The following is a 72,089-nucleotide window of genomic DNA, read 5'->3' as shown; positions in this document are numbered from 1 at the left end:
ATTTGGATGTGAGCTTCATGTGAGTGTTACACTAAACAATGAATTGTGCTTGTTTGGTTGGGACTTTATGCTTAAACTTAGCATTGCTCGATACTTTTTTAGTGCTTAATATGTATGCAAAAATACTTGGCACTAACAATTGAGTTGTTTTTGAAGACTTGTGGGCAACAAAAACTTTCATTGATTCAAGAAGGGGTTATCATTGCAATATATTGCAAAATGTGGCTAGTTAGATCCATTCCACTTCTTTTGACTAAAAGTTGTATACATGCTAGCTCATAGCTTGGTCAAAAGTTAAATTTCTTCATTTGGAGCTAGTGTTTACCCAACTTTTTTGAGAGATTCCAAGTACAAAATTTGGCTATTGAGAGCCATTCACTTTCATTCCATCAAGTTGCAATCATCTCTAGCTCATAGCTTGGTCTAAAGTGAAATTTTTTCAGGTGAGCTAGTTGTTAGCCAACTTTTTTGGCAAGCTTTAAAAATGTAAAATTGGCTTTCAAGAGCCACTTCATTTCATCAAAGTTGCATTATTTCTAGCTCTTGGCTTGTTTTTAATTCCATATTTCATTGAGCTAGAAATTAATCAACTTTTGAATCATGCACAAGAGGGTTCTACAAGTAAATTTGCTTATGTAGAAGCATTATATCTCTCATTGTTGATGTGTATGTATAAATTTGCTACAAAGAGCACAATGTACATAACCAAAGACGTTTTTTTCCCTTGGGTTTTTTCCCTTTGGAAAATTCGGGTATGCAAGTCCCTAGCTTTAGGTTTTCATTAATGTTTTTTGTGTGGCTTTCAATAAGTGGCTTTTGTAGCTTGTGTTTACACTTAGTTTCAAATCAACTTGGATTGTAATAAAAATATCAAGAGACTTCTCTACAAAGGGGGTGCTTGCTCAAGGATGCTTAAAAGAGCATGAATAGGTGAAATCCTTCCATAATATTGCTCTTTTGTTCATCTCTCCATTCTCTATGCTTGGCTTAAGTAATTTTTGCTTCTAAGCTATGGTTGTTTTATGTTCAAAAGCTAGGCATCCTAAAGTTTCAACACTTTGCTTTGTGAATATTAACTCATCAAAAAATTAGGTTTTTATGTGTACTAATCATAGGTAATTGGCCTTGACCTTAGGTTAATGTAAGTTCATTTCTCATTAGTCCTAGACTCTTAGTGATAGTCTCAATACTCCATTCATTTTTAACATGACCTAAAGCTATGATTATGCTTTAGTCCTTTAGTCCATTTGCCACTAGCATCTCATGTTGGAAGCAATAAAAAAGTGCTAAAAAATGAAACAATGAAGCAAAAAAGTGTCAAGAAAAAGTAGCAAAAATGCTACTAGACACATGAAAAGAAAATTTCTAGGTTATGTTGTGTCTTGTGAGACCTAGCACCTTATTGGCTCTTGGCAGGCGAGGAGAATCACCTTGGCTCGCTTGGTCAAGCTAGCCATCACCTTGGTAGGCTAGTGGATTCTTGGAACACCTTCTTGAGGGTTCAAGGAGCAGAGAGTCTCACCTAAACTTGCCTTGGGGTGGTAGTCTTGTATTGTGCTTTACTTTCTTCAATGAATGACAAAAAAAAAACTTCCTTGAGCTTCAAAAAGCTGTGACAATGAACTAATACATTAGGAGTTTTTTTATAGCCCGTAGATATGATAGACTTGAATGATTTATTAAGATTGGTCACATAGTTTTTGGCTAGTAAGTTTATGAACTTGCATTAGCCTAGGGTCACAATTGATTGCTTATCTTTCGTGCATAAAACTGAAATTTCAAGTGGTTTAATCTTCATGATAGTTTGAATGTTTTTTTTCTTTATGTTGTTTAGTTTTTGACTATGATTCACCCATCTTTTAGAAGCAAAAAATTCACTTTGCATGATTGTTCATAGTACTTTATGTTTTGTATCCTTGTTGGCCTTTGATGCTCATTACTTATTTTTATGATTTACAGCTCAACATTTCTTCCATGGACTTTCTTTCTACCATGTCACTGTGTTTTGCTTCACCGGCACATAAGGACGTGTGCAAAATTAGGAAGGGGGGAATGTTAGCAGCCGCTAACACAGGCTACACCAAATATGGATCATGCGGGAGATATCCTATGGATGTGCATAATGTTTCCTACTCATTTTGTATAATTCTTGGGCTCATTTGGAGTTCCAAAGTTGTATATGCTAGCTAGAGGACTGAAACTTAAACCCATAGTAGAAGGGATTGTGATGAAAGCCTTTATAAGGAAGCCTTTATGCAAGTAGGCTTCATTCTTGAGTATCCACTCTTGAGGATCCACTTTTGAGAGCTCTCTCTCTATTGAGGAAGCCTTTATGCAAGTAGGCTTCATTCTTGAGTATCCACTCTTGAGGATCCACTTTTGAGAGCTCTCTCTCTATTGAGTGTTCACTCTATGGATGGCCTAGCCTTGAGCTTAACACCCATGCTTAAGAGGCTAGTGCTAATCCTTTGTAATTAGAGTAAGCTCTTCTTGATTAATCTAATCCCTAATTTACTCATTAGTATCATCTTCTCTACATTTCATTATGTCATGAAGTAGTTTTACACTCTCATTATTCTAGATTTGAGAGAGGTAATTACTTCTTGCTTTGATCTTAACTCTCTTCTTCCATAAGTATTTCAATTAGTTAATGACTTCTCTTATTCTCTTGATTAGTGTAGTGGGTGTGCACTCTTGGTTATGTTATTAGAGTTTGTGTCTAATTGTGTGCTTAAGTGTGTGAAGGTTTAGGAGCTTTGAGCTCAGTGCCACTTGTGTGTGATGTGATTAGAGTACCTTGGTTGGCATGTGATGATTGGGAAAGACAACTTCAATGCAATTAGTGTGTGCTTTGATCATCATGGATGCTTGTGTTGACTGTGTTCTTGTGACTCCATAAGATTGGCAAGTCGGATTTCGGTGGGCTTGATGTGTGTAGGAGTTGATTAATTAGTGATTAGAGTATGATTAGAGTTAGTCTTGCCATGGATAATCTCTACTTGCATTGGTGAGGTATTCTCTTAAATCCTCTATTTTGATGCATCCTATGATGCTCATGTCTCCAAGCCCTAACTGGGTTGCCGATTCACGGATTGATAATTTTGTGTGGGTTGCGATTAGGTCTGTGGGTTGCAAAGACCTAATCGCAACCCACACAAAAATATCAATCCGTGAATTGGCAACCCGGATAGGGCTTGGAGGCACGTGTGTCATAGGATGCATCGAAATAGAGGATTCAAGAGAATACCTCACCAATGCAAGTAGAGACTATCCATGGCAAGACTAACTCTAATCACTAATCAATCAACTTCTACACGCATGAAGCCCACCGAAGTCTGACTTGCCAATCTTATGGAGTCACAAGACCACAGTCAACACAAGCATCCATGATCCAAGCACACACTAATTGCATTGAAGTTGGCTTTCTCAATCATCACAAGCCAACCAAGGTACTCTAATCACATCACACATAAGTGGCAATATTGAGCTCAAGGCTCCTAAACCTTCACACACTTAAGCACACAATTAGGCACAAACTCTAATAACATGACCAAGAGTGCACACCCACTACACTAATCAAGAGAATAAGAGAAGTCATTAACTAATTGAAATACTTATGGAAGAAGAGAGTTAAGATCAAAGCAAGAAGTAATCACCTCTCTCAAATCTAGAATAATGAGAGTGTAAAACTACTTCATGACATAATGAAATGTAGAGAAGATGATACTAATGAGTAAAATAGGGATTAAATTTATCAAGAAGAGCTTACTCTAATTACAAAGGATTAGTATTAGCCTCTTAAACATGGGCATTAAGCTCAAGGCTAGGCCATCCATAGAGTGAACACTCAAGAGAGAGAGGAGATCTCCAAAGTGAATCTTCAAGAGTGGATACTCAAGAATGAAGCCTCCTTGCATAAAGGTTTCTTTATAAAAGCTTTCACCACAATCCCTTCTACTATGGGTTTAAGTTTGAGCTCTCTAGCTAGCATATACAACTTTGGGACTCCAAATGAGCCCAAGACTTAAACAGAGTGAGTAGGAAACATTACGCACATCCATAGCATAATCTCCCGCTTGATGCATATTCGGTGTAGCATGTGTTAGCGGCTGCTAACAGAGGTTCAAAACCCATGTCCAACATTTGATCCGCCTCATTAAGGACAATATATGTAACCTTACAAAGACTGGTTTGTCTACCATTTGTGTCTGCTCTTCTTCGTGGCTGACTCCTTTGTTCCTGCATCAAGGTGATCAAAGTTGCATTTTCCATTGTTAGCTTTTGTGTGATGTGTAAATCAGTATACTACTTCTACTTGATACATGAATTATCCTGACAAACCCCAACTAATTCCCCAAGTTAGTAACTTCCATCAAAAGGGCTTTATCCATCATCATTCGTCATTGATGAGCTATTCGTCCTCCCCAAAACTCATACACATGATGTATAGGGTATGGAGATGGTTATCATGGCTTTATATTTGAAAAAATTGCATCTTTGGCTAGCTAGGGGTTAGACCTTTAAAAATAAAAATAAAAATCCTTAGGTTGTACTCTCTATGCATAGTCTCCTGACAAATTTTTGCTTGATTTGAACTTGTATTTGGATTTACAAGTAAATTTTTGGATTTTAGTCTTGAAAACGACTTTTGGTTGCCAAACACATGTAGAACCAATGATGATAACCATGCTTGATCCTTGGTTGCCCATGTAGACATCTATCAACATAGATGACTCAATTGTTATTTCTACCCCTTTTGTTCTTTTCAATACTGTTAGTCCCCTTTGTTTGTTAGGCTTCATCAAGCCACATACAAGATAGGAGATTTACAATATAAAGATCTACTTCCTGTATACGGCCAGCTTGTAGCTACATGAAGTGTCAGATAGGCAACTTTGCGTTTGATGACTACTTTTGTTTAGTTGCATCATCAACTTCCTTGGTCCTTGTAGTCCATCGTGGAGTTTTATGACCATTCACAATCATGTTTGGCCTCATGTTGTTGTCAAAGGTTGATCAATGTTCTTTTCTTACCTCTGGCATTACCCATTGTGCACATGGCTTTTGAGACATACTTTGTGAAATGTTGTCATTTTCGTGGACCTTCGTTGCTTTGTATGGCTCGGTATCTCTCCAATCTATTCATCATTTGGATTATGGATTTTTTCCCTTGTTTTTCTCTTTTTTTAATATTTTTGTTCAAAAATAACTAGATAAAACCAAAAATGAACTCATCAAAATGCAAAATCGTTTGAATATAATTCTAAACACATGTCCATAGAGGCTCATATATGGTTTTTGTCCCCGTACTTCTCCTGTAATGTTATTATGAGGGTATATACTTTGAATTTTGTCAAAAATTTATCACAATCAAATGGAAAAATTCAATACAACTCAGAAAACATTGCCCTCTAATATTCATAATACTAGTTCCGCATTTAGAATGCCTCCCCTCCTCCTATTTGGAGTCCTCCTTGGCGACAGGGTATCACCAAGGGTATGTGTTGTGCTTGGGCAATAAAAAATTATGCATATGCAAGACTTGTAATGTAGCCCTATTATGCATACACAGTGAATGCATGGAAAATTATGTTGTGCAAGATGTGGGTATAAGCAATTTTCTTATTGGCATTTGCTGGCGAGGCTTCCTATTCTAAGCAATATGATGGTCTTTGAAGCTCCTGTGCAGTTTTCTTGAATGAAGGTTGTAGAGACATTTTTGGAGACTTGCTTATTTGTTTAATGCTTCTTTGAAATCCATTTTAGCTTTGTGGTTGGCTGTCCTATTTGGCATTGTTTTGCAATATTCGGCTCTAGCTTGGAGTGAGCTCTCTTCTAACTGTACTATAACCGTAGGAAGAATTGAAAGCGATGGTGCAGAGACAATAGGTTTATTGGTTTCCTTTGGGACCCACTTATTTGTAATTACTGGTTGTTTTGTTGATGCTTCTTGTTTGGGAACTCATACTTGTCCGTGCTTTGTTTGTGTCAGGAATTGATACTTTAACTGTTTTGAAATCCAAATAAATTATTGAACTCTCTGTTTTTGAAGCAACTTCTTTGGAACCCAAACCTGAGTTTCGAAAGTTACTGGCTCTATGATTTTCTTAGCCATTCTTGCAGACTTTGATTGTTTTTCTTTTGGCCTTGGACCTTGTGATTTTTCATCAGAGATCATTTTGTTCTTGATCCTTACCTGCTTTTGGCTAAGCTGGCTCTTTGGTATCCAGATTTGTCGAGTTTTTTTGCCATGACTTTTTTTCCTTTTCTTTTGGACTTCCTTGGTTGTTACTGAAGCTACTACTGAGGGTGATGAATTGAGTTTCTGGTAGGGGATGTCATAAGAATCATCACTGTCCGTACTATCCTCAACAAGGTTGAATTTTAGCACTTTTCCCTTGTGGTTTGGCTGGTTATGGAAAGTTACTATTTGTTTGCGCTCTTGGTTTGCAATTTTTGGGAGGGCTTCTCTATCCAATTGATTAGAGCATTGATAACCCGTTGACATGGTTGTGTTCTTCTCTGGGACTTCTCTATCCAATTGATTAGAGCATTGATAACCCGTTGACATGGTTGTGTTCTTCTTGGTTGAGTCTTTTCTTCATGTATAGGAGCCACACATGAGGATGCTTGTTGCAATTGTATTTCTACCGAGGATTTTGGAATCCACTTTTGATGCACTTTATGCTTGTAGCGGTGAGATTGGTTCTTGGGTGTTTGATATGGACAATCATAACACCGTCGATTAGTTAAGGTTTTGTTCATGTCACTTGCTGGGTTGTACGGATTTCCAACATCTTCTTGAAGCTCTAAGTGTTCTACGAAGTCATAGAACTCATCTTATTTTTCGTCTTTTTTTTCTTGGATTACACTCACTGCAAAGTAAGGAACGACATCATAGCCATCTTTATCACAAAACTTCGTTGCTGGACCGTCTTGAATAGCGCACACATCCAAAGTAGCTAAGGTGTGCTCCCATTTGAGTGGCTCTAATGCTTCCTCGGGAAGGGGTTCTATAATCCTTATCTTCAATTTCCCTTTCTAGGATGCATTCATCACGCTTTAAACTTTTGCATTGCAAAGCTCCACACATCCACAATTCTTTAGGCTTACCCAACCATGCTGGAAGTCTTGATCCTGCTACTACAATAGCAAAATCAAACTCTTCTATTGGGGTGCTTGTCATATCCTTGTAACTATGGTCCTTAAGATTTATTCTCGTCGTGGTTTCCATATGTCTCAGGTAGATATGATCATAACCCCAGTCTTGGACCATTTTCAAATGTCGCATGAATGGTGTTCCTCCTACAATGATGTCATAGTTGTTCTTCTTGCCAAAATCCAAAATGGCAAAGCTTTGCTCGTATTTAATGCTGCAAGAAGTAACAACTACTTTTTCTAGCAGTCCTATGGGCCTTTCTGTGTGTCCATGTGCAAGCTACAGTTTCATCCTGGTAGCCCTCACTGCTGGTTTTCCCCATTTTCTCCATATCTCTTTTTTTGTAATGGCAACTCCAGCTCCGCTATCAAGGATTGCCATGGTTTTTACACCTCGGAATTCCACAGGAAGAGTGGTGTTCCCATTTTTCTCCCTCATAGTATTCTCCTACCTTGTTTAGCGGAACTGGCCTAGTGTTGAGCTGAGGCATTTCCAGCTCTTTGATGACTTCCTCAATTTGAGTCATTGGTTCTTTTACACCAAAATTTCTCTAGGCATTATCGCACTATAGGCCACATGTTTGGTCATATTTTGAGAAACTCGGCTAATGTTATCGTACATGTGACTGGTGTCGACAAAATGTCTATCAACCCTTTTGAATCAGTGACCTTGCTGGAAGACAATATTTGTGATGGGATTTCAACAACCTCTGACTTGGCCTCATACTCTCCTGTTTAGGATGGTAGTATTGTTAGAAAATGGGGTTGACTATCCATAGACTATATAGATCCTTTGTCTCCCCAATACGATTCCACTTCTAGATTCATTTGAGATCGAGCCTCAAATTTCTCTATTGGCGGACGAGGCACTCCTCTTTCATCACTCATTTGGTTTACTCATCTTCTTATGTCACTTGCTTCATTGGCCTCTCTGACTTGTTTCTACAATTCATCAAGACCATCTATTCTTTACAGCTGTCAAGTATAGCTATGTGAAATCCCTTGAAAGAGTTATCCATGGTATTCAAGACTATCCTTGGCTCTAGTGTGGGGTCCTTGAGCTTTTGTCTGTACTCATGACTGGAATCTAGATCTTTTTTTTCCTCGTTTGGTGGGATTACTGGTGTAGGTGGACAAGGTTCACACCCTCAGGTTTTCCAATTGGTGGTTCTAGTAAAGCTTGGGTTGTTTGAATCATTTTTTGGCCTACTTCAAGCCTTTCCTTTTCTAGTTTCTGATATGGATATGTCATCCATCTCTGCTCTTGGGTTTGGTTGTTTTTGAGCCGTGTCTCATGAGCTTTTAGGAGGGTGTCTAATAGCTCATTAACTCTCTCGACCAATATCGATCCTCCCAAACTAGCACTTCTCAGTTTCTCTTATGTGGATGCTTCTTCTAGAGGTTGAGACATCTGCATTAGAGAAGGTGCAACCATTTCCTCATGTTGTCTTATCTTCTCTTTAGCTTGGGTAAGCTCCTCAGCTAGGGATTTTTGCTCTTGTTCCCTACGTGCTTTCATCCTAGCCTTTCTAGCTTTCCAACTATTCCATTTTGTCTTTGTTTTTTGACTAGGTGCGTCGGTCTTTGGCTCACTTGTCTTTGGACTTGCGTCAATTTCCATTTTTTGTGTCTCTGTGTTCTCAGCTTATTTTTGAGCTTGTGCTCTCGTAATTACTTGAACTCGTGCGACATTCTCATTTTGTGATCTACTGGGTAGCTGAACAATTCTTGAGACATTTATTGTGATCTTTCTGACTTGGTTTAGGTTTTGTTTATCCAAGTGGTTGCCATGACTTTTGTGACAGTTTGGTCAAGGAGGAGGGGTCCAAATATGAGGGAAAAGAGGTGGGTTAGTAAAGAGCAAGTGGACCCATGAAGAGGGGTGCTCCACCCCTACTCCCTCCTCCATTGCAAGTTTTTTGAGGTATTGCAAAAATTGGAGAGGATAAACTTAGGATGGAGGGGTTTGGTAGCGGTCTTGGGTGATGGGGAAGGGCAAGGATAAGGGGAAGTTTTAGGTAAGGGGGAGGACTGGCGTAAAGGCTTATACAAGGGGTAGCTATGCTGGGGTGAGGGATTAGAGAGAGGGGTGCCAAGAGGGTAATTAGGGGCCCTCATCAAAGTCGAGACATTATGGGAAGGTGGAGTTTAAAGCATTGGTGCCAAAAGAAAAATTACAAGGCTTAGAAGGAAACTTTGAGGCTGAAGGGAAAGAAGTTTTGGGTTTTTTGAAAGGTTGACGAAAACCCATATCCGAAGAAGCCTTGGATTTAATACCCAAAGGTGCTATTTTGGAAGAGGCCTTGACCTTTACACCCAAAGGTGAAGGTTTGGAAGAAGTCATGAAAGGGTAACGCTTCTCACCAAAAGGTGCTTTAGACGGGGTGGAAAGGAGCTTGCTCATTTGAATAGTGACCTCATGTTGAACAAGTTTGCCAACCGTTTCTTCCTTGGGCATTGCTTCTACTTCTTCCAACATGGCTTGTTGAAACCTCTTCCGAGCCTTGTGGGCCTCTTCTTCTAGGGAGGAGGCTAGGTGGGATTGGAGGATCAAAATTTGGATATTGGCATGGAATACATGGAGAGAGGTTTGTTTCCAAACAAGAAGTTGGTTACTCCAAGTGGCCAGTAGCACCCTTGTAAAAGAGATAATTGAGAGCTTGTTAATTAAGTCCACAAGAGTTACAACCCCATGTTGACTTGTAGAGCTACTCTAGAACTTCGTTTTGATAAAAAAAGTTTCTGAATCCGATATCGGTAGCTCAAGTTATGGCCAAAACAGTCAATCTATGCCTGGAGACTTCATACGTGTATGATGCCTTCTAGCTCAGAATTGCTCCAAACTTTAACTATAGATTCTCCTTGATGTACTCTAACCACTCCAAGTCTCAGTTTGTGATTCTGACACTTTTAGACGAGTCCATCAGTCCTTTTTTGTTTGTTGCCTACAACTTTCTGGGAAAGTTTACTAAGCCAAAAGTGATCCAAATTGAATGAAACTTGGTCTCTAGGCCTATTTTGTGCTGGCAAACACTTCTGTGAGCTCAGATGCAAGTTTTGACCGCTAATTTGGCACTTGAGACATCATACGTGTATGATGTCTTTTGTGCAAACTGAAGTGAGTTTTGTCCCACTTACACCTTATCACTCAAGCAACTCTCAGCAACTTTCAAATTTCAATTTGAACATTTTTTGTGTAATTTATGGTCAATATAACCATGAACCTTGCCCAATTATGTCTTTTGGCAGTTTTTAGCCCAAGTGTGCTCCAAATCCACTGAAATTTTTGCTAGTGACTTCCTTGAGCTCTAGGACACTAGGGTATACTCAAATGTCTAATTTGACCCAAATATGGCCTCTGAGATATCATTCGCGTATGATGTCTTTTGGCTCAAATTTCACTGTTGCTTCTATCCAAGGTACTCCTTGATGCATACAACAAGAATATGTGATCACAACAAATTTTGGATGTCAAAATTACTCAAAATCCCTACCTTTACCTTCTTGTACCTGCAAAAATAAATTTACATACAAAAGTATCACTACAAGAGGCTATTCATATTAGCGACGCTCACACAGCGACGCTCAAAAAAAAAAATTCCCGGCGTCGCTATGAGCGTCGCAAATTTTACTTGTAAATTTGCGACGCTCATAGCGACGCCGGCTGTGCTAAAAAAAATAACAGAGAGTGCCCAAAAACTCAGATCTCAAATCTGAGTTTTTCGGCGCACTCAAGCAAGGAGCAGGTAACGCTCTCCCTCCCTCTCTCTCTCTCTCTCTCTCTCTCTCTCTCTCTCTCTCTTTCTTCTCCACACACACACACACACACACACACACATGAGGAGAGGAAGGAGAGCCAGGTATGCTCCTTCCCTCTCCTCACTCTCATGTTCCCTTCCCCTCTTTCTCTCTCCCTCTCTCTCTCTCTCTCTCTCTCTCTCACACACACACACACACACACACACACACACACACACATAGTGTTTTTGAGAGAGAGAGAGAGAGAGAAAGAGTACAAACATAAACAAAAACGCACACACACATACATAAACAAAGAATGCACACACACATTGAGAGAGGAAAAGAGAGAGAGCATGCATAAACAAAAAACGCACACATTGAGAGAGGAAAAGAGAGAGAGAACATGCATAAACAAAAAACGCACACATTGAGAGAGGAAAAGAGAGAGAAAACATGCATAAACAAAAAAACACACACACATTGAGAGAGAAAGAGAGAGAAACTAATTTAACGTCGTAGGAAACTAATTAAAATTAAAAGACCTAAAGATCTAGCCGACGAGGAGTTGAACTCAAGACCTATTATTCAAGAGGGAAATGGCATAACCAATCTATCATACTTGGCATGGGTGATAGAAAGGTTATACCATTTATCTCTTTTTATTGGCACACACGCGCACACACACAAGAAGAAGAGAGTTATAACGTCGTAGGAAACTATCCTAAAAGACGTTAAAGATTAGGTTAGATGTAGACTTACGTTAAATTAGATTTAGGTTTATTTTTAGTTAGATTTACGTTTATTTACACTAGATTTAGATTTTTGTTATATTAGATTAGATTTCGGTCTCCATAGACTGCGATGCCTGCATGAAGCGGGTGAAGAAATCCCTCAATGGAATATAGGGTATTGCTGCCTTCACTCATGGTGGGCTCCGTCGATCCAAAAGTACTGGTGAAATGTCTTCAGAAGATAGGGAAGAAGGTGGATCTTCAGGGCGGCAAGAGTCACTACATCCCCGACACAATGACCATCTAGACAACCTCTAGTCATTCAACAGCAACTTCGAAGTTAGTAACAAGAGCAAGAACGGTCCAAAGGGCCAATTGTTGTCGTCAGATGTGGATGGAGATGAGGCAGCGTCACTGCCGGAAGTTAACTCTCACATCTTTAGTGATGAGAATGCCAACTCTTGCCGAGTTATGTGAAAAATTATGTGTTAAATCAACTTTAAGGTTCTTATAATCCCTGTTAGTTTAGTTCTTTGTTTTTAATATAACATAATTTACGTTAGATTTAGATTTATGTTATATTAGATTAGACTTAGGTTTATTTAGGTTCACCCCCACACACACACACACACACACAAGAAGAAGAGAGTTTTAACGTCGTAGGAAACTATCCCAAAAGACGTTAAAGATTAGGTTAGATGTAGACTTACGTTAAATTAGATTTAGGTTTATTTTTAGTTAGATTTACGTTTATTTAGATTTACGCTTATTTACGTTAGATCGAGTCCACGCAAGAATTACTTACGGTTTAGAGTTTAGAGTTAGACGAACAGTGAAAAGATCTACTGTGAAAAGATGTTAAGATGCTGTGAAGTGCTACAGCTAGAGAAGAGGCAAAGGGGTTTTGTCCACTACATGCAGTATCATGTAGACGTGGGTCTGTAGATTTCTTGTACCCACAAATATAGGTATTGACCAATAAAGACGAGATTATAACCCGGTGGTTCTGATCTCCGTGCACCTCTAGACCGAGGTGTGCGGGGATTGGACATGACTAGAGAATGTGAGGTAGAGAGAGAGAGAGAGAGAGAGAGAGAGAGAGATAAGACGAAGAATGCCAATAGAATATTAAATTTGTTGTCCATGCTATAAGATTTTTATCCTCATTATGAGTAGTGACGAGGATGTGGGACCATCCAACCGAAACACCTATCTCTCAACGAGGGTCTTATGTCCTTGTAATCAATGCAAGCATGCTGTGCGACGGACAAGACGTGTTTCTTTGCAGCACGTTCGCAAATTTGGCGAGTTCGATCCATCTATTATAGATCGAGTTGTTGCTAATTATAACTCGTCGGACTCTGACGCTGGCCAACAAGCAGCAATCTTGCAACCCAATAGACGTGTTCGCAGGCGCTTTGGTCAAGCAGCATATGTGAGGCCACAAGATGTAGCCTCTAACAGCTCGGGGGATGATCATGCAGAGCACATTCCCAACGAGGCAATGTTTGAGCCCGAGATTGATGAAATGATCGAGACGATCATGGATTCAGAAAGGCTTATCTATGATGATATGAAAAGTGAAGCCGATACGCGATTGTATAATGGAGCACGTATGTCTAGATTGAAAGCACTCCTGGTTCTTCTCAACATGCAGGCAAAGTTTGGATGGAGTGACACTAGCGTCACAGCGCTTTTCAGGTGATCTATTACAATTAGTTTACTTTAATAAAACTCTAAATGTATAATGATCTGATAGATTTTTACACGACTGTATCGTATTTTTATGTTGTGTAAATTGCTTAAAGAGCACATACTACCAGCTGACAATGTGATGCCAGATTCCCGAGATGAAGCAAGAAAGATTTTGCGAAACTTGGGGATGGATTACAATTCTATCCACGCTTGTCCTAATGACTGCATTCTTTTCAGAGGGGAATACATAGACATGGAGAAGTGTCCGAAATGTGATTCCGAAAGATATCGAGTAGATCTCCACGGGACAAAAATTCCACAAAAGGTTTTGCGACATTTTCCTCTGCTTCCTCGCATCAAGCATTTCTTCGAATGTAAGTCCATGGCCGCCCTAGCATCATGGCATGAGGAGAATAAATCTTCAGATGGTGTGCTACAAATTCCTGCAGATTGCGCAGCCTGGAAACATATAGATGAAACATGGTCGGATTTTGCCAGGGAAGCTCGAAATTTGCGCTTAGGCCTGGCTATGGATGGCGTAAATCCATTTGGTCAAAGATCAACATCTTACAGTGTATGGCCCGTTGTCATCGTCAACTACAACATTCCCCCGTGGTTGACTACGAAGAAGGGGCACCTATGGCTAAGCTTGATTGTGCCAGGGCGATATAAAGTGGAGAATATGGATGTGTATCTTCGTCCACTATTGGAAGAGCTACAACAATTGTGGATTGGCATAGAGGTGGTGGATATGAGCCGACACACAAGACGACGGAATGCTTTGATCAGAGGCATTCTAATGTGGACCATGCATGACTATCCCGGGCTAACAGAATGCTCAGGTGATCTATTGACACTCCTCACTCAGACACTGTAAATCTTGTTTTTTCCCATAGTTGATCTATTATCATGTGTATACATGCAGGGCTTCAAACAAGCGGATACAGAGCATGTGTCACATGTGGACCTAGACTGAATGCACGTAGGGCGCCCTCACTGAAGAAGCAAATCTACGAAGGTCATCAAGCGTATCTTCCAGAGAATCATGTGTTACGCGACGGCTTTTTGGGAAGAGAGCCACCAAGGATGTCTGCACAAGCATGGTTAGAGCAGAAGGAGATGTGCGATGACGGATTGCCTCCAGGGATGAAGAGACTATCTCTATGGTACGAGTTACCATACTGGCCCCGACTCGTGATCAATCACTTGCTCGATCCAATGCACATATTCAAGAATGTGGGTAATCTACTATGGGACCATCTGACTGGCAAGAAAGATACTTTGGGAGCCAGAGTTGACCTTAGAAATGTGGATCGTATGGAGCAATATTGGCCGCAAACAGCATCTGATGGATCGATAAAACTCCCTAAAGCACCATGGATTTTCACAGGAGCCCAAGAACGCAAAGTAAAAGAGACCATTCGATCTTTGCGGACCCCCACTGGCGTAATGCACTCGCTCCGAACGTGTTTTACTAAAGAAGGAAAGCTTACCAGTTTGAAGTCACACGATTGGCATAAAATGTGTCAGGTACGTTCATAGTGGACTTTAATATCATTGCATAAAATGTGGACTTTAATATCATTGCTGCACATACTTCACAGTTTATTTTACAAATTGCCATTGAGGGATGTTTGTCTCTCGACATCCGTAACACAATCTACAAACTTGCAAAGCTAGTGCAATGGATCTCACAAAAGGAGATCAACGTAGACTCCATACCATTCGCCAAACTAAATGTTGCGGAGCTTGTGTGCATGTTTGAGAAACATTTTCCTACTACCATGCTAACCATTCAGGTGCATCTTCTTGTTCACATAGTTGATGAGGTGGAAATAGCTGGCACAGTTCATTCCAGATGGATGTTCTTCTTAGAACGTTTTATGAAAACGCTTAAGCGATATGTGCGTCAAAAGGCACGTCCGGAGGGTAGCATGGCAGAAGGTTGGTTGGTATCAGAGTCCCTAGTGTACATTGGAGAGTGGCTAGACGGATTTGATAAAGCCCGGGACACGCTATAGCGAACCATAGATGATGAGCGCATATCTGGGATTGTCATGTGCAATCTCGGTGTTGAGAAGAAGATGACGGAAGATCTAGAGGCTAAAATCAACCGATTTTGCATGCTTCACAATCCAGTGATGCAAAAGTGGATTTCACAATATCAGGATGCAAAGCAAGAGCGACAAAGGGCACGAATCGAGTGGAGACGGGGAAGACGACCACCGATGCACTATCCGACGGTTCTGGAGAGCCTACCAACATTCATGAGCTTAAGATGGTTGCACAACCAATTGAAAAGCGCACAACAATGCGGTGACGAAGTGACTGAGGAAGAGTGGGAGTACTCTCGGGGTTGCGCGACCAAGGTAAGTTTGCAATGTACGACTAGCTAGTGACTTTATTTCTAAACGTTTGAACGGCCACTCATAATCTTTTTTCGTTGTAGTATAAGTCATACAGAGCAGCATGGTGTAACGGTCGACATTTTAGGGTGGAACGGATCGACAAAAAGCGTTTTACTCAAGATTGTGGAATCATGGCAAAATTTGAACAGTCTAGTCGACGACGTTCCTCTGATGCAGATCCTGTGGTGGCGGAACTCACTTACTTCGGTACGCTACAAGAGATTTTGAGGATCGATTACAGAGGATTTTTTGTCGACTTGTTCGACGTGCAATGGTTCAAGATAATCATGGAGGGTCGCAACGCTACTGTGCGTAGAGGAGAGTCTGGTTTTCTTGAGGTGGATTCTACTAAGAAATGGACTGACCTAAGAGACACTTTCGTACTACCCGAGCATTGTGAACAAGTAAGTATGTAAATAGTTAACATCCCCCTTTTACAAGTTATGTACTTGAAAGCTCTCATGTAAGTTATGTGGCTCTGGCAGGTAATATTTCATCCTACAAAGTCTACATCAAACTGGTGGTACGTCATAGAGGTAGCCCCTCGTAGTGCAAGGACGTATGAAGGCTACCATGTGCCAATCACAACGGCATCAATGGAGGAGATCAGAGAAGATGCTCAATCAGAAGCCGTTGCGGTGGTGCCAGACGAGCATCAAGATGCTACTACTCTATATGGGGTGCATGCAGAGGAGCTACAAAATGAAACAGAGGATATGTGTTTAAACGGAGAGCTCTATATAGATATAGGAAGTTATGCTGAGTTATGCGAGGATGAGAGAGAGATCTCTTAAAGCCACAAATATTGTATTTGAACAATTTTGCTCCGTGTTGTAAAAGCTCTGGCTCTCTAAGTACCTTCCATGGTGTATAACGCTCTTTTCTACTCGCGCTCACATCTTTTGATTGAAAATTCTGAGTTTTCGACTTGCCTCTTCTATCACTCAATTCATTGCGTCATTGTATTTATATGCATCATTACGTCATTGTATTTAATGGTCTTTGCGTCATTGTCTACTCTATTCATTCAATATTAAGTTTAAATATTCGTGTGTTTAATGCAGGTATGGATGATGAGGAGTTTCTTTCTTCTTTGTCACCGCAGCAGAGACAGTGGTACGTGGAGCGTCATCGCTCTGGCGCATCATCGCACGTTCCTACTCCATCCGCATCTCCCTCTCTTTCGGAGCATTCGGCGCGCTCCGAAGCTTCGGCGTCGACGAGACGATCTTCACACTCGTCTAGACACCGGCGCTCTAGTGGTGGCGGTGGCGGTTGTTGTGGGGATTCCGCCGCCGATGCCCCCACACCGCCTCGTGTTCGACGAGGCTCTTTACCCTCCCCTTCTTTGCCCACCCCCACACCAGCCACAGCATCGCCATCTACGCCAGGTTTTGCGCGGCTAACTGTTCCTAGCAGCTACACACCTCTACCTACTCCGCCAGGAGCCACCCCACTCGACACTCCTCGCTTCGGGGCCCAGACGCCGGTGGAGACACCTGACGTCCGTACCCCCATTGACACGCCGCTGAGACCCCTGTCGGGACACCCAGGTTCACGCGTCACCGGCCAGAGGGCTTGCCTTACTCCGTCGACTTCAGCGGCGGCATCATCATGGATGATGACGGAAAGAAGGTGATCTCGCGCATGCGTGGTCTTTGCTCTCAGCTGTTTAGACACTACATACTAAACAAATGGAGTGAGGTACCAAGTGATTTAAAAAACAGAGTCATCAGCATCCTTCATGATGAGTTTCCCATTCCAACACGGGATCAGCGCTTCAATGAAGACTTGATGAAGATTCGAATGCGCGAATACTGCAAACACAAGCGTTCCGAAGTGCAAAAAGCAATCAAGCATGGGTGGAACATGCCAGATTGGCTGGCCAAAGAAGATTGGAAGAATGAGAAGAAAGCAGCGCGCGAGAATCCCGATAAGTGGAAGCAACAAAAGGATGCAGCCAGAGCGCGAGTAGAGGCAGGGAGCTCACACCACTTGGGGAGCGGTGGATGGGCATCATTTGAGGCCGATTTTGTAAGTGTTTTCTCATTGCTCTTTATGTTCGATAGTTTAGGGTTTATGAGTTTTTTAATTCTAACATAATGAAATCTTTGTATGTTTTGACAGTGGTCGATGACAGGACGTGATCCCACACCGTACGAGCGCGAGTACGCAGGCAGGAAGGGCTTAAACGCCCTGATGGACATTCTCAGTTCTCGTGGCGGCATGGTTAGTATTAGGGTTTACTCTTTTCTATTTTTTGTATTGTTTTATAAATGTCGTTATATGTTTATACTTACTGAAAGCTGTCTTATTGTCTTTTTTAGCAGAATCCGACAGATACGCCGCTTGGACGCGATGAGACGTCTGACTAGACGACGTCAGTTTAGCTGTAGCTAGATAGCATTAGTTTAGGGTTTCTCATAGCTTATGTATCATGAGACGGATTTTATACGTCTTTTTGAACCATGTATATTATTACATTTGTCACCGCAGTTCATTTTGCCAATCAATTCTTTATGCCTATGATGTTGTACAATTGTCATTATTACATTTGCCAATCAATTCATTTTGCCTATGATGTGTACAATTGTCAATTTTACGCTTGTCAATTTTGCAAACAATGCGTCTTGTGGGTGACTATTTTGGGTCTATTATCTACCCTTGCACTTTTTTTAAAAAGTGAATCAAGTACAATATGGTTGATGGATGGCAGGGCATTCAATGCCCTGTCACCAAAAAAATTTCTCTCGAGCGTCGCTATAACCGTCTCTATTTATGGCTCTGGAGCGTCGCTATAAGCGTCGCTATAGACTTCTGTGAAAACGTCACTATAACCGTCGCTATGAGAGTCTCTATATAGCGACGCTTATAGAGACGCCTATAGTGACGTTCTCGTAGCGACGCTATTAGCGACGGTTTTAGCGACGCCGGGGGTTATAAAAACCCAATGTATTTCCGTCGCTAAAAGCGTCACAAGAGCACACAACCTCTTGTAGTGTATGTTTCCAAATAAGATGAAATTTTTCAAGTAAGCTTAACACATCATTTCCCAACCCCTTGTGTGGTCAAAAGTGCAATTAGATTGTCAGATCCTGCCTTGAGACATTGTCTCATACACGTATGATGTCTACATGCTCAAAATTAGCCCAAACTTGGTATGTAGGCTTGTTTTGTTGTGCTCAACACCTTGGTAAGCTCATATTTAAATTTTGGTCCCTAAAAGTGTCCTTTAGACATCATATGAGTATGATGTCTAATTGGTGCGTATGATGTCTAACTGGTCAGTTTGAAGTGAAATTCACTTCGGAGGTTCCTCACAACATGCACTGGCAACTCACAATAACTTTTAGAATTGAATTTGGACAATTTTTGTGCAAGTTATGATCAATTCAAGCATTCACAAGCCTAGATCTGTCTTTTTGTCTTTACAAGCCCAAAAATGCTTCAAATTCAATGAAATTTGAACTATATGCTTCCTAAATGCTCTAGATCACAAGGGTGCACTCAATTGTAACTTTTGACCTCAGATCTGGCCTCTAAGACATCATAGGCATATGATGTCCAAGCGGTTAGAATTCAGTTCTATTTCTACCACAGGTGCCTTTTGATATGTAGAACAAGAATATGTGTTCACAACAAATTGTGGAACTCAAAAATGCACAAAATCATCACTTTTTGACAAGGAAATCTCCTGAAAGAGTAAAATCCCTCCAGTTTTCAATCTATAAGCCCAAATGATATGAAATTTGATGTATTTGCTGAACACAACATGCAGAAGATTGGTATAATGTCAAAAGTTCAAATTTGTTGCCAGAGTCACCCTTCAGACATCATACATGTATGAGGATTGCAAATGAATTTTTGGACAGAATTCATTTACAAGCATCCCCAAGTCTCTAGCACTAGTTTTCAAGCATCTCTACCAATTTTCATGCAAAAACATGCTCAGGATCACAAGTTTTTTTCTATTTTTTTGACACTTCATCTTTTGTCTTTTGCATATCAAGGGTTGGTCAAAACTGTAGTTTCAAGGTGTACTAAGGATAAAACCCCCCTTTTGAACACTATGGTGTAGTCAAATTTTTCAAATTTGGTCTTCCAATGCCCCTTGAGACAACTTTAGTTTCAAGGTGTACTAAGGGTAAAACCCCCCTTTTGAACACTTTGGCATTCTCTGGGAAAGGGATCTCATCAAACTTTCTCTTTCAAGATGGTTTGCTAATCTCTTCTTCTTTGCCATTGCTTTCATTTGTGATAGGATCACATTCTCTAGGGAAGGGATCTCATCAACCTTTCTCTGTAAAGATGGTTTGCTAACCTATGTTGTGTTCTTACTCATTGAACATGATTTAAACTATTAGCCACAATCAACACGCCCAAAACAAACCAAGACTATGGTGCATGTACCTACCTATAGTTTCCATTTTAATGCAACTAGAGAAGGTAGACATTTGCAGATTGTTACCATCCGGAGGTGATGTCACATCCCCTCCTGTATCATCACAGTCCTTTGGAGCATAATCAAACACGTGAGAGGCCCCTTCGAACAACCCAATGCTTTGCAACGCAGGGTCACAATCCCCAATTCTACAACTATGATCACATCAACCTTGGCACCTTCCATGCTGCCACCTGTAGTGTCATGTGGTGTAATGCTAAGCACTTTTTGCCTTTGGTGTCTCCACTATTGTTGGGTTTTCTTTTGTAGGGCTTGCTCTATACATTAGGTGTTCATCAAGCCGTTGAATGTTTCCTACTATATAAAAACACACAAAAGCTCCTGAATCCTAGTCCTTGACAGAGAAATGAAAGAAAAACCTACTTTTGGGAAATGGAATGCTATCCAATGAAATGCTCCTCGCTTTCCTTCATATTTTGGGGGATGCTAATACTTTGTTCAAGAGTCCGCGCATATTAGACTTAATATAATTGAGGGTTGGAGAGCAAGTCTTCACCAAACATCATTGCACTTCAAACTCCAACTTGTATGATGACCCCGCTCCTGGAATGATGAGACCACCTTCAAATTGGTAAACCAATTTTGCCTTGGGTAACAGGCTTCAAAAATTTATTCAGAAACATCACAAGGACACAAACTATATCACCTAATTATTATTACAATAAAAATGTTGGTTACTAAGCAATGTGTTCAACTTCCATGCCATTCCATTGATTGAAGGCTCAGCTACCCATTACAAAAAGAAGATCAGTTAAAAAGCACACGCATGGTTAGCCAGAGCAAAAGTATAGGACCATATCTTTCACTACCTTAGACAGCTTGAAGTTGTTGATATATGACATCACCATTTTCTTTGCTAACTTGGGAATTATCTGAGTATAGCCATTTTTGCAACATTCATGTATATTGAGTAGATGTGTGCAAAACACAATGGGTGGTATGCAATTGAGCATAGCAACCATAATAGACCATATACTTCTTTCTCCATCAGGGTTCCCGCACAACCGGTATAGAATAACATTACAACTTGCAATGGTCTTGTTGTTGAATTTTCCTAGTAGGGAGTTGGCACTATTGCATAATGTGTCATGCTTTCAATTTGTGCATTTAACAAGCATGTGAAGTTCGTATGAAGCCTTGATTCACACTCATTGTCCCTCTCCTACAATAACAAAATTAGGCCAAAAAAATCAATAGCCATTATAGAGGTTAAGCCTAGGATTGTTGGTAAATCTTTAAAGTGATGATTATCTCAATCCATATATCCACACAGCTTTAAAGAAAAATTTCCATTATGACAGCTTCAAAGCAATTGTTATTACCACCACAAACAATGTAAATCATGGCCATTCGAGAACTTCATGTAGCCTTAAATTAGTAAAAGGTATTTGAAAGCATGTCGATATAATTTAAAGCACATGCAACATGCTTTCTACAAGGTTACATGCAAGTTTCAATGAGGGCAATGAAAGAATATGCCGATAAATGTCATATGCTTTAAACTAAAACTATAATCTTTGAATCATGTAGTGTAAGTATATGCTTGACGGATTTTCATTACACCCAAAACGCATATCAAACGCTATGCTACAAATGATCTACACCACATTGTTTTCCACAAGGTTATATTGTATGCAAGTTTTAGTGAATGTTATATACTTTAAAGTATCCATATATGCTTTAAATCTTGACCTGATAGACCAAAGCATGGCATAATGCTACAAAGCATGTGCACCATGCTTTTCATAAGGGTGCATGTAGGTTTCATTGGCTTTCCTATGCTTTCAAGTATAACTATATGCTTTAAAGAATGTCATTTTATACCAAAGCATGGTGCATAAAAGTTACAGTGACTGTCATATTCGTTAAAATATATTAATATGTTTAAAGCGTGACATTATGCTACAAAACATTTGCACCATTCTTGCCATAAGGGTGCATATAAGTTTCATTGGCTTTCCTATGCTGCGGTCCTTCACAAGCCATTTTGCATCCCAAATATCCATTAGAGCCAATGCCTCTAGCTAGTATCTTTATTCATTTCAGCACATCCCCCCATGATACTTGCCATAGAAAGATCTTCATCACCAATGGCCATTATGGATTCCAGATGTTATTTGCTATCACCACCCACCTTGCCTCTGGCCATTTCTTATTGACGGGGAACAACCAATTAGTCGAGTTTGTTAGGGTGTGGTAGATATGAATTGGCTGCTCTTGGGCCCAAGATAGGCTTTCCACTCAAACTAGCTATGGTAAGTTATCCTTCCTCATGAAGGAATAGAGCAAGAAGCAACAGTTTCCACACAAGAGGCTTCCATCTACTCCCTTACACACAGAAAGGCTTGGATGGGTGACGTCATCAAAGGGTTTCATGGGTCTTTCTTTGTGTGTGTTATGCTAGTGTAATGTCAACTCCGTCTTTTTTTTGGGATTGTTGCTTGGAAAGGCATGTTGGCCATTACATTTGGAAATAAGGGGAGTTTGCTCCACAGCAATGCCTCCCATAGTTTATAAATTGATTAGTTGGACTAACCTTGTGTAGAAGGACAAAGTAAACGATGCTTAAGTTGTTATTTAGGAAGTAGCTAGGAATCAAGAGATTGATTGAGATCAATAAAATAGTTTGAACAGGAATTTCGAGAAGCATCTTGGCTGCTCTTGATTCTATAACATGCACATACACATAGTATTACATCTACATAATCGCTACACACTACCTTCTTGTTAAGTATCACTAACCCAAAAAGTAGAAAACCCCTTGAGAAATCGACAATCCTCGCACTATGCCATTTTTTGGAAAGGTTCTTAGTAATACTCTATGTCCTCAGTGTATATCTTTATGTGTTTGGGAAACCATGGAAGTTACAGGTTTTGAACCTTATGACCCTAAGAGTTTTAGTACTAGACTCCTTATGCACTCCACTAAACACTTTTAGTGCTAGGCTGTTAATAATGTTTGTAAAGAAGCATAGTTTTCTATTAATTTGAGCTAATGTTCTGAGAGTTTTTTTTTCGGAAATTAAGTACAATTGGGAACTTTAATGTCTTGGCTTATAAACCCCTTGAATGAGCTGTTTTTTCGATTGGATCGAAGAAAGGTTTTTCGTGTGCACTGCGGTACGCGTAGAACCAAATATTCTTAAATCATAAAATTTGGTCTCTTTATTTCACAAGTGGGAAGCGATTATTATGGAAGTTCTTTTTAAAAGTCTCTTTTTAATAAGAAAGAATGCTTATGAAAAGGTGAGTGATTGATATGATAATGTGTGTGTGTGTGTGTGTGTGTGTGTGTGTGTGTACGGCTGAAAGAGTAGCACAACAATGGAAACATTGTTTGGCTATGGGGGTATGCTTCTAATTAGCTTCTGATATTATAACACCTTCCATCATGGGCTCACACAAAGTTTGCCCACTTGTTTAAAGATTGGTATGGTATGCCTCATTTTCCTTCGAGCATATAATTGTGTCCCCCTTGTGAACATCAGTGCCTTCTAAGGAAAATACTAATCTACAAGAGTACTATATGCTTTGCTTTGCTTTGCTTCCTTGAACCTTCACTCTCTCGCCTCCCTAATTTGAAGTGGGCATATTGGCAATTTGGGCGCATGATGGAGCTGCGTGCCGATGATAGGCTATGGAATTTTGGGGCCTCGGTTTCAAAAAAGGAGATCTTCATCATTGGAAATTGCCTTCGCATTGGTGCAAATCTCTCTCTTGCGGCTTGCGCATAACGTCTTGAGTGCAAGACTTGTCGGATGCATCGACCTTCTGGGTCTTTGAGGACGCTCTTTCAAGCGTCTTGAGCTCAAACCCTGTTGGATGTCTTCGACTCTTGATCAGCTCAAGCCCGGTAGGTCTCTTGGGATTGTTCCTACAACGTTAAAAAACCTCCTGCCCCCTCTCTCTCTCTCTCTCTCTCTCTCTCTCACTCTCTCACACACACACACACACACACAGTGACACGCGCACGTACATATGATAGCTTTATTAACGCGGACAATGGGGATCGATCCGAGGAAGCGTCGATTGCAAAGGAAGGTAGGTGGCCGGTGGGTAGATCATGAGGCGTGTGTGACTTGCAACATTTTCATGATCGAAAAAAAGAAGGGGAAAGCTAATTTGCGGGACACGTCGTCCGTCCCAGCCGTCCTCGAAGTGGTACTACTGCTGCAAGTTGGTATGGCGCGCCTTTCTGTTTTGCTCTTGGAGGGGCCCGTTGTCGAAGCTTTTGCCGGCCCTGGGCTTCAGCTAGCTGACGTATGAGGGTCCATGAGGCAGCCGGCCGCTTCTTCTTCTTCTTCTACTACTTTGAAGGGCGAAAGAGGTAGGCCACTGCAATATAGGGCTCTATTTCTGAAGTAGGCAAGTAGCTGGGGTCATGATACTCAGTCCAGTACAGCCTGCATTATACTGCCCCTGCGTGGTGCGCCTGCGTATAAGGCCTGCAGATAATTAATCAGTAGCAGCCTTTCATTTCAAGACGCTTTCTGATCACAAGGAGCGCTGCAGGAAAAATATGGAAGCTGTGACCACCACTTCGCCTACCCTCACATCAGGCCCTCCTGCAGACTACACGCACAGCTGTGCCCACGATCCATCTGTCAACGTCAGCGCAGAGCTTACACTCGGTGCTGCAGCTTGCAGTAGCTGCGCCCTGCATCACTGCACAGCACTACATGCAGAATCTGTCAATCAAACAATAGAGACCTGCCACATACTCATAAACGACGACCCCGAATATTCCTTCCCTACGCACCAGGCTGATAACGGAATAATCCCTCGGCGCATTGAGCACTTCGAGGAAGCGGACACGTCGCTTATTATGCAGCGCATGGACGGCTTGCTTAGGGCGTGGATCGCGCGGGCACGCGGATCACCCTCCAGACCCACGTGGATCACGCTGCAGCTCCTCAGCACCCTCTTCCAGATTCTCGCAGTTGCCCTGATGCTCCCGCGCGAGCTCCTCCGGGGACGTTCTCCCTTTGCAAGCTCTCCATTGCCTGCCTGGGCCTTGGGCTACGCGCTTGCTTGCCTTCTCTACTTGCTTCTGCAGGTGCATATCTTAGTACAGAACCCTGTTGAAAGCCGTCCTTTGTTAGGAGCTCATAATCAGAGGGCGGGCCAGCCATTGATCGTCCATCAGGTGGACGTCGCCTCACCTGATGCAACGAGGTATATTCCGGGGGACGTTAATGGATTATGGAGAGTCTGTGTGTGTCTGGGCTCTCTGGTGTGTGTGTGTGTGTGTATGTATGTGTTTTTCTTTTGGGGCCGAGAGAGAGAGAGAGAGAGAGAGAGAGAGTGCTTCCTGTTTTTAGAAATGGCGTGCATATTGCAGGAAGGAGAAAGTCGTGGATGAGCCACAGATAGACAACGGCCTAGCAGCAGCAAATAGTCATGAAGCCTCCAGTGATGAGGAGCACACTGGTGGACTTGCTCGTGCAGGAAAGGAGGAAGAGAAGGTGAAACTTCGCTTCTGCCTGGATTTCTTCTTTGGAGTGTGGTTTGTGATCGGCGTGATTTGGGTTTTGGGAAAGCCCTCGACATGCACGCAAGCCAGCCCCACGCTCTACGGGTAGGCAAAATTTTACTTCTAATATATGCAGAAAAAACATTAAAAAATAAGAACTTGTCCATAGAGATTTGCCTAAACAAGAATTTACAATAAACCACCTAAAAGGAACATCTTTAACATTTCTGCTTAGCAACCTCTACATGTTGTCTTTCTAAATTTTTTGGTTATTCTGTGTTTATTCTTTTTTCTCCTTCTAAACGCCTTTTGTTCAACGCCTTTATAAGTCTCCAATGGTGGACTTACTCCCTTATAGTTTAACTTTTGTGAACATTATGTTAGTTTCATAGAACCAGTTGGCGTCCTCCTCTCTGCCTCTGACCAAGAGTGTTGCACTCGCAGTTCATGCGTGCGCATACGCACACACACACAAAGAGAGATGGCAAAGCAAGACTTCTATTTAAGCAATCTACTATAGTTAGGTTTCATTCATGTGCATGTAGAGATAAGAATAATAGAGTGATTATTGAAGTTAATAATGAGTGAGTGGTCAACCATGTCCGGTTCGAGCACAATTACCTTTACCCAACAACCTCCCACATAAAGACCAATATGCATTTAAGCAAGCTCTATATATATATATATATATATATGCAAAGTATGTAAAGTCTTCATCTCTACCCAATGCCCATAAGCACTCAAAATGTACTAACTTTTCACAAGGTAGACCTTTGGTTATAAGTTGATCACTCGAAGATTATTAGGGTTATCCTAAGCATAAATTTTGACAAGCTCTATGTGCTTGTCCTCAAGCATCTCATAAATGAAGTGATATCGCATATCAATATTCTTTTTCTTCACATAAAACATTGGACTTCATGCTAGTTGGATAGCACTCCGACTATGACAATGGAAAACTAGAACTTCTGCATTGATTCTTATTCTCTCACTAAATGAGTATTTCATATAGCTTTGACCTGGCTAGTATCTGATGCAACAATATTCTTTGCTTTCACTGTTTCATAGTAGAATGAAAGGTACAATTTTGCAAATAAGATCGCTAGTATGGAACTCAAAGACTAGTGAATGTAAAGACATACTAATGTAGAGCTTCTACTATCCACAGTTCCTACATAATTTATATCCGCGTAGCCAACTACACATGCATCTTTGTCTCCAAAGGATGCATAACTTATCCGTACTATTTCAAATATCTCATCACACCTTTCACTACCTCCCAATGCTTCTTGTTAAGATCTTCATAAATGTGCTCACGACTCCACTACAAAAGCTATGTTTAAAAGGGTCCAATGTACATCAAAAAACCGTAGAGGCATAAGAAATCTAATTGGTTTTTTTCCATTTCTTGATCAAATATGGAACAATCCTCTTCCCCTAGTTTTACATATGTACACAATGGAGTAAAAATCACCCCCTCCCTCTGTTCCCACATGTAGCCTCCCTCTATATTGATATGTTTCAATGCACAAAAAATGTACTCTTTAATCTATAGCAAGTATTAAAGAATTTTCTTTGACCCATCTCACATAATTCTCATGTCAAAGGTATGGTCTGCCTCATCCAAACCCATCATGTCAAAGTTCTCATGCAACTTTGACTTCACTCAATGTGTTCTTCACCAGTGATGAGCATATCATCCACATATATGATCAATATCAAAAGACTACCATCTCTCTAATAGGACGGTATCACATGCCAACTGAAAAGAATAGATTGGAACATACTTTTAGCGCTTCAAAACAATTGAACTCGAAGAGAAAGAGAGAGAATCCACATGAGATTCATTGAGTGGCGGAGTTCCACTACTAGATGGCACTGGCCCCAAACCCTAGCACCCCTTTTGATATTTCATTACAACACCACATGCCAACTAAAAAGAAGGGACTGGAAGAGACTTTTAGCACTTTAAAACTGAAATGAGAGAGAGAGAGAGAGAGAGAGAGAGAGAGAGAGAGAGAGAGAGAGAGAGAGAGAGAGAGAGAGAGAGAGAGAGAGAGAATCAACACAAGAGACAGAGTGGCAGAGTTCCACTCCCAGACAATGCAAGCCCCAAACCCTGGCACCCCTAGTCTTTCAGTATTTCTTTATATTGCTTCAAGGATGTACAAGCTTTGGGAACTTTTCTCTAATTATCCACGCGATAGAATGCCAGAGAGAGAGTGCAAGAAAAAAATTATTAATGCCTTTGCCTATCCAAAATCATCTCACATGAAAAGTGTTAGTTCTAAATTCATCCAGTCCAAAAGCAAGCACCCCGCTTTATTTTAGGGTTAAGGCCCCTTGGTCAATGATCTATAGTTGGTTGGGGGTGATTAAAAATCCTAATCCAATTATTATTTGGGCCACTTGGCCAAACTTCGTACGTTGAGATTTCTTATGTTTTTGTTTCTTCTATTTCATCTCTTAGCGTTTAGGCCCCTCGGTCGGGATCAATGGGTTGGCTCGCTTATAGAAGCTTTCCATGTCAGCAGGTTGAGACATACCCCCTCTTAAAAGAAAGGTAAAGTTCCGTAATTATATCTAAAAAAACAACTCAAATTAGGAAAAAAAATATTAGAGGGTCATCCCGAGGGTCAATCAATTTTCTCATTCCATATTGGAGGTCTTGATATTCTGGCGTAGCAAAATTAGCCGATACACCCACACTACGCTGATCTGTAAACAATGTCCTAATGTACTAAAGTTACACACTCAGGCAATCTCACTCAGCTAGCTAGGAATATTCAGTGGTTACCACATCATGATGTAACACAGATGCTTACATATGCATGATTAGAACATAGAATCATACAGTCATTGATGGACACTCCTCTTGCAAATAACAAAGAAGGTATGGCCCATAAGGTATTCAAGGACTCCCACATCACTCCTCCCACAAGCTAATGTTCCCTAGACCACAAGTCAACGTTCCAAGTGTACAAGTAAACATTCCTCGAACCACATCCAATTTTTTCCTTCAATACTCCTCCCGAGAAAACCCAAGCCATGAGTAAAGCAAAAGTACTAAAGTTACACACTCATGCAATCTCAGTCAGCGAGGAATATTCAGTGGTTACCACATCATGATGTAACACAGATGCTTACATATGCATGATTAGAACATAGAATCATACACTCACCGATGAACACTCCTCTTGCAAATAACAAAGAAGGTATGGCCATAAGGTATTCAATGACTCCCACATCACTCCTCCCACAAGCTAATGTATTTTTGCTCACCCCATGGTGTATGGACTTTCTTATCTTCATTCATAAATAGGTGGTGTAACCTCTTGAAACCTTGGGGGGGGGGGGGGGGGGGGGGGGTCCACTATATAATCGTGTTAATATACCATGTACGTTCAATATGAAGGATTTTTTTTTTCCAAATTTTAAAAATTTAATGGAGATACATTAACAAGAGGACTCTTTTAAAATCCTTTTTGGAAAATTCCCATTGATTCATAAAAAAAGATGCCTCACTCTATTTATATCAACATTTTAACATAGGATTTTTTTACGTGCCTTGCAAATACACGTTAGATAGGGGGGTTCTTAATAGCTGACACCTTGAGTTGAAAGCTTGAAACATAACCTTCCTCACCTCAACCTCCTTGGGAGACTTTGTTTGTATTGATTCTCATTTAATATCACATCACTAATGTGGATAATTTTATGAGAAACTAGATCCCACAAGTGATAATCCACATGACCACATAGCCGGTGAAAATACACTTCATAGAGTTTGGCTTTAGCTTGTTTCTAAGCTCCTTAGATACATGAATAAATGCCTCATAATTATAAATGATTAGATGATGGCTTTCAACCACTCTAAGATTTTTTTGGAATGGCACCATCAAGTGTTGTATTTGGTGAACATTTGATCAAGTGATATGTAGTCTTAAGAGCTTCCATCCACAAATCATCTAAAAACTTAGATCAAGATAACATGCTACAAATACTCCCTTTAATTATACGATTTATTTTCTCATCAAGTCCATTTTAGGTAGGTGTATGAGGTAGTAGTATATCCTCTCCTAGTGCCATGTGTATCGCAAAAACTTTGAAAGTCATGGAGACATACTCTCCACTACTTTTATTCCTTAAGCTTATTGTTTGACTAATTCTGAAATCCACCTATCTGTGATAAGCCAAGAATCATTTCTTGAGCTTTTTCTCACTTGATCGAGTTAAACAGACTGAGCTATCATACTTTCTATAAATACAATGCTGGCACATTTTAAAGTCTGAAAATTTGAAAATAGGTAAGTAGCCCAAACAAGATAGTTATTTCATTCCATTGTGGCAACAAGGTCTTTGGATAATCAATTACATATACACTATTCTCGGATTGTAGATAAGTATAGAGGGTAAAGAGTACCACACTTATCCTCTAGCCAAAACCAAATATCCTCTATGAATCTTCCAAGTGTCATTGTAAAATCGTGTATGATAGCCACAATCATCAGGCGCCACCAACGAAAATCAAACTCTTGGTGAGAGTACACATATGTCTCACATTCTTGAGCACAAATGGAGAAGCATTAGCAACTTGTAAATGCATCATGCACCAAAGATATCACAAGAAAATTTATTTTCCAAATATATGTATCCTTGTTTGCTAATGTCATAAGTAGAAAACCATTTTCTATGAGAAGTAATATGAAAGGATACACCTGAATCCAAGATCCAATCTTGATTGAATGAGTCATGTTTTTCTCATTAAATAACATGTTGGTAAAGAAGAAACGGATATAATATCAAAATCATCAATACTAACAGCTTTGATTTCCTCTATCTTTGCTTTGCTCTTGTCCTCTTTCTTGTCATTCTCACGTTTTTCCTTCTCTTATTTTCACTTAAACCACTTCTTCTCTACATAAAGCTTCTTTCTATAGTAAAATCATGCACATTCAAGGTCCTTATCATGAGCCTTATTGAGACGTCCACTAGATTTACTACAAATTGTGGGAACTGAGCATAAACTTCTTTCTCTCTCTATTACCACAAGATTTTCTAGCTTTGATCCACAAGCTTCCATCTTATTTCCTCAAAATGCAAGGTTCCAACTTCACCATCAAACTTAAGGGTACTAGTAGCTAGCATAGAATTATGTTACTGATAGCAGTAACATATGTGTCCCATGAGAAAGCAATGAGCATAAAAGCATATGGCTTTCACTTCCTCATCCAAGCTCAACTTTTGAGCCTCTAATTGGCTTGAAATGACAGTGAACTCATTGAGTTGCTAGTTCTTGTTCAAATGAGTAGCAAGTGTGTATAATCCTTGTTCATCCGAGTCTCATCCTTAAATCTAAGAGTTTCTTCATAAGTATAGACCTTATTTATAGCAATTTTTTATAAGTTCTCCTTAATCATGCAATGATTTAAACACATTTTACCAAGTGAAGTGTAATCGTAGACTTTGACGCTACATCTAACTCAAGCCAATCCTCATCAAATATGACAACAAACTTAAATGGCATGCCAAGAAATGAATTTGACTACTTTTGGATAGTAAAATGATATGGGATGTTTCTTTTATAAAGAAAAAATGATACCATTGAACTTATGTATATTGTTAAGCTCTTTGCCTTAACATGGAAGCTATCATATTCGATCACAAGATTCTGGAGAACTCACAATTAAACTTTGGTAGAGTGTCAGTAGTAGTTGAACAATAACTCAAACCAAAAATCAGTTGAGAAGGTTCATAAACTAGTGTTAAAAACGATGGCAAGAAAATTTAGCAAAAAAATATTCAATATTTTGGCACTTAATAGACAATATATTGACTAAGAACTATGACAGAGAATCTCATATTAGGAGAGCCATAAACAATGAGTAGCTTTGTTGACGTCAACTTCTACTACTTTCTAGGGTACATAAATGCTACCCAAGGGAGAGTAGCCTGGCTTCTAGCTTTCTGAGGGCAAGGAAATAAAAGCCTTTAATTTCTTGATCGAGCTTACGTAGCTAGGCATTTGTAAGTGGACATTTCCACATTGGATTTGAGGGATTTTTTTGGTGGACCAACACCAACTATCGACTATGGAAAGTGGATCGACCAACGCCTAGTTAATGGCCTATATATGAACAAAGTTCTCAAGGAAATTATCAAATTGTTTAGCTCCAAATTGTGAAGCTAAAAGCAAATTCATGATTTTTCTAAATGACGTACAAAGTCAAAGGCAAGCTTGACAAGGATAGTAGTGTTAATGTTTACTTATCTATCTCATTATTCGTGACATCCGAGATCCATTGTTATAAATGCGAGAAGATGCTTTGTTTGGCTCGGGAATGCAAAGCCAAAGGCAAAAGCAAAAACTCACAAAAGGACAAAGGCAAAGGCAATCTGGACAGAGATAACACTGATAAAGATTTGATAGAGGATATCGGCATGGCACACTTGGTGGCGGCCACAGGGGCCACAATGCCAAATTTCTAGTCAGTTGGCAGTTGTTGGAACTAGCTTCAGCAAGGGAGAGACTTGTGAGCGGCAAAGAGGGTCAAAATAAATATCCCGATAAATAATTTTGACCCATGTGTTGGAGTTCAAGTTATTGATGTTTGAATCCGTGGGTTAGAGTTCAACGCACATGCATCTAGCAAGTAACTAATCAAACATATCTAATCGAGTGCACCTATTCAATATTGTCGGTCGGATTATGGATAGTATGTGTTTAATCTAGGATATTTTGGACATGATGTGTTCACAGCTCATAAATGGGTATTCTTGGATGTAGTGTGGTCTACATTTCTATTTTTTATGAGGCAACCGGTGCTCAAGATGGCATTCTTCTAAGCTAAAAAGTTGGAGGCTGCAGAATCGAGGTGTATCCAGTGGAAAGGATCCTTTGTTGGGGTGTCCATGGTAGCTTCTTTATCCATTTAGTCTTCCTACATATGTCCACTATGAGCTGCAAAAAGGGTGTTAAAATTATAGCATCTCAAGTGAATAGCCCAATGAGATCCCGATATTTATTTTGGCTTTAGGTATTTATTTTACTTATTTGTCAAATCTTGGATAAGACAATATGCTAAGGTGAGTATATAAGCACCACCTTTCCCATGATTGTATTATCATCATTGCCAAGGTTGATTGATTTAGCAATCTCTCTCTCTCTCTCTCTCTCTCTCTCTCTCTCTCTCTCTCTCTCTCTCTCTCTCTCTCTCTCTCTCTCTCTCTCTCTCTCTCTGTTGATCTACTCTTCCGCATCGTCAACTTTGACAAGTACATTCTCTAGTTTTTTTCAACTTTCGAAACCCTCTTGCATAATTTTTTTGTGCACAAGTTTTGACTGATGTTAGCATCCGCTAGTAGGCATATGACACTATGAGCATGTACATTTAGGTTAGGGGTATCCAATACACTAAATCCCGGGGTGATTTGTTTCGTAGGTTGGAAGATGTTCATTAGTTTTCCCCTAAAAACTACCCCTACGATCACTACAAGAGGTTGTGTGCTCTTGTGACGCTGTTAGCGACGAAAATACACTAGGTTTTTATAACCCCCGGCGTCGCTAAAACCGTCGCTACGAGAGCGTCGCTATATGCGTCGCTATATGAGTCGCAATATAGAGACGCTCATAGCGATGCTCATAGCGACGTTTACATAGAAGACTATAGCGACGCTCATAGCGACGCTACAGAGCCATAAATAGCGATGGTTATAGCGACGCCCGAGAGAATTTTTTTTTGGTGGCAGGGCATTGAATGCCCTGCCACCCATCAACCATATTGTACTTGATTCACTTTTTGAAAAAAGTGCAAGGGTAGATAATAGACCCAAAATAGTCACCCAAAAGACGCATTGTTTGCAAAATTGACAATTGTACACATCATAGGCAAAATGAATTGATTGGCAAATGTAATAATGACAATTGTACAACATCATAGGCATAAAGAATTGATTGGCAAAAGGAACTGCGGTGACAAATGTAATAATATACATGGTTCAAAAAGACATATAAAATCCGTCTCATGATACATAAGCTATGAGAAACCCTAAACTAATGCTATCTAGCTATGGCTAAACTGACGTCATCTAGTCAGACGTCTCATCGCGTCCAAGCGGCGTATCTGTCGGATTCTGCAAAAAAAGACAATAAGACAGCTTTCAGTAAGTATAAACATATAACGACATTTATAAAACAATACAAAAAATAAAAAAGAGTAAACCCTAATACTAACCATGCCGCCGCGAGAACTGAGAATGTCCATCAGGGCGTTTAAGCCCTTCCTGCCTGCGTACTCGCGCTCGTACGGTGTGGGATCACATCCTGTCATCGACCACTGTCAAAACATACAAAGATTTCATTATGTTAGAATTAAAAAACTCATAAACCCTAAACTATCGAACATAAAGAGCAATGTGAAAACACTTACAAAATCGGCCTCAAATGATGCCCATCCACCGCTCCCCAAGTGGTGCGAGCTCCCTGCCTCTACTCGCGCTCTGGCTGCATCTTTTTGTTGCTTCCACTTGTCAGGATTCTCGCGCGCTGCTTTCTTCGCATTCTTCCAATCTTCTTTGGCCAGCCAATCTGGCCTGTTCCACCCATTCTTGATTGCTTTTTGCACTTCGAAACGCTTGTGTTTGCAGTATTCGCGCATTCGAATCTTCATCAGGTCTTCATTGAAGCGCTGATCCCGTGTTGGAACGGGAAACTCATCATGAAGTATGCTGATGACTCTGTTTTTTAAATCACTTGGTACTTCACTCCATTTGTTTAGTATGTAGTGTCTAAACAGCTGAGAGCAAAGACCACGCATGCGCGAGATCACCTTCTTGCCGTCATCATCCATGATGATGCCGCCGCTGAAGTCGATGGAGTAAGACAAGCCCTCTGGCCGGTGCAGACATCCTTGGTGGCTCTCTTCCCAAAAAGCCGTCGCGTAACACATGATTCTCTGGAAGATACGCTTGATGACCTTCGTAGATTTTCTTCTTCAGTGAGGGTGCCCTACGTGCATTCAGTCTAGGTCCACATGTGACACATGCTCTGTATCCGCTTGTTTGAAGCCCTGCATGTATACACATGATAATAGATCAACTATGGGAAAAAACAAGATTTACAGTGTCTGAGTGAGGAGTGTCAATAGATCACCTGAGCATTCTGTTAGCCCGGGATAGTCATGCATGGTCCACATTAGAATGCCTCTTATCAAAGCATTCCGTCGTCCTGTGTGTCGGCTCATATCCACCACCTCTATGCCAATCCACAATTGTTGTAGCTCTTCCAATAGTGGACGAAGATACACATCCATATTCCCCACTTTATATCGCCCTGGCACAATCAAGCTTAGCCATAGGTGCCCCTTCTTCGTAGTCAACCACGGGGGAATGTTGTAGTTGACGATGACAACGGGCCATACACTGTAAGATGTTGATCGTTGACCAAATGGATTTACGCCATCAATCTCGGGCTCAAACATTGCCTCGTTGGGAATGTGCTCTGCATGATCATCCCCCGAGCTGTCAGAGGCTACATCTTGTGGCCTCACATATGCTGCTTGACCAAAGCGCCTGCGAACACGTCTATTGGGTTGCAAGATTGCTGCTTGTTGACCAGCGTCAGAGTCCGACGAGTTATAATTGGCAACAACTCGATCTATAATAGATGGAACGAACTCGCCAAATTCGTGAACGTGCTGCAAAGAAACACGTCTTGTCCGTCGCACAGCATGCTTGCATTGATTACAAGGACATAAGGCCCTCGTTGAGAGATAGGTGTTTCGGTTGGACGGTCCCACATCCTCGTCACTACTCATAATGAGGATAAAAAACTTATAACCTGGACAACAAATTTAAGATTCTATTGGCATTCTTCGTCTTATCTCTCTCTCTCTCTCTCTCTCTCTCTCTCTCTCTCTCTCTCTCTCTCTCTCTCTCTCTCTCTCTTTACCTCACATTCTCTAGTCATGTCCAATCCCCGCACACCTCGGTCTAGAGGTGCACGGAGATCAGAACCACCGGGTTATAATCTCGTCTTTATTGGTCAATACCTATATTTGTGGGTAAAAGAAATCTACACACCCACGTCTACATGATACTGCATGTAGTGGACAAAACCCCTTTGCCTCTTCTCTAGCTGTAGCACTTCACAGCATCTTAACATCTTTTCACAGTAGATCTTTTCACTGTTCGTCTAACTCTAAACCCTAAACCGTAAGTAATTCTTGCGTGGACTCGATCTAATGTAAATAAGCGTAAATCTAAATAAACGTAAATCTAACTAAAAATAAACCTAAATCTAATTTAACGTAAGTCTACATCTAACCTAATCTTTAACGTCTTTTGGGATAGTTTCCTACGACGTTAAAACTCTCTTCTTCTTGTGTGTGTGTGTGTGTGTGTGTGTGTGTGTGGGTAAACCTAAATAAACCTAAGTCTAATCTAATATAACATAAATCTAAATCTAACGTAAATGTTATATTAAAAACAAAGAACTAAACTAACAGGGATTATAAGAACCTTAAAACTGATTTAACACATAATTTATCACATAACTCGGCAAGAGTTGGCATTCTCATCACTAAAGATGTGAGAGTTAACTTCCGGCGGTGACGCTGCCTCATCTCCATCCACATCTGACGACAGCAATTGGCCCTTTAGACCGTTCTTGCTCTTGTTACTAACTTTGAAGTTGCTGTTGAATGACTAGAGGTTGTCTAGATGGTCATTGTGTCGGGGATGTAGTGACTCTTGCCGCCCTGAAGATCCACCTTCTTCCCTATCTTCTGAAGACATTTCACCAGTACTTTTGGATCCATGGAGCCCACCATGAGTGAAGGCAGCAATACCCTATATTCCATTGAGGGCTTTCTTCACCCGCTTCATGCAGGCATCGCAGTCTATGGAGACCTAAATCTAATCTAATATAACGTAAATCTAAATCTAGCGTAAACAAACGTAAATCTAGTTAAAAATAAACCTAAATCTAATTTAATGTAAGTCTACATATAACCTAATCTTTAACGACTTTTAAGATAGTTTCCTACGACGTTATAACTCTCTTCTTTTTGTGTGTGCGCGCGTGTGTGGATGTGTGTGCCAATAAAAAGAGATAAATGGTATAACCTTTCTATCACCCATGCCAAGTATGATAGATTGATTATGCCATTTCCCTCTTGAATAATAGGTCTTGAGTTCAACTCCTCGTCGGCTAGATCTTTAGGTCTTTTAATTTTAATTAGTTTCCTACGACGTTAAATTAGTTTCTCTCTCAATGTGTGTGCGTTTTTTTGGATCGTATGCATGTTTTCTCTCTCTTTTCCTCTCTCAATGTGTGCGTTTTTTGTTTATGCATGTTCTCTCTCTCTTTTCCTCTCTCAATGCGTGCATTTTTTGTTTATGCATGCTCTCTCTCTCTTTTCCTCTCTCAATGTGTGTGTGCATTCTTTATTTATGTATGTGTGTGTGCGTTTTTGTTTTTGTTTGTACTCTCTCTCTCTCTCTCTCTCTCTCTCTCTCTCTCTCTCTCTCACAAAAACACTATGTGTGTGTGTGTATGTGTGTGTGAGAGAGAGAGAGAGGGAGAGAGAAAGAGGGGAAGGGAACATGAGAATGAGGAGAGGGAAGGAGCATACCTGGCTCTCCTTCCTCTCCTCGTGTGTGTGTGTGTGTGTGTGTGTGTGTGTGTGTGTGTGTGTGTGTGTGGAGAAGAAAAAGAGAGAGAGAGAGAGAGAGAGAGAGAGAGGGAGAGCGTTACCTGCTCCTTGCTTGAGGGCGCCGAAAAACTCAGATCTGAGATCTGAGTTTTTGGGCGCGCTCGGTTATTTTTTTAGCCCAACCGGCGTCGCTATGAGCGTCGCAAATTTCTTTGTAAATTTGCGACGCTCATAGCGACGCTGGGAATTTTTTTTTTGAGCGTCGTTGTGTGAGCGTCGCTAATATGAATAGCCTCTTGTAGTGGATGTAAACTTATCAATAAATGATTCATCATTTATTAATAAATTATGTCAAAGTCACTTGTCTTCTAGTTTACTGAAGGCCAATTTGGTATTACAATGAGAAAAAAAAATTACCCCTTCTGGACTCAATTTACAAGCATAAGAAGAACTAGTGCTCTCCCTCTCTAGCAATTTGAGTAAAGGATCACTCTCCTCTATCCTAGCGTTTCGAATTCCTAACTAGTAGCACTCCTTTTTTCTACAGCCCCAAGGCACTATGGAAGCCATCCATAATCCTCTCTGATGTGCCCCATCACCTTCAAGATTGGATCTCTCTACTGCCCATCATAGCCTCATCACCCGTTGCCATTTTGAGCCCTAAGTAAATGCCGGATTTGTTGCAATTTTCACCCTGTATTAATCCCTTGTTTTCTCTCACATTGGATGTGAAAATGATCCCCATAGCCTCATCTTGGTGGCCATCCACATCCATTCCATTGGGAATGGCCAGGTGACAAGAACAAGTGAAGCACAAGTCTTCCTTTTAGTGTCCTCTTGGTTCGGCTTAGGTCCACGTGCAACCCTATTTTTAAATAGTGTTTTACCCTCCTTATTAAATTTAATTTTCTTTTTCCTTAGAAAAGGCTGTGAAACCTCCATATTTGTGGACTTGGGCTTAGTCTAAGTGGAATTAGAAATTGTCAAGCGAGTATTATCTTCATAAATTTGTGCAAACTTAATTGCTTCCTCCAAAGTTTTGGGTGCACTTCTTTTCACCTCTTGCTTGAAGTGAATATCTAATCCGTGTATAAACCCTCTTGTTTTGTGAGTCATCTATCCCCGTACCCTGTTGCATATCCTTGTCTCAATCCTCCCAATTTATTTGTGATTCATTTTTAGGAAGTAACTCTTCCGCAAAAACGTTTTCAAATCTAGCCCAATCCCTTGGAATCTTTCCTAGTGCCTTGAGACTCATCCACCATTTGAAGGCTTTTGGCCCCAATGCTAAACTAGCCTCAATTGGTTGGTACTCGTGTGGGGTATTTTTTAACCTATGAAGCTCTTGCCATTTCTGTAGGAAAGTATAGATAGCATCTTTGTTTCTATCCTTTTCTTCACCATTATATTGAGGAGTTTTCATGTCTTTGAGGGCTGGATTTTTATCTAGGTCTCAATTGGGTATCAAGAGAAGGTATAGCAATGTCTCTATACATGGTTCCATTGTCCCTGGAGGTGGAGGGCATGCTTGGATCAAGTGGCACAAAAGATTGTATCACTGGTTACTTTTCCTTTTAGATGTACTCAATCAATTTGGTAATTTAATCTTTGAGACCATCTAGAGAAACTAGGAATGTTTGTAATTGAATTTCAATGCTTTCTATCCTATGTACTATCAGTTCATGTTGCTCACGAGATGGCACATCCGACTCTTCCTCTATATCCTCAATCCTATACATATTTTTGGTGTTGATTGGTATCGGTCTTATGTGGTTTTTTTATTTTGGTCTTTTTTCATTTTTTAACATTTTAGAAAAATCACTTCAAGCTTTGAAAAGAAAGGCGGAAAAAGTATGCCAAAAAGGCTATGCACAATTGTACAAAACGGCCCTGTTTTTTTTTGCTTAATAAAGAATGTGAAATTGTTGATGGTGCCTTCTCTTCTTTACTGCAATTGTATGTGAGTTCTCCCCTTCTTTGGTGTCCTCCGAGATTTGTCAGGTGAAGACATCTACCTTAGACGACCTTGTTTGTAGAGAATCAAAGAAGACGCTACTCGGAGTCAAAACCAAAGGAAATGAAATGAAAAAGAGGGGAGGGGGGGGGGGGGGGGGGGGGGGGGGGGTTGTTTATTAAGCTGGCACAAGGCGGCAGCGCATGCTAGATGGAGGCCTCGCCAAGCACAAGGCGGCCGATGGTGCGGATGAGAGGGATGGTGTTGGAAGATGCAGGCTACACATGGGTGGGCGGCAGATGGTGCTAGAGACGCAGGCTATGGACGACGAAGCTACGGATTGAAGATAAAGTTTATTTTTTAAGTTAAATCCCACCAATGAGGCACGAATGGTGGTTGGTTAGCACAGTGATGTGTCCGTGGTCACGTCGTGAGCTCCAACCCTGACGCTACATCCAATACGTCGTCGCTGGTGGACTGAGTATATAAGTATTTGGATGTATGTATTCAGAATTTTAAAAAATTCATGAGAAGGACGAATGTGGAGATGATGCGCAGGCAGGTGGCGTGCGGTCATAGGGTAGGGTAGCGGATCTCTCTCATGCGCTCAGGAAGGCGGTGGGCGAGCGCTATTTAGAAGGTGGTGGCGGTTGCAAACGTGGAGAGGCATGTAGGTGCACTCTCTCTCTCTCTCTCTCTCTCTCTCTCTCTCTCTCTCTCTCTCTCTCTCTCTCTCTCTCTCTAGCTTCTCTATACGCATTTATGAGGGCCATGGTGAGGTTTGCGTATTCGGACGAGCAGGAAGGGATGGCCTTGGGTGAGGAGTGAGAAGCTCCCTCTCTCCCTCTCTCTCTCTCTCTCTCTCTCTCTCTCTATGTGTATGAAGCCATGACAATAAGATAGGCTCAGCAGGAGGGTTGTCTTGCAGTTGAGCAGAGATTGGGTGCCTCGGCTTGGGCAAGCGATGAGTTGTTGGGGGTGAGGGCAGACGTTGTTGCAGTAGGAGCAGCTAGTGGTTGGGGCCCCGGTGCAGGCGAAAAGGAGGAGGGGGATTAACAGTGGCGTCGAGGAGCTGGCGAAGGCAAGCAAGGACGAGGGAGGGCACACTGACAGTGCAGAGCTCTCTCTCTCTCTCTCTCTCTCTCTCTCTCTCTCTCTCCCCCCAACTAGATGCCTATGTGGAAGGGGGGGGAGGAATATTCGACGGCATCCCATTGAGTATGGGCATTTCTTTTAGTATGTGCATGTATGTATGTATGCTATTTGGATAGTACAAATAGCTTTCCACCATTACACGCTTTACACCAAGTATGTATGTATGCTATTTGGATAGTACAAATAGCTTACCACCATTACACGCTTTACACCAAGATCATCAATTATCCTTTGCAAGAAAGCAAATAATAAATATTTCTTAGATATAGGGAGTTTTAAAAACTCACAAGCTCTAAAAAACATGAATGAAGCTATCTAGGAAATGTGTATAGTTTGCTGCACTTCTCATTATGTGGAATATTCACAAGATGCTCAAAATCTCGACCCACTCTCCATTTCAAAGGCCGCAACAGAAACACTTTTTATTACTCACATTTGAACCCAACAAAAACACTTAATGAGACCAATAGTGAGAGCAAAATGGAGAGAGTGAGAAAGTGTATCGTGCTAGCTAGCTTCCCATGAAGAAGTAAACCTGTAAAACTTCCATGATTAAAGAAATAAGTAATTGTTTAGATTTATCAATTAAATTCTATGAAAAAATGTACATTACATAATAGTTTCAAAAGAAAATGAACCTTTTGGATTTGTTCTATAATTATTTCCTTACTTCCTTTTTCCATTCGTGAAGGTTGACATGGTTTTCAACTTCTATCTCTAGCACATATTTGGCAATGCACCATCCCTTTCTATTGGTGCATATATTTTTCAAGGAAAATATGTTTATCTTGTAAGTAAATGTTATGAAACTTGTTCTCAAACTTTAACTCTGAGAGACCTTTTGAGTTTAAACTTTGTAACTTGAAAATTAAATTTTAACCTTACAACCAATGTACGGTGACTTTTACCGTGCCCCATGACCAAACATGAGCTATTGAATTTTTTTGAAAAATTGTATATTAAAAGAAGTCCCAACTTAGTATAGAGTGTGATTTCATCTTACCCTTGTAACATTATCCAATGATAGGTCACATAAAGGGGTTTTAGTTCTACCAAATTATAGAATAGGAATGTGCATTTCTCCACTATCTAATGTAAACTTCTCTAAATCTAAACTAACAAAGTTTTACTCTGCCATGTGGAAATCGTTAAGTTGTTAGGCTTTCTTTTAGTGTGGGTTTATAAAAGTTTAAACTTGAGAAAAAAAATGATATATTGCATTCTACTTTCAAAGCATTGTCCAATGAGAGCTTACATAGGAGGGTTTAAAACCAACAACCATCATACCACATTATTATTTTGAGGCATGCCAAGAGGAAACTTCCAAGTAGTAATGCATCCTCTAGAAAGAGAAAGGCTTAAGATCAATAAGTTACATCACAATAAGACATATAGCTCAAAATAAAAGACGTTGGTGGGTGACTCGAGAAGCAACTGTCTCAAAATGTCCATTCCTAAATTCAAATGGTCCTACAAATAAGAAGAAAAAGTTATTTTCAGCTTTAGAAATTGAATATTTTTAAAACATACATACATTACATATATATGTATATATATGTGTGTGTGTATGTATATATATATATATATGTGTGTGTGTGTGTGTGTGTGTGTGTGTGTGTGTGTGTGTGTGTGTGTGTGTGTGTGTGTGTGTGTGTGTGTATGTATATGTATATATATGTGTGTGTGTGTGTATGTGTATATGTTGGTAAGTCGACCATTTACCGCCACCATAACGTATTCAATCATCTGGCACTCTGTATCCCAAATAGGATACCCATTACCAATTTTCATTATCTCTTTGGCATTCTGAAAGGTATACTTCTAGCGGAAACATACCATAGTCATCAGGATAATTCTCAAAAGATGATTACAACAAAGCACTCTTGAAGTAAAGCTTGCCTATTCATAAAATAGTAAAATATGATTTTAGTTGAAATTCTAAGGTATTCTTTCAATAATCAAGAAAGGGTTTTCCAATTTGGGGATAATTTTGTGTTGGTTGCACCCTCTTCTTGGTGTGGAGGATGGTAGTTGTGGTGGCGAAGAGAGTACACTAGATTTGACATACATGTCAAGCAAAGCCTACTACCATCTTGAGACAAATGTTGTGGATGTGAAGGTGTAAGCAGGGCTTCGATTGCATAGGTGGAGCCGAGACGGGGGCAGTGTTAGAAAAAAACCGGGGTCTAGTGTATTTTAACCGGCTCAAATCCTAAGGCTCAAATCTTAAAATCCCGGTTAGATTTTGAGCTTGTGAACCGGGAAATTTTCACAAGTTTTAGTGTAGTTACCGGCAAAATCTTCAAATTTTGACCTAAAAACCGGGAGAATGTCAAGGTTGCCCTTATTTTATTCGGTTCGGAAAAATGTATTTTTCTAGCCCCTGGACGGGGGTGCAAGAAGTGTTGTGTTCAAGGGCATATTAGCACCACTAGGAGGTTGTACGAGCACGTGAGCATAGATTGAAATAGGTGACGGCAAGAACAACTGCATGCATTGCATGCCGATGTCGAGGAGCTTTGCAGGGCACCTTTCCTCTACGATCGGGAGGGAAGTGTGCGCAAAACATTTCAGCAAAGAGATGAATGGATATGATGAGCGAGGAAGCCCGGAAGCCCCTAACAGTGGGAGGACTCAAGAGTGCCCAATGGCAACTGGTGGGACAATGCGACGCGGTATGAAGGAAACGTGGTGTTGGTCATGAGGGTCCAGGAGGCTAGGGTAGCCCATGTTGAGCCTGTGTGAGTGGTCTCGTGTGCAAGAGCAGACGGCCATAGCAATCGTAGTTGTGTGTTAGTTGTGTCTAACCATTGAGCATGTCAAATGCATGTCGAAACACCTTTGGCCACTTGTGTCTAACCATTTCTCTCTCTCTAACTCAAATATCATGGTTTTCCCAGGTTGGGGCTGCTCTACATATATGCAAGGTATGGACCGTCATCTACGACTTCTTTGTCTTTTACGCTTGATTGATCCGACCTCTGCTAACCAGCAAGAACCCCGAAGCACCCTCGTAGTTGTGTGTTAGTTGTGTCTAACCATTGAGCATGTCAAATGCATGTCGAAACACCTTTGGCCACTTGTGTCTAACCATTTCTCTCTCTCTAACTCAAATATCATGGTTTTCCCAGGTTGGGGCTGCTCTACATATATGCAAGGTATGGACCGTCATCTACGACTTCTTTGTCTTTTACGCTTGATTGATCCGACCTCTGCTAACCAGCAAGAACCCCGAAGCACCCTTGTTTTGGCAGTTTGTTATCAACATGAAAAGCCTTTCCCAGATATCTCTCTGGATTTTTTTTTCGTCTCTCTCATTTTCAAATATCCCGTCTCTTTCTACGTTAGTGATCTCCCCTCTCATTTGTGTGGAGTTGTAGGTTTTCTCTAGTGTCTCAGGATCTTATCGAAGTTGAGCAAGATCGGAGTCGAGATGTCCAACCGGTCAGAGGACAGCTCTTGATGGTAGGAGGGTCGCAAGCATGGTGATGCAAGTGAGTGAGGCAGCAAGAGAGACAAAGAGGGAGTGCATCGCTAGCCAAATGTCGTCTACTTCAGAAATCACACAAAGTGCTTGAGGAGCTGTCTGTCTAAGATGCTCTCTCTTGGAGTGTTCTGATTGTTGGATATGCCCAACACGAAGCTATGGGCTGTTTTCAGAGAATGCAAAGTGAGGGCATCTCTCCAGATGCAATTACCTACACTTGCATTTTGAAGACATGTGGCACTACACATGACATTGACATGGGAAAAAGAATTCACAATGATATTGTTAGTCGGGGGCTGATATTGTTAATCAAAGAAAACATCGTGCTTGGCAATGCCTAGGTCGACATGTATGCCAAATGTTGTGTACTTCAAAGAGCATAGAAGTGCTTGAGGAGCTATCTGTCTAAGAGGTTGTCTCTTGTGGACTTCATTGACTGTAGGATATGCCAAATTGGGGCAAGGCCACAAAGCTCTGGGTGGATTTCCGTGGACGCAAAGAGAGGGCATCTCTCCAGATGCAATCACTCACACTTGCATATTGAAGGCGTGTGACACCACTCAAGATTTTGATATGGACAAAAGAATTCAAGATGATATTGTTAGTTAGGGGCTGATGAAAAAAACGTGAGGCTTGGCACTCCCTTGGTCAGCATGTATGCAACACGTGGTCTACTACAAAAAGCACAAAAAGTGCTTGAGGAGTTGTTGGTCCAAGATGTCGTCTCTTCTAGTGCACTCATTTACGGATATGCCCTACAATGGAAGGGTAGGAAGCTTTGGGCTGTTTTCAGCATATGTGAACTGGGGGACATCTCTCTAGTTGCAATCAGCTATCCCTGCATTTTGAAGATGTGTGGAGCTATGCAAGATGTTGATATCGGCAAAAGAATTCACAATGAAATCATAGCAGCTAAAATACGTGTATTTTATTTAGAATACACGACGTCCCGTATTGAAACGTACAATACGTCTCATAACGTTTTCTATTCTAACGTGTTTGCTCAAAACGTATGTCTTTTCTAGTTGAGCAATTGTGTTTTAGAGCTTCATGGTGCTTGTTTATGTATGCTATGGTTAAATATTGAAGAGTCATTGAGGAGCTCTATGAACCGCTTCATTTGTTCTTATTTAAGTATCATATCTAAAAAAATTGACGTTTTTTATTTTTTATTCTTAAAAATATGTCTAGTACGCGTATTGTACACTGTGTATTAAACGTCCCGTCGCGTCCCGTAGCTGCTATGAATGAAATTAATAGTCATGGCTGTTGGCAAAAGCGTAGTGCTTGGCACTACGCAGCTACGCAGGATATTGATATGGGCAAAAGAATTCACGATCACTGTTAGTCAGGGGCTATTGAAAGAAAGTATCGTGCTTGGCAATGCCTTGGTCGACATGTCTACCAAATGTCGTCTACTTTAGAAAGCACAAAAAATGCTCAAAGAGATGCATCTCCAAGATGCCCCATCTTGGAGTGTTTTGATTACAGGATATAGGGGTAGCTCTGCGCTGTTTTTAGAGGATGCGAAGTGAGGACATCTCTCGAGATGCAATTAACAAAGCTTGAATTTTGAAGGCATGTGGAACTATGCAAGACATTGATATGGGCAAAAGAATTTACGAAATGTGGTGCTTGGCACTGCCTTGGTCAACATGTATGCCAATTGTGGCCTACTTCAAAAAGCACAGAAGTGCTTCAAGAGCTTCCTGTCCGTGATGTTGTCTCTTGCAGTGCACCGATTCAGATATGACCAACACGGGCAGGGCCAAGAAGCTTTGGGCTATTTGCAGCAGATGCAAACCGGGGACATGTCTCTAGTTGCAATCACCTATGCTTGCATCTTGAAGGCGTATGGCAATAGTTATGGGCCGTTCAAAAAAAACGTAGTGCATGGCACTGCCTTTGTCGACATGTATGCCAAGTGTTGTGCGCTTCAAAAAGCACGAAAAGTGCTTGAGGAGCTTCTTGTCCAAGATGTCGACTGTTCGAGTGCACTGACTCCCGGATATGCCCAATAGGGGAGGGCCAGGAAGCTTTCGGCTGTTTTCAACAGATGCAAACCGGGGGACATCTCTCCAGCTGCAATCACCTATGCTTGCATCTTAAAGGCATGTGAACCTACGCAGGATGCTGATATCTGCAAAAGAATTCACAATGACATTAATAATTAGGCCTGTTGGAAAAAAACATAATGCTTGGCACTGCCTTGGCAGACACGTATGCCAAGTGTGGTGCACTTCAGGAAGCACAAAAAGTGCTTGAGGAGCTTCCTATTCGGAATGTCGACTCTTGGAATGCAGCGATTGGGGGATATGCCTTACAGAGGCAGGGCGCTCTGGGCTATTTTCAGAGAAGGCAAAGCGAGGACATCTCTCAAGATGAAGCTACCTATGCTTTTCTCTTAAAGTCATGTCACACTACGTAGGATATTGATATGGGCAAAAGAATTCATGATCATATTGTTACTTTGGGGCTATTGAGAGAACACATCGTGCTTGGCAATGCCTTGGTCGATATGCCTGATATTTATGTCTGCCAAATATCATTCACTTCAGAGAGCACAAAAAGTGCTTGAGGAGATGCATGTCCGGAATGCCCTCTCTTAGATAGTGTTTTGATTGCAGGACATGCCCAACAGGGGCAGGCCAGGAAGCTTTTGGCTGTTTTCAAAGGATGCGAAGTGAGGACATCTCTCGAGATGCAATTAAGTACACTTGAATTTGGAAGGCATGTGGCACTATGCAAGACACTGATATGGGTAAAAGAATTCACGAAACGTGGTGCTTGGGCAATGCCTGGTCAACATGTCTGCCAATTGTGGTCTACTCCAGAAAGCACAAAAGTGCTTGAGAAGCTTTTTGTCCGTAATGTCGTCTCTTGGAGAGCATTCACTTCCAGATATGCCCACCAACAGGGGTAGGGCCAGCAAGCTTTCGGCTGTTTTCAGCAGATGCGAATCAGGGGCATCTCTGTAGTTGCAATAACATATGCTTGCATCTTGAAGGCGTATCAATTGTTATGGGCTGTTCAAAAAGGACGTAGTGCTTCTCACTGCCTTCGTTGACATGTATGCCAGGTGTGGCGCACTTCGGAACGCACGATAAGTGCTTGAGGAGCTTCCTGTCTTTGCTGTCGATTCTTCGAGAACACTGATTTTTTGGATATGCCCATCGGGGGCAGAGGCAGGAATCTTTGGGCTGCTTTCAACAGATGTGAACTGAGGGACATCTCTCTAGTTGCAATCACGTATCTTGACAGCCATTGGAATTATGCAAGATGCTGGTATCAACAAAAGAATTCACAATGTTATTGATAGTCAGGGCTGTTGGAAAAAAACGTAGTTCTTGCATTGTCTTAGTCGACAAGTATGCCAAGTATGGCGCACTTCAAAAAAAACGAAACGTGCTTGAGAAGCTTCCTATCCGGATATGCGGAACATGGGTAGGGTGAGGAAGCTCGGAGGTATTCTCAGTGGATGCAAAGCGAGGACATCTCTCAAGATAAATCCACCTATGCTTTCCTCTTGAAGGCATGTCACACTACACAAGATATTGATATGAGCAAAAGAATTCACGATCATATTATAATTAGGGGCTATTTAAAGAAAACATCGTGCTAGGCAATGCCTTGGTCAACATGTCTGCCAAACGTCATCTACTTTAGAAAGCACAAAAAATGCTTGAAGAGATGCCTCTTCAAGATGTCCCCTCTTGGAGTGTTTTGATATATAGGGGCAGGGCCAAGAAGCTCTTGGCTGTTTTCACAGGATGTGAAATGAGGACATCTCCAGATGCAGTTAACAAAGCTTGAATTTTGCAGGTGTGTGGCACTGTCACGTACGCACTTTACTTGCACCACGTGGGCATGCTTCTGCATAGTCTAGCATGAGTCTTAGCTTAGGACTGAGCCTGGCACCTTTGTGAGCCTCTAGCAAGATGTGCACGTCCAGGCCAGTCACACTTGCATACCCTCTCTTGCACAAGAACAATTATTTCATCATGCAGGCATTTTACCGCGTGAACCACCTCTATAAGTCATTTTATTAAAAGTGATTTTTGGAATTCTTTTTGTAAGTTTGTTGGAAAAGTAGGTAGGGCAAATTGCTAAAGATCTATAAAAGAAACCCATTGGGCACTCAGTAGAAGCAAAAGAAGCAGGGACACAAGGAGACAGGCACTCAGCAGGCAGGCAGCACCTCAGTAGAAGCCCTAGCGTTTTCTTAAGAAGAAGAAGACCCAGATCAGCTTGGCATTTCAGTTTTCAGCAGACAACCCAGTGTTTTCAGTTTTCAGCCTTAGCCTCGCGAGATCTCGCTTCCATCCGGTTACAGATTCTCACCAGATTTCCCATCTAGTCCCAGATTAGCCTAGCATTTTCAGAATTCAGCAGATCAGCCAGTGTTTTCAGAATTCAGCCAGATCAGCCAGCGCTTCTGCATTTCAGTATTAGTGCGAGTCGGCGGTTGCAGATCCAAGACGCAGTGCCGCCACAGTAGCAGGTTCATTGCAGAACATCTAGCGTTTTTTGTTTTCAGCATTGACGCGTTGTCTCGTCAACACCATCGTCGACATCGTCATCGCAGTCCCTATCTTGACAACGACACCTTTGTCATCGTCGTCGCAGATTCCTATCTTGACGACGACACCGTCATCGTCGTCGCAGATCCCGATCTTGACGACGACACCTTCGTCATCGTCGTCGCAGATCCTGGACTTGATGACGACATCATTCTCGTCATCGTCACAATCGTCATCGGCGGCGTCGTCGTCGACATAGTCGTCATCAAGTACCACAGCATCAGTACCCCTTAGCATCTCCAATCATTGTAGTAGCATTTGTGCAAGAATAAAGAAAGTACTTTCTCTGGCAATAGAGCAAGGGGGCCCTTGGGGATTGGGACCCGACATCCCTATGTCGTCTCTTTTCTCTCTCTCGTCTCTCTCTTTCTTTCAGTTCAGTTCAGTTCTTTCAAGTGAAGTAAAGTGTCCCTTGTGTTTGTGTGCGGAGTACTAGATCCGAGCAAATCCTTATTTTCCTCCGCTGCACCTGACATTGGTATCAAAGCTCACTGTGCGTTGCACCTAACATTGGTATCAGAACTCTGTACGTGCTTCGGCTTCGTGAACTCAAGGGAAGAACCTAAAGAAGAATCCCAAAAGAATCAAGAACTCAAGAACCAAGAACCATCAAGAATCCAAGTTGCACCAAAGAACCCAAGGAACCTCTCTCAGTTTTTTTCGTAAAGAATCTTTGAGTTTCGAACATGCACTTACCAGATCCCATCTTCATTGCCATGTCTTTGAAGGAAGATCAACATCAGATACACGACAACCCCGATCTTAAGTACCAGCCTTGTATGCAGGTATGGAAGGAGTTGGAGACAAGATTCCTAGCCTCTTTTGCATTCGCATTCACATATAACATGCATCCATTTCCCTCATCAGTGAAACTTTGGAAAGGATTCCGAAACCGCACCTCGGTCCATCAGCACCGGTTATGTTTTCACCACAACCAGTGTTCGGGGAAAAGCTCTTGCTACAGCAGGTAGAGTCAGCACTATCTGGTATAGAGTCCAGGCTGATAATCGGCAATCGTAGTAAGGCTGGACAGTGACCCTTACACGGTGTTTGCATCGCCAGCAGTACCAACAGCACCGCACGACCATCAGTCCCTCGTTTCGGAGGAAGCTGCATTGGTTTGTGCATCAATCAGCATCAGAAGTACAGACAGAAGTTCGGCAGTTGTGCCTCACTTTTAACAAGGGGGATGTCACGTGTGCACTTCACTTCCACCACGTGGACACGCTTCTACATAGTCTAGCATGAGTCTTATCTTAGGACTGAGACTCGCACCTTTGTGAGCCTCTAGCAGGACTTGCATGTCCAAGCCACTCACACTTGCATACCCTCTCTTGCACAAGAACAATTATTTCATCATGCAAGCATTTTACCGCGTGAACCACCTCTTATAAGTCATTTTATTAATAGTGACTTTTGGAATTCTTTTTGTGAGTTTGTTAGAAAAGTAGGCAGGGCAAATTGCTAAAGATCTATAAAAGAAACCCATTGGGCACTTAGTAGAAACACAAGAAGCAAGGACACAAGGAGGCAGGCACCCAGCAAGCAGGCAACACCTCAACAGGAGCCCTAGCGTTTTCTCAAGAAGAAGAAGACCCAGGTCAGCTTGGCGCTTTTCAGTTTTCAGCAGACAGCCCAGCGTTTTCACTTTTCAGTCTTAGCCTCGCAAGAACCCGCTCCCACCCGGTTGCAGATCCTCACCGGATTCCCAGATCTACCTAGTGTTTTCAGAATTCAGCAGATCAACCAAACTTTTCAGAATTCAGCCAGATCAACCAACGCTTTTGCATTTTAGCATTAATGCGACTCAGCGATTGCAGATCCAAGCCGCAATGCCGCCACAATAGCAGATCCATAGCAGAACATCTAGCGTTTTCAGTTTTCAGCATTGACACCGTCCTCTCGTCGACACCATCGTCGCTATTGTCATCTTCATCGTCATCGCAGTCCCTATCTTGACGACGACACCTTCGTCATCGTCATCGTCATCGTAGATCCCGGATTTGACGACGACATCATCGTCGTCATCGTCACAGCCTCATCGTCGTTGTCGACATCATCGTCATCAAGTACCACAGCATCAGTACCCCTTAGCATCAGCATCCAGTCATTGTAGTAGCATTTATGCAAGAATAAAGAAAGTACTTGCTCTGGCAACAGAGCAAGGGGGCCCTTGAGGGTTTGGATCCGACATCCTTGTGTCATCTCTTTTCTCTCTCTCGTCTCTCTCTTTCTTTCAGTTCAGTTCAGTTCAGTTCTTTCAAAGTGAAGTAAAGTGTCCCTTGTGTTTGTGTGCGGAGTACTAGATCCGAGCAAAACCTTATTCTCTTCCGGTGTACCTGACAGGCACTACGCAAGACACACATGTGGGCAAAAGAATCTACAAAACGTGATGCTTGGCATTGCCTTGCTCACAATGTATGCAAGCTGTGGTCTACTTCAGAAAGAAAAGAAGTGATTCAAGAGCTTCTTGTCCGTTGTGTTGGAGTGCACCAATTCCCAGATATGCCCAACAGAGGCAGGGCCAAGAAGCTTTGGGCTATTTTCAGCAGATGCGAACCGGGGGCATCTCTCTAGTTGCAATCACCTACAGGCTATGCTTCCATCTTGAAGGCGCATGGCAATAGTTATGGGCCGTTCAGAACGAACTTAGTGCTTGGCACTGCCTTTGTCGACATGTATGCCAGGTGTGGTGCGCTTCAGAAAGCATGAAAAGTGCTTGAGGAGCTTCCTGTCCGGGATGTCGACTCTTTGAGTGCATCTATTTCTAGATATGCCTAACAGGGGCAGGGGTAGGGGAAAGAAGCTTTGGGCTGTTTTCAGCAGATGCAAACCGGAACTCATCTCTCCAGTTGCAATCACTGAAGCTTGCATCTTGAAGGCGTGTGGAACCACGCAAGACACTGATATCGGCCAAAGAACTCACAATGACATTAATAGTCAAGGCTGTTGGAAAAGAACGTAGTCCTTGGCACTGCCTTCATGTATGCCAAGTATGGTGTCCTTCAGAAAGCACGAAAGTGCTTCAGGAGCTTCCTGTCTGGAATGTCTTGGAATGCATTGATTGTGGGATATGCCGAATAGGGGCAGGGCAAGGAAGCTCTAGTCTATTTTCAGTAAATGCAAAGCGAGGACATCTCTCAAGATGAAGCCATCTATGATTTCCTCTTGAAGTCATGTTGCACTGCGCAAAATAGTGATATGGGCAATAGAATTCACGACCACATTGTTAGTTAGGGGCTATTGAGAGAGCACATCGTGCTTGGCAATGCCTTGATCAACGCGTCTACCAAATGTTACCTTGGTCAACGCCGTATGCCAATTGTGGTCTACTCCAAAAAGCACAAAAGTGCTTTAGGAGCTTCATGTCTGTGATGTCGACTCTTGGAGTGCATTGATTTCTAGATATGCCCAGCAGGGGCAGGGCAAGGAAGCTTTGGGCTTTTTTCAGCAGATGCGAATCGGGGGCATCTCTTTAGTTGCAATAACCTATGCTTGCATCTTCAAGGCATGGCAATTGTTGTGGGAAGTTATAAAAAAACGTAGTGCTTGGCACTGCCTTTGTTGACATGTATGTCAGGTGTGGTGCACTTTAGAAAGCACGAAAAGTGCTTGAGGAGCTTACTGTCTGGGATGCCGACTCTTCGAAAGCATTGGTTTCCGGATACACCCAATAGGGGCAGGGGCAGGAAGCTTTGGGCTGTTTTCAAAAGATGCGAACCGGGGGATGTCTCTCCAATTGCAATCACCTATGCTTGCATCTTTAAGGCCTATGGAATTATGCAAGATGATGATATCGGCAAAAGAATTCACAATGATGTTACTAGTCAAGGCTGTTGGAAAAAAAACATAGTTCTTGGCACTGTCTTAGACGACATGACCACGAAAAGTGCTTGAGAAGCTTCCTATATAGATATGCCGAACAGGGGTAGGTTGAGGAAGCTCTGGGGTATTTTCATTTTTCAGTGGATCAAAGCAAGGATATCTCTCAAGACAAAGCCACCTGTGCTTTCTTCTTGAAGGCATGTTGCACTAGACAGGATATTGATATCGGCAAAAGAAATCACGATTATATTGTTAGTTAGGGGCTATTAAAAGGAAACATCGTTCTTGGCAATGCCTTGGTCGACATGTCTGCCAAATGTCATCTATTTCAAACTACACAAAAAATGCTTGAAGAGATGCCTCTCAAAGCTTGCCCCTCTTGCAATGTTTTGATTGCAGGATATAGGGGCAGGGCCAGGAAGCTCTGGGCTATTTTCATAGGATGCGAAGTGAGGACATCTCTCCAGATGCAATTAACAAAGCTTGAATTTTGAAGGCATGTGGCACTACGCAAGACATTGATATGGGCAAAATTTTTTACAAAACGTGGTGCTTGGCACTGCCTTGCTCACAATATATGCCAACAGTGGTCTACTTCAGAAAGCACAGAAGTGCTTCATAGCTTCTTCTCCGCCATGTTGTCTCGTGGAGTGCACCGATTTCCAGATATGCCTGACAAAGGCAGGGCCAAGAAGCTTTGGGCTGTTTTCAGCAGATGCGAACCGGGGGCATCTCTCTAGTTGCAATCACCAATGCTTGCATCTTGAAGGTGTGTGGCAATAGTTATGGGCCGTTCAAAAAAAACGTAGTGCTTGGCACTGCCTTTGTTGACATGTATGCCGGGTGTGGTGCGCTTCAGAAAGCACGAGAAGTGCTTGAAGAGCTTCCTGTCTAGGATGTCGACTCTTCGAGTGCATTGATTTCAAGATATGCCCAACAGCGGCAAGGCCAGGAAGCTTTGGGCTTTTTTCAGCAGATACAAACCGTTTTACATTTCTCCAATTGCAATCACCTATGCTTGCATCTTGAAGGCGTGTGGAACTACGCAAGATGCTGATATCAGTAAAAGAATTCACAATGACATTAATAGTCAAGGCTGTTGGAATAAAACGAAGTGGTTGGCACTGCCTTGGTCGACATGAATGCCAAGTATGGTGCAGTTCAGAATGCACAAAAAGTGCTTGAGGAGCTTCCTGTTCGGAATGTTGACTCTTGAATGCACTAATTGTGGGATATGCCGAATAGGGGCAGGGTGAGGAAGCTCTGGGCTATTTTCAGCGGATGCAAAGATAGGACATCTCTCAAGATGAAGCCACTTATGCTTTCCGCTTGAAGTCATGCACTACGTAGGATTTAGATATCGGTAAAAGAATTCACGATCACATTGTTAGTTAGGGGCTACTCAGAGAACACATCTTGCTTGGCAATGCTTGGTAGACATGTCTGCTGACAAATGTCATCTACTTCAAAAAGCACCAAGCGCCAGGAACCTTTGGACTCTGTCCAAAGGATGCGAATTGGGGACATCTCTCGAGATGCAATAAACTACGCTTGAATTTTGAAGGCATGTGCCACTTCGAAAGACACTGATATGGGTAAAAGAATTCACGAAACGTGATGCTTGAGACTACCTTGGTCAACATTGCCAATTGTGGTCTACTCCAAAAAGCACAAAAGTGCTTGAGGAGCTTTTTGTCCATGATGTAGTCTCTTGGAGTGCATTGATTTCCAGATATGCCCAACACCAGAAAGCACAAAAGTGCTTGAGAAGCTTTTTGTCCATGATGTCGTCTCTTGGAGTGCATTGATTTCCAGATATGCCCAACAGGGGCAGGGCCAGCAAGCTTTGAACTGTTTTCAGCAGATGCGAATCGGGGGCATCTCTCTAGTTGCAATAACCTAGAGCGTGTGGCAATTCATCTGGGCTGTTAAAAAAAAAATGTAGTGCTTGGCATTCCCTTTGTCGACATGTATGCCAGGAGTGGTGCACTTCAGAAAGCACGAAAAGTGCTTGAGGAGCTTCATGTCTGGGATGGCGCCATCCAGCAAAGATCCACCTCTAAGCGCGTCTGCAATCACTCTCGAAGTGCATCTAACATTAAGTATGCACCTCCACACAGGGTGCCATCTAGTTATGGGCACGCCAGCAAACCCTCAACCTCTTCATAACCCTGTGCTGCCTGGCAAATCTTTGATTTCTCTAAACCACCCTCGTCACTATATGGCACGGCTCCAGGTCAGAGGGGATCTAGGGCCCAAATTTGGCTGGCAAGGCAGCTTTAATCTCCGTCGTCGGATCACACAGTGAACTAGGGGTGAACTAGGGGTGGTGAACTAGGGTGAACTAGGGGCAGGTAAGCTAGGGGTGGGTGAACTAGGGGTGCCTAAACTAGGATATGATCATGTGTCATGCCAACATGGACAGTGACGCGCGCTAGCGTGGTGGTAAGACATTCGTGTGGCAACCAAGACGTCCCAAGTTCAACCCACACCCCGCGAGGCGAGTGAACTAGGAGTGAACTTGGGGCGTCATTTTTGCCCCAAGTTCACCAAGAGTTCACCCCCAATTCACTACATGATCCGACGGTCGAGATTAAAGCTGCTTGCCTCGCGCTTCCAAATTTGGGCCTTAGATCCCCCTAGCTAGAGCCGTGCCATATAGTGACGAGACTAAACCACCACTCAGATTGTACTCTCTCGCTCTCTCTCTCTCTCTCTCTCTCTCTCTCTAGCGCCCCTGCTTGTCAGCTATACTTGATATTAAGGGGCTAGGTTTGTAGCTCTTGGACACACTGGTGCGTTCACGAGCGCACACCATCATTTTCTTTGATTGCAGTCCGGCAAGAGGTGCCAACATCAAACAACAATACAAAACGACAATATTGACAATGTGTGTGTGTGTGAGTGAGAGTGAGAGTGAGAGTGAGAGAGCACATACTGGACAGGACAGAGAGAACATGCGGGGGGCGAGAGAAAGAGAGAGAGCAGGAGAGGGAAAATTAAAATTACTTCGCCTCCACTCCTCCCAAATGAGATGAGAGCGCTCCTTGCATTAGCTTGTGCCACGTGGCACATGGCACTGCAAGGAGCATTAGAAGATAGTAAGATGAGAGTGCTCTTTGCATTAGCTTGTGCCACATGGCATCTGGCAGTGCAAGGAGCTTTAGAAGATAGTAAGATGGTAAGATAAAGCACTCAAGAAACGGATCTTGATTATCAAAAAGGAATAAAGATTAGAAAATCTTGAACAATCCCAAAATGGGTCCTCCCCTACTCACAAACACGCATGTGGACGGCTGCCTACTTTCCTATTGAAACTAAAACACTTAGCTTTACTTTTATCCCTTGAAACAAAAGTATCTCCCTGCATTCTATCAAAACTAATGAATGCAAAATTGGCAAGTTGGGTCCATTTCAAGGAAACCATTAATTTGTTGGGAATATTCCATTGCCCCCGTCCCAAAAGAAATAAAAGGTGACGAGAGAGACAATGAGCTTTGTCCTGTAATGTTAGTGCACAAGCAACACCTTTGCATTTGTCCTCTACAATGCACCGCCCCCCTCGTTGCATGCACCCTTCCTACCTCGCGGGCTTTCACTGCACCATTCTTGAACACCGCCCAAGTCCATTATGCAATATTACTAGCCTATTTCGACCGTACAACTATCTTTTCCATTGCATGCATCGGCCATTCATGCCTACCCAAGATCTTCCTATCGGCCCTCTTCCACCTACCTCATCTACCACATGTCTCAGCTAATCTAGATCACACCCAAGCTGCCTCTGCCCCATGTTGATAGCATCACTACAAAGCTTCTCACCACCTTGTTTGCACCATAGCTGGCTACCTTGTTGCACAGCCTTCACTCCCGTCCCCCTGGTGCATGGATTTCACAAGAAGCAATGCTAAGCATTCCATGGGAAGCCCCACCTCCAAGATCGAAGCCCTCACCCTCGGTCAATCACTTGCTACAAGATGAAGCGATATTGGCAATTGCCTTGCAGATTTCAAGAGCCGAAAAATATATCTGTAGTAGAGTAAAAAAGAGACACAAACAGACACGATATGCAAGCTTCATCTTTGTCTCCACACACACACACACACATTTTCTTTTTGTAATGTCAGATTGAATTACAAATGGGAAACCTCAAGCGAGGAAAACCAATCAAAAGTATTACAAATTGTAACCTAGAAACAACCAAAGTAGAGTTGGTAATGGCTAACAAGGAGCTCATCCAAGTCATAGGCAACTTGAAGAGATTGTTCAAGAGATATCTTGAAGAAAGAAACATATTCCGCTTGAATCTGCTGAAACATGAGGGAATTCCGTGCTCTCCACACTCTGCACAGTATTCAGAATCTAACCCAGCCGAAAAAAGTATGCATACGACTGAAGGAAAGGCGGAAGCACTCCAAAGATCCGGAAAAATTTACCAAATTGTAAGCCAGGAAAACGTGAGCGAAGAGCTGAAGAGATGCTATTCATAAACTGTAACGTATGAGAACAAGACCACAGTAGATGTCGAATATTCTCAATGCCTGCACCGCAGTGAACACAACGCGAAGAGGCCAATCTCCTAGAGCGCAATAATTTGCCACCCCAACAATACATCTCCACATAAACAATCGCTCCTTAAGAGGTAGCTTAGCATGCCAGATTTTCACAATTTACTCCGCCACCAAGTAACACTCTTATTCATATTCCATACCTTGTTACAGTGTTCTTGGATCCAAGAAGATGACTACAAATGATAGTACACTTTCTTTGCAGATATCGAACCAATCGAAGAACCAGCATAGAGCCAATCGCACATTCGATTGTCTTCAATCAACGGCGGGATGGGAGATTTAGAATCGACCAACTCATTAATGGCGTCCCGCGTGCCTTGTAGTGTGACCCAAGTCCAAAGGTAAGAGCAGCCTGTCTGAACGAGAGCACCCGCCCTTCAACGTCTATCACATGTGTTATCCTGTCAATACCTTTGTGGGAGAGAAAGTAAGCATGTCTAGGAGAGCGCGCGCGCGTGCACACACACAGCTATGATGGCCCTTGCGCATCTGTAGCATATCCACATTAGCGAGTTCTCTTCACTACATTTGCCTTTGGGGGACGCAACCTGCAAGGCACCGCGAGCTTCGTCATGCTTCCTTGGCAATACTCCCCCTATGCATTGCATTGCCCTTGCGATGCTTAAGCATGAAAATTGAAGCCAAGGAAATGGAGATTCAAAGCTTTCTTCATGGTCAAAGTGGGCATTACAGTTCTGGGATGAATGGATCTATGGAAAATGGGCACTATTTTCTTACAGTCCGACCCTCTCCCTCTCGCTCATTTCCCATGCTTGTCTCATGCATTCCTTCGATGCATCAGGCGTGTGTGTGTGTGTGTGTGTGTGTGTGTGTGTGTGTGTATATATATATATATATATATATATATATATATATATAGAGAGAGAGAGAGAGAGAGAGAGAGAGAGAGAGAGAGAGAGATTTCCCCCCTTGCCTTTTCCTCTCGAATCCCCTATGTGGCATCTTGATAGATTCTATCTAATAAAGCACTTGAAAAAAGATGGTAGCAACATGCATACTCCCACAAGAAAGCAACTCACCTTTCTTTAGACACTACTTCCCTTTTCAAAAATAATTGAATTTTTGTGGGCATGTAGCTTTATTGCAAATAATGGATAAATGTAATTGCATGCTCATGTTATGATGTTTAATGTTTTACTTATGAAATTTTGTGGTCTTCATTCTTGCAGTTTATGTGTGGCACTCCTCTTAGTAAACACATTTGGATATATGATGCCGCTCATCCTTTGTTGTGCGTCATGTTGTTGCTTCCAACCGACAACTTCAAGAGTCTCTATGCAAGACAATAACAAGAAAAATGGAGTCAGTCAGCAACAAATTGATTTGTCTTTGCCAATCTCTACCATCAAAGAGGGCATTGTCCACACTGATTGTGCTAAGAAGTGCCATGAGGCAGAGAAGGATGTTTGGCTCGAAAACATCGGTATGGTGAGTTTTCTTTATCCAAATTCTGAGTCACTAAATAATTATGTACTCATTTTAAAGTCCAGAATTAACTATGTTTAGCTAACAAGAAGATTTAGAAATTTTCTCATGTAGGAAAGCGGAGTCTTTTTCATTGTTTTTCATACAATGCATAACACCATGAGCTTCTGCGCTCGAGAGGCACCACATACCTAGCTAGTTACGATTGGGGGCAGGGGACCATCGGGGCCCCCACCACGCTGGCGGTCCCCTGCCCCCAATCGTACCTAGCTAGGTATGCGGTGCCTCCCTCACAGAAACTCATGATGTTGAGGTAAGTCACAATGTGGGAATTATTGTGAGAATTTGTCCAAAACTTCTTGTGTATATATAACATGAAGTGTTATTTTTATGAATGCAGGCTGGTTGTTGTATTTGCCTAGAAAAGTACGAGGAAAATGCAATAGTACGGGTGCTTCCATGCTCACACTATTTCCACATTGCTTGTGTGGACAAGTGGCTAAAACTAAATGCTTGTTGTCCACTATGCAAGTTTTGTCTTCGACCGAAAAGGCTTCACCCTCTATTTTGCCCTTCTTCCATGGCATAAATAGTGTTATGACCAATATCAAAGAAGGGCCAACTAAAACGCTTGCTTGAGCCATACACCTTCAAAATGCAAGTTTATAAAAGTATCATGCACAGGTTTAACAAAGGTGATGACACTGTCTTTGAGAAACAAATAGTTTTAATGATATCAAAATGATGCTTTGATAAGGTGGGTTGAATGTATGGTTGAAAAGCCCCAAATTTTACGATCTTGAGTGATTATATCAACTATCTTTCTAACATTTGGATTGACAACGTCAATATGATGCTCCAATAATGTAGCTCAAACGTACTCCCTTTTGCAAGCCCAAATCTACAACAATTGTGAACCCATGGTAGTGAATCCTTGATACTAAGACGTAACAGACGTAACACGTAGCATTTAAGAGTGGGAGGTGAGGGGATCAACGGTGAGAAGTTGTGTGTGAGATCTTCAGGCAGAGTCAACACAAACATCAAGAAAGAGTGAATTTGTCTCTTTGCTGAGGTTTAGTTCGAGAACGGGTTTAGTTTTAATAGGACATTTGCAATCGCGATTGTCTTGATATTCATGCGTGGACTTTTGTATCATTGATTCCCTCACCTTTTCTCTCTTTTTTTTTTAATAGCAAAACTCACAATTGTGAGTGAATTATATTGAGCATCCCAAAAAATTACAAGATCTTGTCATGCTCTTGTTAAGCCATGACATCATCCAGGGACCATACTTACATCGGCTATCAAAGCAGCCACCCCTACCAACCCGCCCCCTCATCCTTGATACACAAGGTCCATAATCTTGTCATTCTGAGATCTTTTATTTATCGATGGCCAATCTGTAATTCGGAGTTGGGCTGGAATGCCTGGAAATGGCTAGTCTCCTTTTCCTCTTAAATGCTTATGTTATTTAGTCACGAGGGTAGTGAATCATGATTTAAATGATACGTCAACTATAAAATCCTTATGTGGCAAAAAGTTAATTAATTTGAACAATCTAAAAAGATACAAGAAAGCATTGGGGTGTTTTAATAATATTCTGATACAATCACTCACGATTGTGAGTTTTGCAAATAAAAAATAAAAAATTCGATATAACTATGCAATGTTTGAACAATCAATGACATGACATAATAGTGTAAGGAGAAAAAGTCACAACATGGGTATAAGCCTTGGGAAACTTCATACTTTATGGACATACTCATACATGACCCACACATTGCTACGGCTAATTAGAAGCCAGTCTTAATTCTCTTCCCTCATCTTTCTCCAAGGTGGCAACATGTGCAAACATTCTCTATACATTGATAAGGTAGTGCTAAATATATTCTTGGATGCTTCATTATTAAATAAGATCATCCTCCAAAGCTACGATAAGACAGCTATAATATTTAACTATCAATACGATGACATGTCATATAGAAAAATGGAGGAGATGACATCTAAACCCTCTTAGAAGAAAATGTAATGAAAATCCACCTACATCAATGTGCTTGTCCTTATAATCTTTTTGAAAAATAAAGTAATTTTTGACTGCTCTAAGTTGTGATCTTGTTCCATTGAATTGGTTATTCTTTGATGTTGATTGGTTGGCAAATGACTTAGACGTGATAATTTTTTTTGCTCGTAGCATGGCCTAAATGTTCTAGGATCTATAGATAGGATGTATAACCCTGGTATACATGGTGTGTATAATTTATGAGGATTTGCAACTTTCATATCACATAATATTTCAATCATAATTTCTAAGATTTTGCTATTCAATTAGCCAAGCAAGTCGATGCATGAGTTCATCTCTCTCTTCTCTCTCTTCTCTCTCTCTCTCTCTCTCTCTGCAATGGGATCTTCACATACCACATTGTTCATTACAAAGGAATATACAAAACTATATAAAATCTCATTGAAAATTTTCTCTGACAACACTTTGAAGTAATTGGCCCTAAAGATGCCTGCTTACCTAACTCTTTGTTCACCTATATGCTATGTTAGATAGTGGACATATTTGATGCACCATGTGTGAGTGCATTGTAGAGGGCTTTGTTAATGGCTTGGATAGGCTCTCGCGCCTTATTTATCCACCTATCATTGTTTGGAAAAGGAAAGAGACATCCTTTCTCTCTTAATCACATTGTATTGAACAAAATAAAAGAGTGTTTCCACTATTATTTCGTAATTGAAGCTTTAACTTACAGACAATGCAACCCCAATTCATTACTACACTCAAACTTTAGTTTGCCATATCAATCAACATAGCCTAACAAAATGCTCACAACTCTCCCCATTGCTACGCTAGCCCAATCACTCTTTCCAAGATCGATATCCATTATGATATCATCTAAACCCTTTCAAGATTCTATGTTTGAGGATCCAACTTGATGGGCATTTTTGGAGATGCATTTCACGCAGAGTATGTTGGAGAACTTTTAAAGCCCACATTTAAGATGAAAGCATGTAGTCTACACAAGTCTAATGTCTTAGACAACACCAAAAGATCTTTACCTTTTGCTTGAACTCTACATGCGTAACCGGAAGCAACTTCTCCATCAAAAGCTTAAGCAGTTAGGAAAAAGCATAGTCCCCCTAGTATCATATGTAGTGAGTCTTCTTGTTGCGAACCAGATTGTACTTGACTAAAAGGCTACCAAATTTGCGTGAGTCAATGCCGCCCTCCTGCAAATTTTTCTCAAATTCTATGCCACTAGCTTTCAGCAATTGGATGGATGTGTCCACATACAAGTCGGTGGTGACGTCAAAATCATAGATGTTGAATTGCCAGGTGCAGTAGGCACCATCAATCATGGGGAGCTTCCCGTTGTCATATGGACTCTATTGTTTATTGTTGTGCAGAAGCATTCTATCTCTACCGTGTTTTGAGCATTTTGGTAATGTAAATTAGATTTGTAAACTCCCACCGTGCAATTGTGGCATAAGAAATAAACATCATGTTGTTCAAATAAATATGTTGTTTGACCACAAAGTCAAGTCCCATTTTCCTAATATCTCTCCTTGAACCCTTTAATTTATGTTGATGTGGGGGGTCCAAGGTTGGGCGGCAACATGTTTTGGAGCCCCCCCTAGTGGGGGTGTTTGGGGACAATGCCCCCAAAGTCAAGTATTTGATGCATATTTGCATGTAAGGTTTACATAAATACACCCTAAAATCAAAGAAAAACTCATTATGTCACAACTCACTCAAGAAACAAGGCTACAATGAACTATAGGCAATGCAACAGTTGTGCTTTGATGGGGAGTGAGTCCCTAGCCCTAGGATCCTTGGTGTCCAAATTCTAATGCTATTGCACTATTTAAATACTAAATATTTATGGCCAAAACCCTTGGGGAGTCTCATGACGTGGGATCCTTGATGTTTAGATTCTACTGCAAGTGCCCGGTCTAAAGTCTGTTGTGACTGCCTAGTTCAAAGTTTGTTGCAACTGCCTCGGCCCTATTTGACCATCTGGCGCCCCCTTGTGGACATGGAATTTTATTTTTGCACAGTCCCCAACCCTCAAGCAAGCATGCGCAATGGACTTTGGAAATCACTACAATCACAACACCAGACTTTTGATTGGGGAGTCGCAGCAAAGTTTGGACCATGCAGTTGCAGCAAAATTTGAACCATCAAGAACCAGCCTTTTCAAGCCTTTAATCATTAAAAAAAATTCAATCTACTCTACATTCCTCCACCTAGAAACGACTAGTTCGTAGGTATACCTCTACTCCCAATTTATTGAGATGATCTCAGTCTATCCAACAACTTCATTCTTACCAGACTTTTGTTTTTTCTCAGTTGTAAGCACCATTAACTCATTGCAATTAAGCCACTAAGAAGCGCACCACCAAGAATGAACAAGGGATTTTAGTCCCACAATTAGGAAAATTCTTTGGGCCACCAAGTTCTTCTCTTGTGAGATTCCAAGCTTTGGGTATCTAAAGAAGATTTTGTGAAGGCAGTGAGTAGAACTTATCAATATTAGAAGTATTTTTTCAATTCTTCATATATATTACAAGAATTCTAGTAAGGAGAATTGCATAATTATTATTTGAGCTCATCGTTACAAACTTCCCCCCAAAACAAAAGGAATTTGAGTCTTTTGATTTTCATATGCATTCTAGACATTGATGTATCCCCAGTACAAGCTTAGGACACAAATGTTGGACTTTAAATGTTACACTACCTTTAAAAATGCGCGAGAGAGAGAGAGAGAGAGAGAGAGAGAGAGAGAGAGAAGAATTGATGAACAAAAACTCATTTTCATTGCAAAATAGGGGTTACATGCTACACATTGTAGCAATTTATAAAGAGGGTATACATCAATATAGGGTCTTCACGAGTTCAATACACACATTGGGAGTTTAAGGCTCTGCATTTTGCTAAGAATAACAATTTACAAAGGAGACTTTTTTACTGCAATATAAAAGGAGCTTGCACAACTTGTCCTCCAAGGTGGCCAAGGTATCAAAAACTTTTGTCTTCAGCCTTTGAGGTATTGAAAGCCTTTGTCTTCAGCCTCCATGTCGTATTTTCAGTTATGGACCTAGATGGACAACCAATGTAAAATATTTTCATAGTTATAATGAGGCATGATCTACAAAACAAACAAAAAATATTGACAAGCTACTTAAATTATATCTCAAACTACATGCATGGCAAGAACTTGGAATAAAGAATTATGAAATTACAAGTCTACAATAGTTGTTTGCACACTAGTGAGGATAACATACGAGTGTAAGTAAAATAAAATTTTACGTTGCACCAACTTGTTTGGGCAAAGGTTGAAGATAACCATTGATCCGACATCGGCATGAAGTTATTTAAATGTGCACAAGAGAATGTGAAGTGATTGTTCCTCTGCCAAGGTAGAGAAAAAAATGGCCATAAGATAACAATATTACAATGAGGACAATGAAAAGACCTTACAATGTGACACCACACAAAACTCTATGTTGCTAGAAGAGGTACTCACAATTTGATGGAAGTTTTCCTTTGAGAAAGCTGCTGCAACTGCCTGCTTGACATTGAAGAAACATATTAGAGCTATGCTCCTCTTGTCCCTTCAATTCTTCAAACCAAGGAGACTTCCCTTCCAATGGTGATTCAAAATTCCACCATCTTAAAACATGGAGAGGGCAAGCATCGAATGGTTGCATGTATACACTTCCACCTTTGATGAGATCTTGTGGTACGTAAACTTCATCTTGCTTGCTTGGTGTCAAAAAGCGAGGTGGGAGGGGGAGAAAAAGGAGAGGATCTTTTTTGGTGTGAGAATGGGAGGTGGAGTGGGAGATAAGGGGAAGAAACTTTGTTGGTGCTACAATGGAGGTAAGAGAAGGTGGATGCGCTCACAAGGTGTGCCAATGGCAGGTGGAAGAGGGAGAGAAGGAGGAGGAGCTTGCATGCGCTCACCAATGGAGATGGGAGAAGGTGAGTAGAGACAGAATGTTGGAGTAGAGGAAGAGTATGATTGTTGCAGCAATGGAGGGCTTGAGAAAGAAGATCTAGAGAGAGAAAATCACTTTTTCGCTATGGGATAGGTTTGGGGGACTTTTAGGAGTTTGAAACAATGTTTTGAAAAGTTTTATAAAAAAAATCAATTTTTGGGATTTAAAGTGCACGTTTCTTTTTTTAAGGTCCAAAAATGTTTTTTTGACTATAAAATAGGTTTGGGGAGGTTTTAAGGAGGAATAATGTGAAATATAAAAAAAAAATCAAACTTTTAGGGTGTTTTTAAATCCGGGTAAAAAATGTGGGGAAAGGAGGTCAAAGTGGTTCCCCACCACCACCACCTTCTCACTAGGTAAGCAGCCTTTAAGATGTGTGAGACTACCTTGTCCCCTTACTTTTTTGAGGGTATAGAGTGTGTCTACCACCCACTTCCTATTGATTGGCCTTTAATTAACCTTAATCTCAAAGGGCCCCTAGAGGGTTCATATTTTTCCTAATGCTAGAGTCCTTAAGATTTATTGGCTTGAGGCGCTAAGTGTGGATGACTGATAGGAGTGTTATGCACTTTGATCAAATTCTTCACGCAAGATAATTTGTTTTTCAAGCAACCAAGTCTAAGTTTGATGCTCCGTGTACTTCCTTCTAAATTTGACTACTTACCATGGTGATTTCCCACATGTGATGTCTCCTTATCTTTAGCAACGTTACATTTTGGTCGAATGAAAATGTTTCAAGCATTCTTATCACATGATCATTAGAAAGTTAATGGGATCTAAGTGGACCTCTTTATTTGATAGAATAAGCAAATGCTTGAGGTTAAGCATGCTTTGACCTAGCCTACAGTGGTGGAGACAAAGGTCTAAATTGAGCTTTCTCTCTTTCTTGGCAATTAAAATAGGTAGTTTTTACCAAAAATTTGAGGACTTAGATAATTTTAATTTTAAAGATATAATTTTAGATTTAGGATTGTCATTTTTTCACCCTCTTGTGTCTCTCTTATAATAAAGCCACTCTCTCTCACACTATGAGGTTTTTTACAGAAACATTTTTTTAGTTTTCGACCTCTCATTAATATATATATATATATATATATATATATATATATATATATATATATATATATATATATATATATATATATATATATATATATATATATATATATATATATATATATATATATATATATATATATATATATATATATATCTTTTTAAGAGAAGCCTTAGAGGAGAAGAGAGTTAAGAAAACATTTGAACTTTTTTCATTTCCATTCCTTATAAGACCTACCTTTATACGTGAATAGTTGAAATTTTCTTTTATTTAGTTCATCAATTGATGAGTCTTTTCATTTCACAACCTTAGATGACTTGACTTTTCTTTCATGACTGAAAGCATGGTTTGGTGATATAAAAAATACTATGCTTGACACGACATAGGCTTGGTGGTTCATGTGTGTAAACAGAGAGGACCTGTAACATTTAATGCACTAGTAACTTGTGTGTAGCGGAAATTGATTACATAGTGAGCATTTCATTAAAAACAAGTTCCTAATGAGCATAGACAGAGTACTTAATTTGAGAAAGCAACATAGCAATTTACACCTAACTAATTTGGCATTCAAAATACATGAAAAGAGAGAGAAATAGAACAATTGACAATAGTTGAGGACCAGATTTACATGGAGCCAGTCCCCCCTCCATAAAGGCTTTGTATTATAGCTTCTCCCATCAAAGGAGACTTTTGTACAATTAATACACTTCTTGTGTTCCTTGACAAAACTCGTTGGTGCAATGAAGATAGAAGCTTCATGCACCAAATTATGCTTGAAAAACACACCTAGTGTCCCTAGCCTCAGTCCCAAGACCTCACACACCTTCAAAAATGGTGAGAGCTAGCAGGGAGTACGTGAGGATAGATTGAGAGGAAGAAGATGTATTTACGAGAAAGAAGTATTCTCCTCACATGATCACTCTAATAGCATAGCTTAGCTTAGTACTTAGCATGGTAGAGGAGATGAGCATGCCATTGAAGCTTGGCTCTTGGTTGGATTTGCATTCCATAGCCAAGAGTGGTTGGTGTAGGCCTCAACTTCCCAATGCTTGGAAAAGGAGATGGAGTTCTTCTTGCACACATGAGTTTTATGTGCGTGTGTAGCAATGTCTTAGACTAAAATGTAGCCCTCCCTCTCTCTTCTTGGTCAACCCCTCTTACTACTTATTCATGATGGACTCCCATTGGCTCCTACAAAGCTTAGCCAATCACAATTTAGAAGCATAATTGATAGCCTTGTGAAATGTGTCTACCTTTCCCCTTTTGTGAGAGCTTTAAGTAATTAAGTAATTCATTTAAACTGTCATTGGACCTTTCAGTCTTCTGGCCAATAGGAATCAGGCAAGCCATTGGGCTGTTGGATGCTCATTGGACCCTTGTTAGACTGCCGAATAGTCTTCTAGGGAGCTTAATTTCTATTGGTTCTTTTATCGAGCATTTTTAAATTGATTAGAATAATTTTACTCTAGCCTAATTCTCATTGGTCCACGTCTATGGCCATCCAATAGGATTTGAGGGGAAATTGGGGGCAACTAGCCTAGGAGTTTGCCATGTGTCCATTCTTCCCTTTGGGGAGAGCTTGGGAATGTGTGTGTGTGTGTTTCTCTCTCATCCCCTACTATTAGGGTTGGCCCCCTCCTTCATAGGGATGTGGGAAGACTTTTTAGTCTTCCCATGACCATCCAATTTTCCCCTACTTTGTCCATTAGACAATTGAATTAAATTTAGGAACTTTAGCCTATGGAAGTCTTAATGGAGCTGAACCTTAGGTCTTTTAAGCCCCATTGAAGCACATTGCTCTTTTGCAGAATGTCCCCCTTTGGATCCCTAACAGAGACCGGTCTGGCAGCCTTACCAATATTCTAGCTTTTAATCCCCTGGTACTTCCCCATGTTCAATGATCAATTTAGCATGAGAAAATCATTTGGGAGTATTAGATATTAGTCTTTCTGAAATTACCTCTCTCTTGAAATCATAGTCGTCCTCGATTATGAGATAGAGAAGAGAAAGCCTAGTCATTAGTCTGTTTGCTAGCAGATAGAGGATCCCTATTTTATCCTACAACATCGTTCCCGAATGCATGACTAGTCCATTTGGTGCTTGAGAGCCTTAGTTGCCGCAAGCATGTATGCACATTAGTACGTATCAATCTTCCATAGTAGAGTGGCAAACTCTACTTGGTGTTTGGGAGACGTAGTCTCCACAAACATGATCTTAAGCATGCACACTTTGTTCATTTAAACATATTTACATTTGCTTACTCTAGAGAGTCATTGTAAGAATTGACAAGGTTTAGATTATCCTTTGATTGTATGCCTTGCATCCATCTAGCATCTTCAAAAGGATTATTTTTAAACTTGATACGATATTGTCAGATAGTCTTACTGCCTCGTAATACCTTGTCTTCGTGTCGGAGAATGGACTCGGGTTGCAGCACCTCTTCTTGGTCCTCGATCTCCTCTCTTTAATGATTGCTTCTTGAGGTGGCTCTCCTTTGTAAGGCTTTAGTAGGCTCGCGTGGAAAGCATTGTGTATGAGCCAATGCTTGGGCACCTTAAGTTGATATGTCATCTCATTGATTGGACTAAGAATCTAAAAGGGACAATAGTACCTTTTTGCTAACTTAGCATAGTAATTTTGGTGTCCTGTAGGATTCTTGCCCGTTGTGTGTCTTAATTGATCCTTGGGAAACTTAAGCAAAACCCAATCATTTTGTTTAAAGCCTAGAGCTCTTCTATGCTTATCAATAGCAGCCTTTTGCCTTTGCTGACAGATGGATATAGCATCCTTAATCTTTTGAAAAGATTCTTGTAGATCTTGGCTATATTTATCTGTAGCAAAGATCTTCCCATGTACCTTGAGTAGCAGGGGACTTTTTTATCTTCCCTCTATCACCTCAAAATGTGCTTTCCCCGTGGAAGTATATAAAGTGTTATTGTAAGCATACTCCACTAAGGGTAAGTACTTCTCCCATTGGGACTTTTGATCTACTTCTGTGACATAAGCTTTTAGTAGGTCAAGAATTTTTAGGTTAGCTATTTCACTTTGGCCATCCGTTTGGGAATGATAGGCCGAAGAGAAGTTTATCCTTGTACCTAAATTCTCAAAGAGACCCTTTTATAAATTACTGGTCATTTGGTATTTGAAGATTTGTGATATAAAGAGGGTTGTTATTTGATGGGACTTGACAGTGTTTTTGACACGTATGAAATGTTCTTGTTTGCTAAAGCTATCTACTATCGTCTATATTCTTGTATTCCCATGGATAGACTTTGGAAATCCATGGATATTCCCATGGCGAATTAGGGATTGGCAAAGGTTGAAGCAATCCAGGTTGCTTCCCTCTATCAAACTTCGTCTTTTGGTAAACCACACATTTTGAAACATACTCTTGTATGTTTTCTTTCATGGTAGGCCAATAGAAATATGTTTCTATCCATTTTAGGGTAGACTGAATCCCTCTATGCCCCGCATAAGGAGGAGCATGAGAATCATACACTACTTTCTCACATAGTGAGTCAGTAATTCATAGTCTATTGCCATAGAGAAGATAACCATCTTGTAGGGTAAATGGTTCTTCCTTCTTCCCTAGTGCAAGGGAAGAAGGAAGAACCATAGTCTATTGCCATAGAGAAGATAACCATCTTGTAGGGTAAATGGTTCTTCCTTCTTCCCTAGTGCAAGGGATGAAATTTTATCTCTAAAATTGGGATCGATAGCATACTCATCTATCATAGAAGATAGATCATTGTGAGTTGGTATGGATACCGCATTCACTCTCGGTCGTCTTGATAGCGCATCGTCCACTTGATTATGCTTGCCGGCAATTTGAGCAATATGAAAATGAAATTGCGAAAGGAAATTTTTCCACATCATTTGTTTGTCAAAGAGCTTGGTCTACATCATAAAGTACTTAAGTCTTTTGTGATCCATTCTCAGAATGAAAGGAGTCCCCAATAAATAGTGTTTCCACGAATCTAGAGAATGTAGAACTGCTAAGAGTTCCTTCTCATATATGCCTAGAGCTTGCTCAACAGGGTCGAGCCTTTGAATTTCATAGGCTATGGCGTGCCCTTCTTGAAAAAAATAGCTCCAAGGAAATCATCACAGGCATCGCATTGGACCTCAAATGGTTTTAAGAGGTCCGGCAGTGTAAGCACATGTTGTGAGATAAGCTTCTCTTTAAGCTTTTCAAAAGCACTATTCTCCTTGGTGGACCATATATACCTAACGTTTTTCTTTGTTAGGTCATGTAATGGTCCTGCGATTGTGATAACTTTTCTATGAAGCGTCTATAGTATGCACACATACCTATAAAGCTTCTTAGTTATTGATGATTCCTTGGATTAGGCAATCTTTTTATTACCTCTAACTTTGACGGATTCATTTGGATGCCATCTTGAGAGATAATGTGACCTAAATACTGAATCTCTTCTAAGAAAAATTCACTTTTCTTTCGATTAATATAAATTTAATTGTCTTGTAAAACTTGAAATATTACCTAAAGGTGTTGCTTGTGTTCGTCTAATGAATTAGAGTAGATGATTATATCATCAAAGAACACTCCAATCAAGGTTCGATGAGGCCTAAATAGCTTCTCCATCAAGTGGTTAAATGTGGCTGGTGCATTGGTCAATCCAAAAGGCATGACAATGTACTCGTAAAGACCAAACGTTGTGCAAAATGCGGTCTTTACAATGTCTTGATCAACTATCCTTATTTGATGGTAGCCACTTTTTAGGTCAATCCTATTGAAGTAGATCAACCCCTGTAGCTTATAAATAGGTCTTCTATCCGTGGAATGGGAAACCTACTCTTGATAGTGATCCTATTTAGTGCTCTATAATCGACACACATACGATATGTGCCATATTTCTTTTGCACTAATAACAATGGTGAACAAAATGGAGATGAGCTAGGCCTAACCATGCCTTTCTCAACCAACTCATGCACTTGCCGCATAATCTCCTCTTGTTGAGCTTGGAAAACTCAATAAGGAGTTTTATTAGGCGGTGAGCTTCGTGGAAGAAGTGCAATTGCATGGTTGTCATCCCCTCGTTTGGGAGGTAGTTCACAAAGGATGTCGTCAATGAAAACATCTTGAAATCCCTTGAGGAACTTGGATAACTCTAATTCCTTTTTATTGGTTATATCTTCTTTTGCTAAAACAATATTAGGTTCATTTTGAGAATCTTTAACAAAAATCATGTACACGGAAATAGAGCTCTTTATTGACTTATTGAAAGCTTGCTTATGTACAATGGGTATGGTACTACCCAACTCCTTAGCATCTATGTACATATCTTTTTCCCTGAACCTAAAGTAGCTTTGTCTTTCAAGGAATTTAACATTGGCAGCCATGTGATCAAACCATGGTGCCCCTAGGATTACATCCTCATGCTTGAGAGGAGAGATGAAGAAATCCTCCTTGTCCACGTAGCTTTGGACATGGAGCCTCAATTTCCCAATTAAAGGAGTGACTGAGGCTTCTTGCCCCTTGAAAGCACCATTGGCAAATAGGACATTTCCCTTCTCATAGGCTTGGATGCCTAGCTTGGTGGCCAACTCTATGGATATGAAATTCTGAGTAGAACCACGGTCAAAGAGAATGAAAGCATCATGTTCTCTTACCTTTCCCCAAGCTAGCTCTCACCAGTTTGTGTGTGAGGTCTTGGGACTGAGGCTAGGGGCACTAGGTGTGTTTTTAAATCATAATTTCGTGCATGAAGCTTCCACCTTCATTGCACCAACGAGTTTTGTCAAGGAACACAAAGTTTGTATTGTACAAAAGTCTCCCTTGATGGGAGAAGCTATAATACAAAGCCTTTATGGAGGAGGGACCGCCAGCTACATGTAAATCCGAGCCTCAACTGTTGTCAATTGTTCTATTTCTCTCTCTTTTCAAGTATTGTCAATGCAAAATTAGCTAGGTGTAAATTGCTATGTTGATTTCTCAAATTAAGTGCTCTCTCTATGCTCATTAGGAACTTGAAATGCTCACTATGTTATCAATTTCCGCTACACACAAGTTACTAGTGCATTAAATGTTACATTGTTATTAGAGCTATTGGTTTTTCTTTTCTTGCTTGACAAGAAGAGAGGTCCTCAAGGTTGCTACAAATGGTTGGTGTTATTAATTGCAAAAGAGTAAGTAGAATAGGGATTTCTCATCCTTGAAGCAAGCCTACTTTGTGCAGTTAACGGGGATATCGTCAAGAGCAATGGTCTTAATAATGGAGTCCTACAGGGCTTGCCTATGGCTCAACCATTATTGAGCTATTAGAAGCTTGACAGGAACCGGTGTTGTAGACAAGTTTTTGGATTTACACCTCAAAGCCATTGTCTTCAAAAAGATGGATTTTGGAGAGCAAAAACTGAGGATATGATGGAGTATGTTAACTCCCAAAGTCCACGCACTATATCTGCGCTCATACACCATACCGTGGTGGCTTCTAGAATCAACTTCCGGCAAGGGTCTAAGAGAAATCTTAAGCCCACAAAAAACAAGGACCGTAACGAGCCTAAGGTGAAGGACAAACGTCCAAAAGTCTCTCAAAGGCAATGCCAACAACATCAAAGCTAAGGAGAAGGGAGTTTATAAAGGCAAAAATAAACTCTCTCCTAAAGAGCTAGAGCATTATCAAAAAGATAACCATTGTTTCAAGTGCGGGGAGCAAGGGCATGCC

At 41.1% G+C, this 72,089-nt stretch overlaps 1 protein-coding gene across 5 annotated transcripts; it reads left to right on the top strand.

The window, feature by feature from the left end:
* The first annotated feature begins 24,182 nt into the window (after nt 1-24,182).
* Nucleotides 24,183-59,132, top strand: LOC147448842 (uncharacterized). Of its 5 annotated transcripts, XM_086521301.1 has the most exons (7): nt 24,320-24,522; nt 24,708-25,370; nt 25,537-25,773; nt 43,332-43,358; nt 43,563-43,589; nt 58,085-58,338; nt 58,741-59,132. In XM_086521301.1, the coding sequence occupies exons 1-7, from the start codon at nt 24,458-24,460 to the stop codon at nt 58,977-58,979; spliced, it is 1,512 nt and encodes a 503-aa protein (XP_086377427.1). In that variant the 5' UTR covers nt 24,320-24,457; the 3' UTR covers nt 58,980-59,132. The 5 variants fall into 5 exon arrangements, with proteins under 5 accessions (XP_086377429.1, XP_086377425.1, XP_086377427.1 ...); XM_086521303.1 differs by lacking the exons at nt 43,332-43,358; nt 43,563-43,589 and having other exon boundaries at nt 24,183-24,375; nt 24,477-24,522; nt 58,085-58,343; XM_086521299.1 differs by lacking the exons at nt 43,332-43,358; nt 43,563-43,589 and adding an exon at nt 41,123-41,221 and having other exon boundaries at nt 24,319-24,522.
* The last annotated feature ends 12,957 nt before the right edge of the window (nt 59,133-72,089 follow it).

The sequence above is a fragment of the Adiantum capillus-veneris genome, chromosome 10, assembly GCF_014529385.1.
Source record: "Adiantum capillus-veneris isolate H3 chromosome 10, ASM1452938v2, whole genome shotgun sequence".
NCBI lineage: Eukaryota > Viridiplantae > Streptophyta > Polypodiopsida > Polypodiales > Pteridaceae > Adiantum > Adiantum capillus-veneris.
Note: the sequence above shows the minus strand (reverse complement) of the source record. Positions and strands in the feature narration are given on the sequence as shown.

Bases quoted from the DNA above. Each gene is read 5' to 3' on its own strand.
- LOC147448842 (XM_086521303.1), top strand. From the start codon at position 24,198: ATGGGGATCGATCCGAGGAAGCGTCGATTGCAAAGGAAGGTAGGTGGC. The intron at 25,371-25,536 runs GTATATTCCGGG...TGCATATTGCAG, and splicing joins GCCTCACCTGATGCAACGAG to GAAGGAGAAAGTCGTGGATG. The intron at 25,774-58,084 runs GTAGGCAAAATT...TCATTCTTGCAG, and splicing joins GCCAGCCCCACGCTCTACGG to TTTATGTGTGGCACTCCTCT.